At 45.2% G+C, this 68,953-nt stretch overlaps 4 protein-coding genes across 4 annotated transcripts in view; all 4 read left to right on the forward strand.

The window, feature by feature from the left end:
- Positions 1 to 9,840, forward strand: part of LOC308047942 (myosin heavy chain, skeletal muscle, adult-like) — a gene marked incomplete at both ends in the record, with an annotated part of 15,209 nt that extends 5,369 nt beyond the window's left edge. Inside the window, 25 exons of the mRNA XM_080356763.1 lie at positions 85 to 394; positions 525 to 592; positions 1,348 to 1,435; positions 1,528 to 1,645; positions 1,783 to 1,906; positions 1,993 to 2,129; positions 2,214 to 2,469; positions 3,476 to 3,718; positions 3,938 to 4,114; positions 4,200 to 4,345; positions 4,433 to 4,523; positions 4,612 to 5,001; positions 5,153 to 5,279; positions 5,459 to 5,577; positions 6,011 to 6,207; positions 6,506 to 6,689; positions 6,776 to 6,941; positions 7,113 to 7,237; positions 7,399 to 7,707; positions 7,807 to 8,010; positions 8,268 to 8,393; positions 8,482 to 8,652; positions 8,739 to 8,843; positions 8,987 to 9,082; positions 9,682 to 9,840. Coding sequence (XP_080212889.1) covers positions 85 to 394; positions 525 to 592; positions 1,348 to 1,435; positions 1,528 to 1,645; positions 1,783 to 1,906; positions 1,993 to 2,129; positions 2,214 to 2,469; positions 3,476 to 3,718; positions 3,938 to 4,114; positions 4,200 to 4,345; positions 4,433 to 4,523; positions 4,612 to 5,001; positions 5,153 to 5,279; positions 5,459 to 5,577; positions 6,011 to 6,207; positions 6,506 to 6,689; positions 6,776 to 6,941; positions 7,113 to 7,237; positions 7,399 to 7,707; positions 7,807 to 8,010; positions 8,268 to 8,393; positions 8,482 to 8,652; positions 8,739 to 8,843; positions 8,987 to 9,082; positions 9,682 to 9,840 — 4,236 coding nt within the window. The remainder of the gene's footprint in view (positions 1 to 84; positions 395 to 524; positions 593 to 1,347; positions 1,436 to 1,527; positions 1,646 to 1,782; positions 1,907 to 1,992; positions 2,130 to 2,213; positions 2,470 to 3,475; positions 3,719 to 3,937; positions 4,115 to 4,199; positions 4,346 to 4,432; positions 4,524 to 4,611; positions 5,002 to 5,152; positions 5,280 to 5,458; positions 5,578 to 6,010; positions 6,208 to 6,505; positions 6,690 to 6,775; positions 6,942 to 7,112; positions 7,238 to 7,398; positions 7,708 to 7,806; positions 8,011 to 8,267; positions 8,394 to 8,481; positions 8,653 to 8,738; positions 8,844 to 8,986; positions 9,083 to 9,681) is intronic.
- Positions 9,841 to 20,331: 10,491 nt separating this feature from the next.
- On the forward strand, positions 20,332 to 34,842 carry LOC308047717 (myosin heavy chain, skeletal muscle, adult-like; the record flags this gene model as incomplete). Its single annotated transcript, XM_080356404.1, has 38 exons — positions 20,332 to 20,538; positions 20,625 to 20,768; positions 20,861 to 21,017; positions 21,830 to 21,857; positions 21,955 to 22,063; positions 22,156 to 22,248; positions 22,378 to 22,441; positions 22,533 to 22,631; positions 22,733 to 22,836; positions 22,917 to 23,055; positions 23,511 to 23,629; positions 24,221 to 24,370; positions 25,146 to 25,316; positions 25,960 to 26,266; positions 26,366 to 26,439; positions 26,656 to 26,743; positions 26,837 to 26,954; positions 27,088 to 27,211; positions 27,298 to 27,434; positions 27,539 to 27,794; positions 28,548 to 28,790; positions 28,981 to 29,157; positions 29,243 to 29,388; positions 29,477 to 29,567; positions 29,656 to 30,045; positions 30,196 to 30,322; positions 30,445 to 30,563; positions 31,015 to 31,211; positions 31,512 to 31,695; positions 31,782 to 31,947; positions 32,119 to 32,243; positions 32,379 to 32,687; positions 32,788 to 32,991; positions 33,261 to 33,386; positions 33,475 to 33,645; positions 33,732 to 33,836; positions 33,980 to 34,075; positions 34,687 to 34,842. The coding sequence occupies 38 exons, from the start codon at positions 20,332 to 20,334 to the stop codon at positions 34,840 to 34,842; spliced, it is 5,820 nt and encodes a 1,939-aa protein (XP_080212530.1).
- A 1,725-nt stretch (positions 34,843 to 36,567) lies between these two features.
- On the forward strand, positions 36,568 to 52,844 carry LOC308047741 (myosin heavy chain, skeletal muscle, adult-like; the record flags this gene model as incomplete). Its single annotated transcript, XM_080356439.1, has 38 exons — positions 36,568 to 36,774; positions 36,861 to 37,004; positions 37,097 to 37,253; positions 39,447 to 39,474; positions 39,572 to 39,680; positions 39,773 to 39,865; positions 39,995 to 40,058; positions 40,150 to 40,248; positions 40,350 to 40,453; positions 40,534 to 40,672; positions 41,114 to 41,232; positions 42,053 to 42,202; positions 42,928 to 43,098; positions 43,669 to 43,975; positions 44,075 to 44,148; positions 44,365 to 44,452; positions 44,546 to 44,663; positions 44,797 to 44,920; positions 45,007 to 45,143; positions 45,248 to 45,503; positions 46,480 to 46,722; positions 46,936 to 47,112; positions 47,198 to 47,343; positions 47,431 to 47,521; positions 47,610 to 47,999; positions 48,143 to 48,269; positions 48,436 to 48,554; positions 49,008 to 49,204; positions 49,504 to 49,687; positions 49,774 to 49,939; positions 50,111 to 50,235; positions 50,371 to 50,679; positions 50,780 to 50,983; positions 51,253 to 51,378; positions 51,474 to 51,644; positions 51,731 to 51,835; positions 51,977 to 52,072; positions 52,689 to 52,844. The coding sequence occupies 38 exons, from the start codon at positions 36,568 to 36,570 to the stop codon at positions 52,842 to 52,844; spliced, it is 5,820 nt and encodes a 1,939-aa protein (XP_080212565.1).
- A 6,402-nt stretch (positions 52,845 to 59,246) lies between these two features.
- The window catches only part of LOC308047759 (myosin heavy chain, skeletal muscle, adult), a gene marked incomplete at both ends in the record, with an annotated part of 16,833 nt that continues 7,126 nt past the window's right edge, over positions 59,247 to 68,953 (forward strand). Inside the window, 20 exons of the mRNA XM_080356467.1 lie at positions 59,247 to 59,453; positions 59,541 to 59,684; positions 59,777 to 59,933; positions 61,920 to 61,947; positions 62,045 to 62,159; positions 62,252 to 62,344; positions 62,472 to 62,535; positions 62,627 to 62,725; positions 62,827 to 62,930; positions 63,011 to 63,149; positions 63,590 to 63,708; positions 63,802 to 63,951; positions 64,740 to 64,910; positions 65,555 to 65,861; positions 65,961 to 66,034; positions 66,799 to 66,886; positions 66,979 to 67,096; positions 67,425 to 67,548; positions 68,194 to 68,330; positions 68,433 to 68,688. Of these exons, the coding sequence (XP_080212593.1) occupies positions 59,247 to 59,453; positions 59,541 to 59,684; positions 59,777 to 59,933; positions 61,920 to 61,947; positions 62,045 to 62,159; positions 62,252 to 62,344; positions 62,472 to 62,535; positions 62,627 to 62,725; positions 62,827 to 62,930; positions 63,011 to 63,149; positions 63,590 to 63,708; positions 63,802 to 63,951; positions 64,740 to 64,910; positions 65,555 to 65,861; positions 65,961 to 66,034; positions 66,799 to 66,886; positions 66,979 to 67,096; positions 67,425 to 67,548; positions 68,194 to 68,330; positions 68,433 to 68,688 (2,694 nt within the window). The remainder of the gene's footprint in view (positions 59,454 to 59,540; positions 59,685 to 59,776; positions 59,934 to 61,919; positions 61,948 to 62,044; positions 62,160 to 62,251; positions 62,345 to 62,471; positions 62,536 to 62,626; positions 62,726 to 62,826; positions 62,931 to 63,010; positions 63,150 to 63,589; positions 63,709 to 63,801; positions 63,952 to 64,739; positions 64,911 to 65,554; positions 65,862 to 65,960; positions 66,035 to 66,798; positions 66,887 to 66,978; positions 67,097 to 67,424; positions 67,549 to 68,193; positions 68,331 to 68,432; positions 68,689 to 68,953) is intronic.

Raw genomic sequence — 68,953 nt, forward strand, 5'->3', positions numbered from 1 at the left:
GTTACAAAGCTTTTTGTCTTAACACTAGCCTCTTTCCAACCAAGCAATCTGTTTCTGCTTCTTGTCTATTGTAACGTCTTCCAGCCCATGGGCATCTTCTCCATCCTGGAAGAGGAGTGCATGTTCCCCAAGGCAACTGACACCTCTTTCAAGAACAAGCTCTATGACCAACATCTGGGCAAGTCTAGCAACTTCCAGAAGCCCAAACCTGCCAAAGGCAAGGCTGAGGCTCACTTCTCCCTGGTGCACTATGCTGGCACGGTGGACTACAACATCACTGGCTGGCTGGAGAAGAACAAGGACCCCCTGAATGAAACTGTCATTGGGTTGTACCAGAAATCGTCTGTGAAGACACTAGCTTTACTCTTTGCGAACTATGGTGGAGCAGATGCAGGTCAGCTCTGTGAAAGCTGCATGTTCAATGTGGGAAGAAGCTAACAGGAAATCAAATAGGAAAAGGTTTAAAAATTGTTTTCTGTTCTGAAATTCAATGTTCAACATTAATATTTTAATTTGATTTACAGAGAGTGGTGGCAAAAAGGGTGGCAAGAAGAAGGGTTCTTCTTTCCAGACTGTCTCAGCCCTTTTCCGAGTATGTATCGGTTTAGTCACTTTGTCTCTCCTTCCTTGAACGGAGGGAATTTAAAATGTGAAAAGTTACTTTATAACTCTTGAGGACCTTTAGCAAGAGGTTGAAGAAGATTATGTACTGTAGGTAAATATTCTTTCAGTTTAAATGATGGTAAATTTTCTTTCCTTTATTTTTTTTTAACATGGAATTATTAAAATATCAAAATGAAAACTCCTTGAAATGGTCGAGGAGGTTGACACTCAGATCTTTTTTCATAAACCTGTGGGGTTTATGCTAACTTTTATATTGATATAGGTCAGTTTCTATCATATATTGCACAGAGTTCAGGATGTTTTAACAAAGAGAGATTTTTGAATTCTGAATATTTTCAATACTGCTGGCATGAACAATTCCTAAGCAGTCCTGAAAACCAGAGAGCATGGCTTTTTGATTCTCATATATGAAAGTGCAACCAATATATTGATACAGGAGCACAAGCATAAGGAATTGTTCATGACTTTCAAAGCCATGTCTCTTGGAGTAATATTCAAGTTTTTGTAAATCATAAATTATGATGGCAAAGTAACCAAATTGTATTTCCTTTTAATAATAATGTTCAACAATGAAAGATGGATGAATACATAAACATATATTAATATGGAAATGTTGTAATTGAGTATAATTGAGTATAATCTGATTCAATAGAAGCAGGGATGCAGATGCAGGGATGCAGATCTTTCATTTGCTGATGTAAACTTCAAATCCTACTCTCACAGGAAAATTTAAACAAGCTGATGACAAATCTGCGCAGCACTCACCCCCATTTTGTACGATGCATCATCCCAAATGAAACAAAAACACCAGGTAAGCAGATTCAATAGGAGGAAAAAAAAGACCCAGAAGCTCTTCTGGTGAGTATCAAACAATGGAGAAGTCACTAATGGTGGTATTGTTAGGTGCCATGGAACATGAGCTGGTGCTGCATCAGCTGCGGTGCAATGGCGTGCTGGAAGGAATCCGAATTTGCAGGAAAGGATTCCCCAGCAGAGTCCTGTATGCTGACTTCAAGCAAAGGTAAAAGTGCTTTCACTGTCCCTACCACATGACATGACTGAGTCAGACAGTCAGCTGTTGCTGAGGAGGCTGTGAGGCTCTGCCTCAGTGCAGGTTTCAGTAATGTGGATTTCTCCATACTCTGCTTTCTCCTACAGATACAGAGTGCTTAATGCAAGTGCTATTCCAGAAGGTCAGTTCATGGACAGCAAGAAGGCTTCAGAGAAGCTTCTTGGGTCCATTGATGTGGACCACACCCAGTATAGATTTGGTCACACTAAGGTAGAAACAAGTCTTGTGTTCGATCATTGTGCACCTCTATTACACACTACCTGAGACTGATGTGTTACAATGTTCCCTTTCTCAAGGTGTTCTTCAAAGCTGGGCTGATAGGTCTGCTGGAGGAGATGAGAGACGAGAAACTAGCAGAGATTATGACCATGATACAAGCCAGGTGCAGGGGCTACCTGATGAGAGTGGAGTATCGGAAAATGGTGGAGAGGAGGTAGACATACTCATACTACTTGGCTAATTGAGTCTAAATTCACCACCAGCACAATATGCAATAGCCATGTGAATTTTACTTCAGGGAGTCCATATTTTGCATCCAGTACAATGTCCGTGCATTCATGAATGTGAAGCACTGGCCCTGGATGAAGTTGTTCTTCAAGATCAAGCCCTTGCTGAAGAGCGCAGAATCGGAGAAGGAGATGGCCAACATGAAGGAAGAATTTGAGAAAACCAAGGAAGAACTTGCGAAGTCAGAGGCAAAGAGGAAGGAGCTGGAGGAGAAAATGGTGGTCCTGCTGCAGGAGAAAAATGACCTGCAGCTCCAAGTGCAGGCGGTGAGTATCACTGTTCATTTGTCCCTGGGAAAGTAATGTCACACAGCCAGAACACTTCTCACCCTGAGCAGGGACTCACAGGAGGCTGAATAATGTGTAGTAGAAAACGTTCTAAATCACACACTCTAACACTGCGTAAACAGGCACTGGCAGGGGCATGGTGAGTCTCGTGGCAGCCCCACATGAGACCTGACGTTCCTGCTGCCTGAGGAAAGAGCCACGTAACACCAGGCAACAAGTAACCCACAGCAGAGAGCTCTGAACTGAAGGGAAATATCTCCACCTACTTAACATTCATCACCATGTATCTGTCTAACAGAGTCAAGGCAAAGCTCAGAAGGATACAGTATTTACAGCTACACTAGGGAAGCCATGATTACTTTCAGAAACATGGATACTTCCCATTCAAACTCAATTAGGAAAAGGCAGTTTCTTCACACCAAATGAAGTGATCAACTAGTTAGCACTGTAAATGCTCAGCATGGGCTGGAAAGAAGGCACAGAGGTGACCGATAGCAAAGGCAAAGACACTGCTGGTCTTTCAGCAATTTCAATGCATGTAGAAAGGTGATAAATTTCTTTCTCAACTAAATTATTCTCATAAGATGGAAAAGCCTTCATTTCCCAAATCTTATAAGGTTCTCAATGAGGCAATTAAAAAGCTACTAAGTGCTTCTCCTTTCAGGAAAAAGGACTCCAAGCTTTTGTTCCTGCTGAAACTAGTAATTGAAGTGACCACTCTTGTGTTGTGCTGTGTTTGTGAGTGCAGGAGATATCTTATAGCTACACTCTCTGTGAGACAATTTGAAGAGACACAAAAAATTTGGAATCAATGTTGATAGTAGATAAACAGGATTCCCAATAGACACGTGGCAAGATCCTTCGGTTTCTGGAGTGGAAGGCCATGGTCGGTCCTGTATTAACGTGTGCCTACTCAGGGATAAAAAAGACAGAGCAGAGAAACTTCAAAACATTACAACCCATAAAATCTGTGTCTCTCCACCAGGAAGCAGATAGTTTGGCTGATGCTGAGGAAAGATGTGACCAGCTCATCAAAACCAAAATCCAGCTGGAAGCCAAAATTAAGGAGGTGACTGAAAGGGCTGAGGATGAGGAGGAAATTAATGCTGAGCTGACAGCCAAGAAGAGAAAACTGGAGGATGAATGCTCGGAGTTGAAGAAAGATATTGATGACCTCGAGTTAACGTTGGCCAAAGTGGAGAAGGAAAAACATGCCACTGAAAACAAGGTACACACACGGGGAGACAAATAAAGAATGAAGGGACAGATGCTTCCCATGTCAGCCTGGTACCCTCAAACCAAAGTAAGGTTTGGAGCATCAGAATGGTGAAGCTAGGCAGTCCAAATAAAAAACAAGCTCCTGGTTAAGGACTGCAAAGTGAAAAGATCACTGTATCAGCATTGAAGTCATCTACACGGACTTTCAGCACTTTCTTAAAATCAACAGGTGAAAAACCTGACAGAGGAAATGGCAGCCCTGGACGAGACCATTGCCAAGCTGACAAAAGAGAAGAAAGCCCTCCAAGAGGCCCATCAGCAGACACTGGATGACCTGCAGGCAGAAGAGGACAAAGTCAACACACTGACCAAAGCCAAGACCAAGCTGGAGCAGCAAGTGGATGATGTGAGCACACGGCCATCCATCAAGAACAGGACAGGTATGGAGTTAGACCTGACTGGTCATGAGTTGAGGGTCTTGTTCTTTTTAGCTGGAAGGGTCCTTGGAGCAAGAGAAGAAACTGCGCATGGACCTTGAGAGAGCTAAGAGGAAACTGGAAGGAGACCTGAAGCTGGCCCAAGACAGCATAATGGACTTGGAAAATGATAAGCAGCAGCTGGATGAAAAACTGAAGAAGTAAGTGTGGTTTTGGGACACCTGAGTGCTGGGCTGGTCACACTTGTCTTTTTCCCTGATCTCTAACATGGTTTGATTTGCCCACAGGAAAGACTTTGAGATCAGCCAGATCCAGAGCAAGATCGAGGATGAGCAAGCAATGGGCATGCAATTACAGAAGAAGATCAAGGAACTGCAGGCAAGTCTCTGTTCATTCTCTTCTGAACTTTGGAAAGACATCAGGTAGGAGGAGGGACTGGGTGTGAAGGGTCCCTAATGTTCTACAGGCCCGTATTGAGGAACTGGAGGAGGAAATTGAGGCCGAGCGAACCTCTCGGGCAAAAGCCGAGAAGCATCGCGCTGACCTCTCCAGGGAGCTGGAGGAGATCAGCGAGCGCCTGGAGGAAGCAGGAGGGGCTACAGCAGCTCAGATTGAGATGAACAAGAAGCGTGAGGCCGAGTTTCAGAAGATGCGTCGCGACCTGGAAGAGGCCACGCTGCAGCACGAAGCCACGGCTGCCGCCCTGCGCAAGAAGCACGCGGACAGCACAGCTGAGCTTGGGGAGCAGATCGACAACCTGCAGCGAGTGAAGCAGAAGCTGGAGAAGGAGAAGAGCGAGCTGAAGATGGAGATTGACGACTTGGCCAGTAACATGGAGTCTGTCTCCAAGGCCAAGGTATGAAATTGGAGCAGAAAATGTCCACAGGGCCAAGGTCTGGCCCATAACCTACATCTACCAGCCACATTCTCATTAAAAATATCCCTGCTGTAAGAATAATGAGAGTGCAGCTGTTGATCTCCTTTTTTTCCTTGTGGTTTCTACCTAGGCAAATCTGGAGAAGATGTGCCGCACTCTGGAAGACCAGCTGAGTGAGATTAAAACAAAGGAGGAGCAGAATCAGCGCATGATCAACGACCTCAATACTCAAAGAGCTCGTCTGCAGACAGAATCAGGTGAGATATCCTCATTCCTAAGGTAGAATGGGACAACGTGCACTCAGTGAGGATAGCGCATGGTACAGTGTGACAACTGCTTAAACCTTTCCAGGCCGCTCCTGATCAAATGGGTTTACAGGCAGAAACTGTCACAGTGTTACTAGTCTAGTTGCCTTTCTTCAATTTCCTCTTCCCAGGTGAATATTCACGCCAGGTGGAGGAAAAGGATGCTCTGATTTCTCAGCTGTCCAGGGGCAAGCAAGGCTTTACCCAACAGATTGAGGAACTCAGGAGACATCTAGAAGAAGAAATAAAGGTCTGCAAGCACCCTGCTGTACACAGTCTATATCTCCCCTAAAAGTATCTGGAGAATCCTGTCTGATCCAGACTGGTTCAATATTCTTTACCCAAACTAACATAGTACTCGAGGGAATTCCAGTAATGCATATACAACAACTCATAGGCTACAGAGGAAAGGAAGTGTCATGATTTTGATGATGGAAGTAATGAGAATCTGTCCATACTCTCTAAGACCGGATGCAGACACATATGTAGAAACAGTAGACGACTGTTCCCAGAGCCTGTGTCACTAAGACATCTCATCCGCCAGAACACATGGATGATGGCTCCAGGAGCTCCCAGCTTTGCATTTGCTTAATTTGAGTGTCATTTGTAATTTCTTGAGAGTATCACTATCAAGCGTCATCTCAATTCAAGTATCCAGGTTACCAATCTCCATGTTCCCCCAGGCCAAGAACGCCCTGGCCCACGCCCTGCAGTCTGCTCGCCATGACTGTGACTTGCTCCGGGAACAATATGAGGAGGAGCAGGAAGCCAAGGGGGAGCTGCAGCGTGCGCTGTCCAAGGCCAACAGCGAAGTGGCCCAGTGGAGAACCAAATACGAGACTGACGCTATTCAGCGCACGGAGGAGCTGGAGGAGGCCAAGTACGTGGGAAGTGGGATGTTGAATGGCTGGAGAAGACTGAGGCTGTCAAGGGAAATTGGAGTCCCTAAGTTTGGGTTAGGACAGTGGTGGGACCAAGGCAGGAATAGATCATCATTGCCATAAAGGGGAGGAAGCGGGGAGGGAGAGGATAGACATGCTGTGGAAAGAGAGATTGGAAGCACAAATGGAACCCTTGAGCTAGACCAGCTAGGACAGGCCATATACTCAGAAGGTGTCATGACACAGATGTAGTAGACCCTTAAGCTCTAACCTGGAGCTGTGCTGATCTCCTCCCAGGAAGAAGCTGGCACAGCGCCTGCAAGAGGCAGAGGAACATGTTGAAGCTGTGAATGCCAAATGTGCCTCCCTGGAAAAGACAAAGCAGAGGCTGCAGAATGAAGTGGAGGACCTGATGATTGATGTGGAGCGATCAAATGCTGCCTGTGCAGCTCTGGATAAGAAGCAGAAGAACTTTGACAAGGTCTTTTGGGCTCCAGACATGGCGTTCCTGGGCAGAGCATCCCCTCCTGATGGCCACGTCCAAACTCACACCTGGTTTCTCTTCAGATCCTGGCAGAATGGAAACAGAAGTACGAGGAGACACAGGCTGAGCTGGAAGCCTCCCAGAAGGAGTCTCGCTCTCTCAGCACGGAGCTCTTTAAGATGAAGAATGCCTATGAGGAGTCCTTGGACCACCTGGAAACGCTGAAGCGGGAGAACAAGAACTTGCAGCGTAAGTGCCCGTCCCTCTGCTCCTGGCAGGGCTTTCTCCTGTCCAGCACTACGCACCGCTGCACATGGGTCTGTGCCTGCAGGTGGGCAGGGATGTCTGTCACCTTGGTGTGACAGGGCCCTTCCCGTTGTGCTCTGTGCCTGACCATGCCATTGGTGGTTGTTCCCACAGAGGAGATTTCCGACCTCACGGAGCAGATTGCAGAGGGAGGAAAGGCGATTCATGAGCTGGAGAAAGTCAAGAAGCAGATTGAGCAGGAGAAATCTGAAATCCAGGCTGCTCTGGAGGAAGCTGAGGTACACACACTGCTTCAAAGTGGTGTCCAGAGGGAAAGTATGGGAGTAGTTATCTGCAGAGCTGGCAGGAAAGCAAGCCTAGATTTCAAGAAGTACTGCTTAAGTGATGACTTAGGAAGCAAGCAATGGTTCAAGTCACTGTTCCTGCTGACTTTGTCCAGGCCTCCCTGGAACATGAAGAGGGGAAGATCCTGCGCCTCCAGCTTGAGCTCAACCAAGTGAAGTCGGAGATTGACAGGAAGATAGCAGAGAAAGATGAGGAGATTGACCAGATGAAGAGAAACCACCTCAGAATTGTGGAGTCCATGCAGAGCACCCTGGACGCTGAGATCAGGAGCAGGAATGAAGCCCTGCGGCTGAAGAAGAAGATGGAGGGAGACCTGAATGAAATGGAGATCCAGCTGAGCCATGCCAACCGTGTGGCTGCAGAGGCACAAAAGAACCTGAGAAACACCCAAGGAGTGCTCAAGGTCTGTTCAGCAAAGCTATGAAAGAGAGATGACACCCCTGAATATTTTGTCATGCAAGCACACACTGGTACCTTGCAATTTCTCTTGTCCATTTCTCAGGATACCCAGATACACTTGGATGATGCTCTGAGGACACAGGAGGACCTGAAGGAGCAGGTGGCCATGGTGGAGCGCAGAGCAAACCTGTTGCAGGCTGAAATTGAGGAGCTACGGGCAGCTCTGGAGCAGACGGAGCGTTCGAGGAAACTGGCTGAGCAGGAGCTTCTGGATGCCACCGAACGTGTGCAGCTCCTCCATACCCAGGTCAGGCACTCAACTGGAAACTAATCCCATCAAAAAGAGATAACAAAGAGTGAGATTGCTATGCAGCTTGTAAGTGATTACTATATAAACACTTGACAAGACATGCGATGTTATTGCCAGTCTAGGCAGCCACCCATGTCTGCTTGGCTGCTATGGCTGTTGCATCAAAGACTTTCATAACCTGTACACACACTTTTAGCTCTTCAAGTGGAGGCATTAGGTCTAACAGTACAAACCACATGTTTCCTGTTACACAGAACACCAGCTTAATCAACACCAAGAAGAAGCTGGAAACAGACATTACCCAAATTCAGAGTGAAATGGAGGATACGATCCAGGAAGCCCGCAATGCTGAAGAGAAGGCTAAGAAGGCCATCACAGATGTGAGTTGGGGGCTCCTTTCATTGCTGATGCTGGATGTATTCTCCTTCGAACTGCCCCCAAATGGACTTGACCCTTTGTTCTCATCAGGCAGCCATGATGGCAGAAGAGCTGAAGAAGGAGCAGGACACCAGCGCCCACCTGGAGAGGATGAAGAAGAACCTGGACCAGACGGTGAAGGATCTGCAGCTCCGTTTGGATGAGGCTGAGCAGTTGGCCCTGAAGGGAGGCAAGAAGCAAATCCAGAAGCTGGAGGCCAGAGTGCGTAGGGCTGCTCTTTGTACATGAGTGAACATGTCACATAAGCAGCCATCAGGGAAGCTCCAAAGATGAGCTTTTCCTTGCAGGTGCGGGAGCTGGAAGGGGAGGTTGATGCTGAGCAGAAGCGCAGCGCTGAAGCCGTGAAGGGTGTGCGCAAGTACGAGAGGAGGGTGAAGGAGCTGACCTACCAGGTAAGGCAGGAGGTCTCCTTGGACTGACAGAGTTTTCTCAATGTAAGTCAGATTTTGCACACGCCATCCCCAAGGGGAATTGTTAACTTTACTTGGTGGAAAGCAAATAATTCATTCTCTCTCTTGTTTGTCAACTCCTTTAGTCTGAGGAAGACCGTAAGAATATCCTGAGGCTTCAGGATCTGGTGGACAAACTGCAAATGAAGGTGAAATCCTACAAGAGACAAGCTGAGGAAGCTGTGAGTATTGTTTGGAGAATGTACAAGAATCACCTTCTATCAGGGCAGCTCGCTTATTGAGCTGACTATGAACACCAGAAAAGGAGCATGAGAGAAACACTCAAACACTCTTGGTTACGCCATTTCACTATGGTGTCATGAAGCCTCGCTGAGTTCTGGGCACTGTGTGTTTTGGGATAATGTGGGGAAGTTCTGCATCCTGTTTTATACAGGAGGTCAGACTAAACAGAGGGGCCACATCCACTGACTGAGGAATTCATGCATCTCTGCTGCTGATCAACAGCAGAAGGCTTCAGGGTCTTTCTCAACCTAATAAAACACACTGATATTTGGGCAGCAAATAGTGGCAGAAATGACACACCAAAGTGATGAATTAGCTCCTCAGGATTGACGCAGTAGTGGTGAAGCTTGTTCTAGTGGGGTCCTGAGTAAGGGAGGAGGAGGAGGTCTGTGTGAGGCTTGTGTGTGAGCATCAGTGGGTGGGGGATGGAGCTCTGGGCCTTCACCTGGGAAATCCCGCAGCCAGACAGGGCCGAGCTGCAGCAGGAGTGAAAGCCCTGCCCTGGGCTCCTCACCACCAACTCCCTCTCCCCACACAGGAGGAACTGTCCAACGTTAATCTCACAAAGTTCCGCAAGATCCAGCACGAGCTGGAGGAAGCCGAGGAGCGGGCTGACATTGCAGAGTCGCAGGTCAACAAGCTCCGAGTGAAGAGTCGGGAGTTTCACAGCAAAAAAATAGAAGAAGAAGAAGAGTGAGGATGTCTTGAGGCAGACAAGTGACTGGAGGGATGCACAAAATGTGAACCTCTTGGTCTCTTTCTTATGCAGTGTAATTTGTCTTTGCAATTGTGTGTAGACAATAAAGACCGTAGTTTCCTTTGCATACAGAACATGAGTAGGTTCTTCTCACTCTCCATTCTGCTCATTTTGTTTCCCTACTTAGCTATGGATTCCCATTAATCTCTGGCTATTGCTGTATATCTAGCCTGTGTCCTTTAGCTATCTGATCTGTTGCACATGCTTTTATTTCATGGGCAGTGAAAACTTTAGGTAATAATATATTTTTCTTGCTAGTGAAAAGGATGTAGAAGAGAATCAATTTACAACAGACACAGCACTGTTTAGGTGATTCACTAATACCCCTAATTATGCATCTTTTTCTCCTTTCAATCTGGTTACTATTACCTTCACCTACACATCTTGGATCCAGAATTTCATAGAGGTGCTGGGGACTTCATAAGGCCATATCATGACATTTTTTTTTTTTGGAGGCACTGGAGAGAATGAAGAGTATTGTTAAATATTTTTTCCTTCATTCAGATCCTGATCTGAACAAGAGAGGCACAGTGAACACGTACAAATGTGTATTCTCATGTGGTCTATCAGCCATCTCAGCTGCATTATTCTTATGCATTACATGGCACCTCTCAGTGCAAGACATGCAGAGAGTGTCATGGTATGTTAAAAGAAAAACATACACAGAAGTGTCTGCCTAAGCTTCTATTTTCATAGCACCTACAGCTCTGTGCTTTGAGCTAACTTCTGTCCCTTATTTACAGGAAGACCAGATAATCTTGGAGAATTTTCTCAGAAGCCAAGAAGTTTGAAGGAGCTCTGGCTGAGAGATGAATGCTAACTGAACCAGATGCAAGGCAGAAAGAAATGAGTGAAGAGCAGCTTACAATGAAGGGAAAACAAGAAGCGCATTATGAAGTGAAGGCCAGAGTATGTGTTGATGTTGAATGGTTTTGACAGTTAGCCTCTTTCCAGTTATGCCATGTGTGTGCTGGTGTTTGAAGCAGGAGGTGGTTCCTGCACTGAGCACTGGGCCTTGCAGGGCACAACAGATAGGAGTGGAGATGGTATGGCATAGCGTGCTGAAGACACAGTGACTCTGATCTGCTGAACTGAGAGTTGCCTTAAATAGCCCTTCATTTGCAGGCTGAGAAGCCTTTAAAAAGTGCAAACTTGCACAACAGCATCCTGTGTAGCAACACTGATTCTCTATTCACTGTCATCAAGAAGAAATGTGTGCTTCTACCCAGCACCTGTATCACTTTTAGGTGTACTACTCGACTTTTGCTCATTTCACAGAGAAAAGGGGCACTTGTGCAAAAGAAGACCCTAGGTCTAATGAGATCTTGCAATGACCGAGAGAAAGCCAACAGGAAATTAAAATGTGCAGGCCAGCATCAGCAGGACCTCTGGGGTTTGTGGCGTTTCATATGTGGACAGACAACACACTTCCCTGTTGGCAAGTATCAGGGAAAAAAGAGAAAATTGAGGCAACTCGGAGTAGAGAACTGCTGGATGCATGCATGAACTATACAGGGACTGTTCCTCACTCCCAGCTCCATTCTAGTCCTTACAGAGAAACAGACTCCTTCCTTGGACTGGGGACAGGCATGGAGTCCTGGACACCTACTTCTTGAGAAGTGAACCAAACAGCAGGGCACTGTACAAAGCATGTGTGCACACATATGCAGGCACGTCGCAAGAAGAGCCAGAGGCCACGAATGCATTGCAAAGAGCAAGTTTATTTTAGTTACCTCTCTACTGGAGGATCTCTGAAATAGCACCTAAGCTCCCAGGCAGAGGTGACACAGGTGGGGATGCAGACGCTTGTAAGTTCAGCCCTGCTAGAAGATCACCGGGCCCGCCAAGCTCACCTGTATTTGAAGACTTCAGGCAGGCACAGCCTCCCGCTCTTTCTCACAACAAAGCAGGAATCTCAGCCATAGTGATGAGGTGCCTGGAGTTTCTCACAGGCCTATGTTATCTAACACAGGGGTTCTACTCGTCAAGCACACAAGGTCAGTAAAACAATTAGTGTGATGTATGTGCTTTTTCTACAGACAAGTCACTTGAGCGTATTTACATTTAACTAACCTGCTCACCAAATCTTTTACTATATTCCCATACAGCATGTCTGTGCATTTCTGTATGTGGGACAAGGGCAGAAAGGACAGTCTCCACCTGAAGTGGATTTTGAGGGTAGAAAATTATGCTGCCAGTTAGAACACACCAATCAAATCAGGCACCCTAAGGGAACACCGGGACAAACAAAGCTATTGAATTCCACTGTTTCTATGCAGAAGATGTTGAGCTTGCCAGAGTAACAACACTACTGGACTCTCCCAGGTGAAGACACTTACAGGATTGTTTACCAGAGAAGCGGGAGGGAGGTTTTTTAATAGCTCTAATGAGTTCACTTACCTGTCATCTGTGCAGTTGGCTTTTTGGATACCCATATACTACTTTAGGAGTCCTTAAGGACAAGAACTTGTGGATTCGAGCTGCAGCTATGATTGCACTTTCCATGGGGCTACCTGCCCCAGTAGAGAGCAGTGCAGGGGATGTGTAGGAAGTAAAAATCTGCTCAGCTGTCAGCAGTTCCCAGGTGTAGCCTGCAGTGCTCAAGCTTGAGACAGGTGGTCCCTGAAATCTTTGAGACTTTATTCACCATGGTGTTACAAAGGAAGGCTTGCTAGTGGAGCTCCTGAGAAGTGAAGGTCCCTGAGAAGCCCTGCAGGTTGACAGTGGTCAGCATGTGCTCTCTGAACATGTGCTTGGCTTCCAAAGGGACACTCACACTGCTGGGAATTTACAACTGATAGTTCCATACGGGCATGCACACAACAGCATTATCCAAATAACTTAACCTTACCTGGTTCCCAGGTCCAGCCTCATCAAGAACCAGAGCTCATCAAGCACTCTGGCCTGCTGAATGGCTCTACCATAGCAGCAGGGTTTCTGTGCTGAGCTTTGCATATTCAAGCCTATCTCCAAGACCACTGCTGCTCTAGGATGACTCTAGAATCCCATCCACAACCACATCTATAGGGCTCTGCAAGGCTTCAGGTGGCACTGGGTAAAGCTTAGATGACACACAGCATTTCCTGGGTATCCCAGTTATATGTAATGGCAGGGCTACTCCATACAAGCATAAATTTCTTAGACTTTGAAATCCTGCTTTATAGAACCTGCACTGTCCTCTGCTACATGATGGTTCTACCATGGAAGCTTGAGTCATCAGAATGATGCCAAAGTCAGCATAGCCCAGCAAGTCATGCCAGTGTCAAATAGAAGAGGTCAGCCTTGTGTCTGCTGCTGCATGCAGTTTCCATTTGGAGTATAGTAGGCACTTCCTATGATAATCTTGTTGCAAAGGAAATAGTGTAAACCACACTGCAGCAAAGGTGATGTGGTCACAGGAGGACTAGTACATTATATACTAGGTCCTTTACTATGTCTCTTCTCCTTAGTGTAACAGGCAGTAGCTTTGTTGGAATGTGTCGTGGAAGCTGTTCAGTTCCTGTTCTGTCCTTGATAAGAAATGGAGGCACATGCTAGAGGTCAGGACTTTCTACCAGCATAAGTAAACAGATGTGCTGTGGCACTGCCTTGCTTTGTGTGCTCTACCAAGGTGTGTATTTCACCACTCTTGGTACCTGAGCACAAAATAACCAGCTCAGCAGGTAGTGATAGCCTACCTTGGAGTGAGAGGCAGCCAGGAGAGAGCCTGGTTTATTCCTTCAAACTGTATAAGTCTTTACCAAACATGCAAAACATTTTAGCCATGGGCCTGACATAAGGTCAGCATATGTGCCATGGGAAAAAATGCTGATGTTGAGACACACTGGGTTAAAACTGAGCAAAGGGTGCTTTGTTCATGGAGTGTACTTCCCTAGGAAAAACCTTGCACACCAGTCATGTCTGCTTATAGGGATAATCTTCCTCTAATAACTCATAATGGTATTCAACACGTGAACTACTGAATCTTCCTCCTGCTGCATTGCTATGTGTTGTAATTGCCATCTTATGGCATAGTGCAGTTGTTCGCATTTAAAATTAGAAGATGCTCCTCTTCTCTCAGAAAGGTTCAGTTGGGCACATTTCCTTCTCCACCTCAAACATTGAGAATCAGCAACAGACCTGGGTGTGCTCTCCCTCATCATGCATGAAGAAGAGAGTGAAGTCAGAAGACACTGTGTGAACCCAGAACCCTGGCTTCTCACCGTCCTCTCCTGGGACATAGTCTCCCCACCAGGATAAGAGAGGTTGCCTCAGAGGAAACCTTCTGCACAGTTAAGTATACAGGAGTCACTCCCATGGCCTATCTTTATGCTGGTTCAAAACACAAAAGCAGTCACAATATTTTCTCCCATGAAGTGGATGTAAAAATAGCACTGTGAACCCAAGCAAAGTCCATCTAGGCCTTCACTGTTCACACACAGAAGCAGAGCAGGGCTACAGTGGGACGACAACTTTGTGCCCCTCACCTCCCTCTGCTCTGGGAGCTTGGAAGTTCATCAGCTCCATGTTACTGGGCATACAGCTCACTGAGAAAATCCAGTGTTCCTAGTTAATATTATGAAACAAAATAAATCTGTGCTGTGCTTCATCTTTACATATCTGAAGAAACTTCTGAGAGGCAGGGAGTATACTGCTCAGAATACTGACACTCATCAACCAGCAGCCAAAGTACTGACAGCTACAAGTATGGAGAAGAGCTGCCCAGCAAAGTCTGCAAGGGATTGCTGATCTTTGGTGACTGGGGGTAAGGCAGGAAACACAAGGACATCAGGCCTTCTGCTGCTGAGCTGCTGTGTCACTCACTGTCTTTTTGCACAGCTTAATGACGATTACAGTCACAGGATACTATGATTACACTCGCTGAAAATAACACAAGGCCCAGGAGCCAGAGGAGGAAAGGGCAACCAAGTGATTTCAGAGGACATAATGACAAAAAATAAAATGAGAGGAAATAAAATTGGCAAATTGAAGGAAAACATCCACTGTTCTAACACTAAAACACCCTGAAAATATTCCTAGGCTCATCAGTACCTTTGAAACACAGTCTAGCACATAGGAAGCCTTTGTGACCAGAGCCTAAAGAAGTAAGTTCAAGCTTATGCAATGTGTGAGATGAGGAGCAGTGTGGGGTCATGGGATGGCTCTGCTCTGGGACCCTATGAGTCACCCTGCAAGATACTGGCTAACTGGAGGCACATCTCAGAGAGCTGAAGAGACTTATCTGGAAGAGCGGTAACATATATCTGTGCTGCCTGGGAAAGCTGTGACCAAGTGAAGTGGCCATTACAGCTTGAGTTGGAGAACATATGAGATACATTTTCCACAATCTACTTGTTTAGAGCTCAAACAATTTTCCCGTCTCTCTGGTGAAACTCAGACCTTGCCACCTACAAACCTCATAGGGAGAAAGGTGTGTCCCCAGCAGCCTTCAGTGGGGTGATCAGGAAATCTCCTCAGGACAGGGAATGCAAGCACTGTTAGAGCACCCTGACACTATGGCTGGTGGGTATCTGGTGACACGTCACCATCATTCCTTCGTTTCTAACCCATTTCCTTCCCTATTCTTTCCCAAGAGGCCTGTTCCCCTCCTCACACCCCCTGTAGCCGGAGCCCTCCAGTGGCTTTGATGGGTGATGGAAAGGGCATTTGGAAGGCCACCTTCTCAGCCAGCACCCACTGCCCAGCAGCAGTTGTTTCCAGAGACTTTAGCTGAGAGCATAATAGGCATCTGAGTAGCTGTACAACTCGGACACTCATTCAAGTGCAGGCCAGCCTGAATAAACAGGCTTCTTGAAGAAGAAAGAAATGGTGTCTGTACCATATGAAGGCTCCAGCACTCATCCATGTCTTAGCAGACGGGCAGGGAAGAGGAGTTTCCTCCAAAGGATTGGGGTACCAGCATTGCTGTTCAGCTTGGGCTAGCATTCCTGGGAGTTCTCCTTTTACACAGAGAGCTGCTGTCTGAAGAGACAGTGCTGAAGTGGAGGCTGGGCATTCCCTGTCAGATGTCCCGTCAGGTCTGGTGATGGCTCTTGCAGCATGCCTAGCAAATAATTGCAGCATAACTGACAGCACCATTTGAAAGCTGCACTTCTTACGGTGGATGTTTTCAAACACGCTTTGTCTCTGCACATGTGCTTCACCTCTAAGCAACTTGGATCCAGTGCCAAAGTACAATCCCTATCCATTGCTCAATGGAGGTTTACAGTATCTTTCTGTTTTTCACCTAAGAAGTGGCATACCACAGCACCCATGACAGACACCATCTCAATATGCCTGTGAGCAGCAAATCTGCTCTGTGAAACAAATTAAAAAATCAGGAAGGAAGGAAAGAAGGAAAGAAGGAAGGAATTGTGGATGCTTTGGTGACACACTGACATCCCTCCTCTGCTGTAGCTCCTGCCTCAGCAACCAATTCTGCCTTGCTACACATTAACTTGAAGCTACGTCTTCCATGTCACACGATCCACCAGTGATTCACAGAGTGCACTGATCCCTACAGGCACGCTCTGCTAATCCAGAGAGCGTGGCTGATAGTAACACCAGCATGCTGCAAATCCCACGGGGATGGCTTTTTCTATGTCAACTTTGCTTGCTTTCAGTAACCTTCCTGGCTGTTACTGGAATGACAGCAATAACCTTCAAAGGTATGTTTTGCTCCACCACATAAAAAACACCCCCAGGCATCTGTAACTGTTTATGTTAGCTTCCATTGTGTGTACCTGGGGACTAAGGTATCAATGCAGAGCTGTTAACAGACAGCGGCCAACTTCCCTGCTGAGCACAAAAGTTCCAAATAGACCCCCATTGCCACTGCAGTTTCTTCTTTAAGAAGTAGCCAGTGCATACATTCATGCTGTTAGCACTCAACCAGAGAAACGTACTGTCAAGGGACAACCTTCTCCACCACTTTCTAGCTACACACAGGGTAAGGTGGGACAGAAATTATTTTCATCCTTGGAATTATTCTTATTGTTTAAATAGAGTAGTAAGGAAGACCCTGGAAACTACCAGCCAGTCAACCCCATGTCAGTGACTGTTAAGATTCAGGATCTGCCTGGAATTATGTCAAAGTCTATGGAACACAGGGAGGTGATTAGTGACAGCCCACCTGGCTTCATTAAGAATAAACTGTACCTGACTAATGCAGTGGCCTTCTACAGTGGCGTGACTGCAGCAGTGTACAAGGGAAGAGCTACTAATGCCATCTATCTGGACTTCTGTAAGGTCTTTGATGCGGTGCCCTACAAGATTCTTGCCACTAAATTGGAGAGTTATGGTTTTGATGGATGGGCTATTAGATGGAAAAGGGATTGATTGGATGGTCATTGCCAAAGAGCTCCAGTCAAAGGATCAATGTCCAAATGGAAATCAGTGGTGTTCCTCAAGGACTTTTTTTTTTTAATCAATGAGGTTTGATATATTACATATATAACATATATGTAACATGCACAGATATATAACAACATGCACAGTAAGAATGAATGCACACTCATCAGGTTTGCAGATGACACCAAGTTGAGTGATACTGTTGATACAGCTGTGCGACGGACGCCATCCTGAGGGAACTTGATGGACTTGAAGAGTGGGTCCATGTGAACCTGATGAAGTTCTAGAAGGCCAAGTGCAAGGTCCTGTACCTAGGTCAGGCAAATCCCACCGTCAGTATATACCAAGGGAATAACTGGATTGAGAGCAGCCCTGCAGAGAGAGATGATTCGCCCCTTCTGCTCTATTCTCATGAGACTCCTGCCTGGAGTACTGTAGCCAGCTCCAGGGGTCCCAGTACAAGAAAGACATGGACCTGCCAGAGCAGGTGCAGAGGAGGTTCACAATAATCATCTGAGGACTGAAATATCTGTCCTAGGAAGAAAGGCTGAGAGAGCTGGGCCTGTCCAGCCTGGAAGTGAGAAGGCTTTGAGCAGACCACATTGCAGGCTTCCAATATATAAAGGATGCTTCTAAGAAATTTAACTTCCACTTAAATTTGAGAAAAAACTTCTTCTCAGTAAGGGTGACAGAGCAATGGAACAGGCTGCCCAGGGGGGTTGTGGAGTCTCCTTCTCTGGAGACATTCAAGACCCACCTGGACATGGTCCTGTGCAACCTCACCTAGGCGTTCCTGCTCCAGCAGGGGGATTGGACTAGATGATCTTTTGAGGTCCCTTCCAATCCCAAACATACTGTGATACTGTGATACTGTGATACTGTGAAAGGTAGAGAAAGACTTGCCCAAACCTGTGGCAACAGGACAATAGGCAAAGGTTTCAAACTGAAGAGGGTAGATTCTGCTGGGATGTAAGGGAGATATTTTTTAAGATGAGGCTGGTGAGGCACAGGAACAGACTGGCCACAGAATTTGGAAATGTCCTGTCATTGGAAGCGTTCAAGTTCAGGTTGAGTGAGACTTGAAGCAAACTGATCTAGTCAAAGATATCCCTGCCCACAGCAGGGGTATTGCACTAGGTGATCTTTTTAAGGTGTCTTCCAACCGTAGCCATTCTATGATTCTATCCTCTAACTTCTGCCTGTCCATGGGAGTCAGAGATTGCCCAGAGAGGCAGGACTGACTTCAGATGCCCGCCTGCGCTCATCTTTTCCCACTGGTTGCTTCTGGGCCCCTCTTTCCATCAGCCTCCCCATGCTCTGTGTACGGAGCCCAGGGGGGAGCTCTGGGTTTGTACTCAGAGAAGTGGGTGCTGCAGTGCCAGAGCCCTCCTTGGAACAAGCTCTTCATGCACAGGCCCGTGCTTTGGCACTGGATATTACCTTGGATCACAGGCATGATTTTCCTGACCTTGCCCCTGCATTATTCACCAAGCTTTATCCACTGAGCTCTTTTAATAACCAAGTGCCAATAACCAGGAGAAGGGCGTGTTTAGATCTGACAGTATTTAAAGCAGCTTAAGTGACAGTGCCCTTTTCCTAGATCAGTCATTCCCCAGGACTACCAGAAAATTTCCTCTTTCTCAGGGCTCCAGCACTGCACAGATGCTTTGCCATCTCTCATGCTTTGGTACAAGCAGGACTGTGTTGATAGCTCTTCTTGCTGGAACCGTGTGAATGTGTAAGCATGAAAGATAATCGTGATGTGAGTGCTGGACAAATGTAGACTTTGGGTAGATATGCGAGGAACAAGCTTTATCTCTTTAGAAGGTTACTTTGCATTTTTTATTCTATCATGTTCTTAAAAATCCGTATCAAAAAGTGGAGGTACAGTAAAATCTTTGTTAATTAACTAAATATTACACATTTATTGTTACTCAGCTCTGTACTTACTGCATATTTGAGTGTACTGTGTCTTTCAACAGGAAAGTTTAGAAAAAAAGAACGTGATTTTTTTCTTTGTCTTGGGCTGCATGTCAGTTCCCAAGATGTTCATATGTAGGAGTTTAAATTTGAATAAATTTTGTTTCTCTCATTTCAAATATTAGATGAACATAAGAGGTAGATTCATTTAACAAGAATGTTTCTGATTATTCACACAGTTCATCTCCTGCTGTAATGCATTTCTTCATTAACCCCAGAATATCAAGCACTAATGTCATCTCCATAATCATCTGGAAGAGTTGCAGAACAGACATGCAGGAGGAAATGACTGGAAATGCAGCTATGGAATCCATAATTCCCACATCCAAGTTCTCTAAGTGCCTTGACTAATTGAGATTCTCTTCTTCAGTCTCTTGTCATATTATTTATAGTCAATACATTCACATCATTGGTAAGATACAAAACATTTCTAAATATATCTGGTCAAATGACAATTATGCCCTTAGTTAAGTTTGCCAGACAATGTTTTGCCAAAGAATGTTTGCCAAAAAAATTTTTGACCGAAGAAAGAGTAGGAATCTAAAGCATCTGCCAAACAGACTCTATAAAAGTGTGTCTGCAGTGCTCTGCCCTGTCTCCTAGAAAAGCTTCAAGGTAAGTGTGCAGGGTGTAGTGATTTGTTGAAATTACTCATCCCCTTTTATTGTATATTATGCAGTGTATTCTTATCTCTGAAACTGGATTCTAAATAAGTTTTTCCATCTGCTTTCAAGGCATTTCTAGATTTTATACTCATACTTTTTTTTCCTAAGTTTACTTAAAAATAAGAAGATTCCCTTAACATCATGCATATTCTCAAATATGACACTGCAGAATTTGTAAAGCAAATGTACGATTTGTACAGTGTCACAAGACAAATAAGAGCTGTTTTTAGAAGGTTATTCTGTATTATTCAGAGATGAAAACAAGATTCTTAACTTTTGGGTCTAAATCATTAAACCAAAAAAGATCAGTTTTGCTAGTTTTAGTATTCTAGGATGTGCTTAATTTTGAATCATTAGAAAAGGTCTCCTTGCAAACAAAGTACATTAAGATTGCTGATGCTACGTATCTTTTCTCCCAGAATCTTTTCTGCTGACGTGCCTTCAATAAAGTGCAGACATGAGTTCTGCGGATGCTGAGATGGCTGTTTTTGGGGAGGCAGCTCCTTACCTCCGAAAGTCAGAAAAGGAGAGAATCGAGGCCCAGAACAAGCCTTTTGATGCCAAGTCATCTGTCTTTGTGGTGCATCCTAAGGAATCCTTTGTGAAAGGGACAATCCAGAGTAGGGAATCAGGGAAGGTCACTGTCCAGACCGAAGCTGGAGAGGTGAGGAAAATGCAAGGCTTGAGAACACAATTTAATTCCCACTCTAGGCTCTTAGCTGACACATATCAGTTTCTCTTTCTTGACAGACTCTGACCGTGAAGGAAGATCAAATCTTCTCCATGAACCCTCCCAAGTACGATAAAGTGGAGGACATGGCCATGATGACCCACCTCCACGAACCCGCTGTGCTGTACAACCTCAAAGAGCGTTATGCAGCCTGGATGATCTACGTAAGTACCAGCAGCAGTCTTCCTTTGGGGAGCTGGGAGAACTGCTCTGCCAGGCTCAGGGGAAGGCAACGTGCTGTGTCCCTTCCTCGCAGACCTACTCGGGTCTCTTCTGCGTCACCGTCAACCCCTACAAGTGGCTGCCGGTGTACAACCCGGAGGTGGTGTTGGCCTACAGAGGCAAGAAGCGCAGTGAGGCCCCTCCACACATCTTCTCCATCTCTGACAACGCCTATCAGTTCATGTTGACTGGTGAGTGGTTTGGTTTTCTTTAAAATTATTTAGCTGTGAACACTTGCAGAGTGAGAGAAAAAAAACCTTTGAATTGCAAAATAGTTCAGCTAAATAGTGTTGGGAGGGTGGATGTTCTCTGATTGCTGGAAAAATTCTCTTTACTGGACACTATAATTGAGATCATGTTTCTAACAATCAATGTCAGAATTTACTGAGCAGGATATTTGGGAGCATATGGTTTATCACTGAATACACTGTCAGATTTTCCTTCACAGAAATTGGGATAAACTTCAAATTTTCTGTTTTCTTCCTAGTTGAGAATTGTTCTTTGAATGATTTGCTTTGCAAGGCTGAAAGTAACTAGGGTGGAGTTCTGAAAATAAGATTTGATGTAAAGGGAAGGGAGATTCAATATCGAAGACAATGCTTCCTGTGGTGGTTTTACGAAAACTAAGGAAGCAGTCTTAGACATTATAGTGAAACCTGCTTGTATAATTGATACTTCCTCCTCCATCTCAGAAACCATTCTTCTTTTTCATTCATTAATATAGATGAAAGCAATAAAAAAGAAATATAGTGAAAACTTTTAACATGATTAAATGAGAGGTATATTTTACTTTGTTTAAATAAATCTTGTTTCCTCCTTTCTCCCTAATTAGTGTATTTTATAGTGTAGTATTAAGAGCAGTAAGAAGAGAATACTATGAAAATTGAACAATCACACACTGTTGTTTGGTTATTGTGTCTTATGGCAGTATTTCTGTAAGTTATCTTTTATCCAGGCTATTTATAATACATATTTATAATATCTTTGTTTCCGCCTCTCACAGATCGCGAGAACCAGTCGATCCTGATCACGTACGTACACTCCCTGCTGGGTCCCCGCGGGGCTGCCCGGTGCCAGGGGATCTCCTGCCTGACCACACGCTCTCTCCTCCTCTCTTTGCTTTGACAGCGGAGAATCCGGTGCAGGGAAGACTGTGAACACCAAGCGTGTCATCCAGTACTTTGCAACAATTGCAGCCAGTGGGGAGAAGAAGAAGGAAGAGCCCGGCAAAATGCAGGTAAATTAATAGATGCTGGCTTAGTCAAAGCTTTTCTCCATTCCTGACATGATTTTTGGAAAGGATAACCAGCAATATCTATCATCCTGCAGGGAACGCTTGAGGATCAAATCATCAGTGCCAACCCACTGCTGGAGGCCTTTGGAAACGCCAAGACCGTGAGGAACGACAACTCCTCACGCTTTGTAAGTTGTTGCTTTGGACAGAATCTCTCCCGCTCATTCCAAGACAAGTGATGGCCCTGGCAGTATCCCACATAAAGGAGATGTCAGAAAAGCCCAAAAGGCTGAAATGCTGCTGCTTCTCCTTAACAGGGCAAATTCATCAGAATCCACTTTGGAGCCACAGGCAAACTGGCTTCTGCAGACATTGAAACTTGTAAGAGACTCTCCTGGCCTGATCCCATTCCTCCCCAAATTCCCACCTCCATGTGCATTCCTGTGCCTGACTCTTCTGCCTTCCTTGCCAGATCTGCTGGAGAAGTCCAGAGTCACTTTCCAGCTCCCTGCAGAAAGAAGCTACCACATCTTCTATCAGATCATGTCCAACAAGAAGCCGGAGCTAATTGGTAGGAAGGATCGTTATGACTTGTTGAGGATGATTGATGAGCAACAGTTCACCCTATTACCTGCTTGACAAAACCTGTGTCTTGCCTCTTCCTGCTTTCAGACATGCTCCTCGTTACCACCAACCCTTTTGATTTCCACTATGTGAGTCAAGGTGAGGTCACTGTTCCCAGCATTGATGACCAGGAGGAACTGATGGCTACAGATGTAAGTACTTGAAAGAAATATTTTTGCTGTGATTGTTAAGGATTTTAGGCAATATTCTTACTTCATTGTTTTGACTGCAGAGTGCCATTGATATCCTGGGCTTCACTGCTGATGAAAAGACTGCCATCTACAAGCTGACAGGGGCCGTCATGCACTATGGGAATCTGAAGTTCAAGCAGAAACAACGAGAGGAGCAGGCAGAGCCTGATGGCACAGAAGGTACCAGCAGAATGAGCAATGGACTTGTTCAAAGAACTTCTTTGCTTGCAGAGAAGATATGTTAACCTCCAAAGAGAGGCCTTTGTTGGCCTGAGTTGCAACATAGAATGCTGAGGAAAAGCACCTTTGTGCACTGTCTGTCTAACTGCAGAGGTGATTCCCTGTTTGCGGGTAATACCATAATTTTATCCAATGAACTCTCCCCAAATATACACATCCTTAAAGGGGGAACTTCAACACAAGATCTCTCTCACTCTCTGGAAAACCTCCAAACACCTGCTTTCCAAGAAGGCCATCATTAGCTTCCTGATTTACATAGCTTCTCAGACCTTCTGTTTGAGGCCAGACCAAAGCTTTTCCATTTCTAGAACATGAGTGGAAGAGCTGTCCATACTGACCAAATTCTAGACATTATCCAAAAATAAATGTTTCTCTTTCTTTCCCCCCCTCTCTAGTGGCTGACAAGGCTGCCTACCTGATGGGCCTGAACTCAGCTGAATTGCTCAAAGCCCTGTGTTACCCTCGAGTCAAAGTTGGGAATGAATATGTGACCAAAGGTCAAACTGTGGAACAGGTAAAATCTGGAGGATGAAATTCCTTGGCTTGAAAGGACTTTTCACAGTCACAGAATGATTGAGGTTGGAAGGGACCTCTGTAGATCTCCCAGTCGAACCTGTCCTGCTAATGCAGATTAACCAGAGCCAATCACACAGTGTTGGTCCAGATGGGTTTGAATGTCTCCAGAGAAGGAGACACCCACCCTGGAGATATTTGTAAGCATTGATGAGATGTCCTCTCAGTCATATTTTCTTCAGGCTGAACAGACACAGCTCTTTCAGCTTTTCCTCCTAAGAAAGATGTTCCAGTTCCCTCACCATCTTTGTAGCCCTGCACTGGACTCTCTCATTGTACCTCAGTTGTGGCCTCATGAGGGCAGAGTACAGGGAGAGGATAGTCTCCCTAAATCTGCTCTCCACACTGTTCCTAATGAACCCCACTATACCATTTGCCTACATGGCCACAGAGCACATTGCTGGCTCACGGTCAAAATTCTGCCACGAGGACTTCAAGGAACTTCTCTGCAAAACCACTTTTCCAACAGGTCTGCTGGAGCATTCTTCTTTGACTCCAGGATGTAACTGCAGTGCTTTCTTTTCTGCTTTAGGTGAACAATGCAGTAGGTGCCCTGGCAAAAGCTGTCTATGAGAAGATGTTCTTGTGGATGGTTATTCGTATCAACCAACAGCTGGATACCAAGCAGCCCAGACAGTACTTCATTGGTGTCCTGGACATTGCTGGCTTTGAAATCTTTGATGTAAGGAACAAGGACTTGGCAGCATGGTCAAGGGAGGGCAAGGGAGGGGTCATGAGGATTACAAAATACACTTCTTTTTAAGAAGATTCAGAGTTTTATCCCCCTTATCTGCAGATTTTGAGAACTTCTCCCTCTTCGCTGTTGCAGTAGTACCCTCAAATGGCTTTACTAACAAACACCTTGATTCTAACATTGTCAACAGGTAGAAAAAGCTCTGCTTTCTGACAAATGGTCTCAAAGGTCTCCGAGCTTGTAAATGTCTGAGGCTTAGCAAACAAAGAGACAGCTCTAGGACTAAGGCTCAGAGGGACCTGGGCCAAAGGTGTGGCTGCTCTTGGGAGAGCAAACGGCAGTGCTGTGGGAAAGTTCCGAGCATGTTTCCTGTATTGTGACTGGAGTCATGATGTTAGGACTTCAGTGGCACAGCAGAGAAACCCCTGGACTGTTGATCCGAGGGACATTCTCAGGTGGGTCACTGAGAAGGTTTCCACTCTCCCAGAGGTCAGACATGGGACACCTGCACAATGCTGCAGCTAAGGTTACTGATGGGTCTGCTTTTGAGTAGCACAGGAAAAAAGAAGTGTTACAATATCTTGATTTCAAAACTAATAATAATAAAATCTTTTGTGGGCAGCAAATTTTAGATGTCCTGCTAAGGAAACAGATGCTTTTAAAGTAACGCTAAGGGTGTTGTTTCAGCTGGGGAAGATCAACCAGCACCAGGCGGTGCTATGGTGTTTGCCACACTTTGACAACCTCTCCTTGCTTTGGACAGTTCAACAGCTTTGAGCAGCTGTGCATCAACTTCACCAATGAGAAACTGCAACAGTTCTTCAACCACCACATGTTCGTGCTGGAGCAGGAGGAGTACAAGAAGGAAGGAATTGAATGGACATTCATAGATTTTGGGATGGACCTGGCTGCCTGCATTGAGCTCATTGAGAAGGTACGTTTTCCTTACAAGTGTGCAATGTATTTTGGAGTTTGCTGATATCTCTGAGCCAGATTCAGCTCAGAAAGAACGCACAGTCAGACAGTCAATGCCAGTTAAACAAAACATTTTGCACTGAAATTAGTTTCAGTCTGGCAAAAAGGAATGAGGAAATGCAAATCTGTGTCATTATCGTTCATTGCCTGCTCTTCAAGCATGGGAAATATAGCCTGGACTTGCACCAACACACTTGTTTAAAACAGACTGGAGTCAGTCTCCTTTCTTTTTCTTCTGAAGCTTCAAATCAGAACTCCACATACAAATTTGGGAAATAAATATCCTCTCATCTCATTTCCCAAAACAACTGGGCCCCTTGTAACAATTTTCCCAATTATTTTTTCTGTTTGCAATTTCTCCCTCCAATTCCACTCCCAATTCTCGTCTGGATCTGACAGATGTTCTTTAAGTTCCATGACAAGAGGCTGCAGGAAAGTAACAGAAGACAGAAAGAAGCCCCCTAACTGAGAACAACTCCTGACAATCTAGGCCCTTATGCAATCTGAGATGCTTCCAGCAGCACACTGCTACCTTTGGTGTTCATAGCACATGCTTCCCATCATTAGCATCTTTCTCTACCACTTCTTTTGGTACTTTCCAGCCCATGGGCATCTTCTCCATCCTGGAAGAGGAGTGCATGTTCCCCAAGGCAACTGACACCTCTTTCAAGAACAAGCTCTATGACCAACATCTGGGCAAGTCCAGCAACTTCCAGAAGCCCAAACCTGCCAAAGGCAAGGCTGAGGCTCACTTCTCCCTGGTGCACTACGCTGGCACGGTGGACTACAACATCACTGGCTGGCTGGAGAAGAACAAGGACCCTCTGAACGAAACTGTCATTGGGTTGTACCAGAAATCATCTGTGAAGACATTGGCCTTACTCTTTGCGAACTATGGTGGGGAAGCAGGTAAGCTCTGTTAAATCAATTTCCATGCATTTGTATTGTACAAAGTGGAATCTCAAAGACAATGTTAGAGGCATCTGGTCATTTTCTTCAATTTTGCAGAGGCTGGTGGTGGTGGCAAGAAGGGTGGCAAGAAGAAGGGTTCATCTTTCCAGACTGTCTCAGCCCTTTTCCGGGTAAGGGAATATTCAAAACCTCATTATTTAAAAAATCTACAAAATAAAGTGGTATTGAGTAGAACTGCTGTGAGAGTAGACTCTCATTCATATTTATTGAAGAAAGTCTACACCAAAATATGCATGTATTTCTGACAAGTCAAGACAATGAATGATCCTATCTAAGCATGCACTGTTTACATGCTAGAATCTAAACCTCATCTCATACTCTCACAGGAAAATTTAAACAAGCTGATGACAAATCTGCGCAGCACTCACCCCCATTTTGTACGATGCATCATCCCAAATGAAACAAAAACACCAGGTAAGCAGATCCAATAGGAGGGAAAAAAAAGACCCAGAAGCTCTTCTGGTGAGTATCAAACAATGGAGAAGTCACTAATGGAGGTATTGTTAGGTGCCATGGAACATGAGCTGGTGCTGCATCAGCTGCGGTGCAATGGCGTGCTGGAAGGAATCCGAATTTGCAGGAAAGGATTCCCCAGCAGAGTCCTGTATGCTGACTTCAAGCAAAGGTAAAAGTGCTTTCACTGTCCCTACCACATGACATGACTGAGTCAGACAGCTGTTGCTGAGGAGGCTGTGAGGCTCTGCCTCAGTGCAGGTTTCAGTAATGTGGATTTCTCCATGCTCTGCTTTCTCCTACAGATACAGAGTGCTTAATGCAAGTGCTATTCCAGAAGGTCAGTTCATGGACAGCAAGAAGGCTTCAGAGAAGCTTCTTGGGTCCATTGATGTGGACCACACCCAGTATAGATTTGGTCACACTAAGGTAGAAACAAGTCTTGTGTTCCATCACTGTGCACCTCTATTATGCACTACCTGAGACTGATGTGTTACAATGTTCCCTTTCTCAAGGTGTTCTTCAAAGCTGGGCTGATAGGTCTGCTGGAGGAGATGAGAGACGAGAAACTAGCAGAGATTATGACCATGACACAAGCCAGGTGCAGGGGCTACCTGATGAGAGTGGAGTATCGGAAAATGGTGGAGAGGAGGTAATCAATTCTCACTCACATATCATGTTCTCATACTACTTGGCTAATTGAGTCTAAATTCACCACCAGCACAGTATGCAATAGCCATGTGAATTTTACTTCAGGGACTCAATCTTCTGTATCCAGTATAATGTTCGTGCATTCATGAATGTCAAGCACTGGCCCTGGATGAAGTTGTTCTTCAAGATCAAGCCCTTGCTGAAGAGCGCAGAATCTGAGAAGGAGATGGCCAATATGAAACAAGAGTTTGAGAAAACCAAGGAAGAACTTGCGAAGTCAGAGGCAAAGAGGAAGGAGCTGGAGGAGAAAATGGTGGCCCTACTACAGGAGAAAAATGACCTGCAGCTCCAAGTGCAGGCGGTGAGTATCACCATTCATTTGCCCATGGGAAGGTAATGTTTAATAGCCAGAATGCTTGTTACCCTGAGCAGGGACTCACAGGAGGCCAACTAAAGTGCAGTAGAAAAAGCTCTAAATCATACATTTTCAGACTGCATAAACAGGCACTGGCAGGGGCATGGTGAGTCTCGTGGCAGCCCCACATGAGACCTGACATTCCTGCTGCCTGAGGAAAGAGCCACGTAACACCAGGCAACAAGTAACCCACAGCAGAGAGCTCTGAACTGGAAGGGAACTATTTCCACCTTCTCAAGTTTCATTGCCACGTATCTGTCTAACAGAGTCAAGGCAAAGCTCAGAAGGATACACTATTTTCAGCTACAATAGTGAAGCCAGGATTACTTTCAGAAACATGGATACATCGCATTCAAATTCAATTAGGAAAGGGAGTTTCCTTCAGCAAGCATAACACCACTTGCTTCACTGTATTAGTCTCAAAAGACCTTTACTCCTCAAATATTATGAGATTCATAATAGAGTCAATTAAAAAGAAGCTACTGAATACTTCTTCTCTCAGTGTGTCATTTTTAAAAGACACAAAAAATTTGGAATCAATGACAAAATAGTTTCCCAATAGACATGTGGCAAGATCCTCCGGTTTCTGGGGTGGAAGGCCACGGTCGGTCCTGTATTAATGCGTGCCTACTCAGGGATAAAAAAGAGCAGAGAAACTTCAAAACATTACAACCCATAAAATCTGTGTCTCTCCACCAGGAAGCAGATAGTTTGGCTGATGCTGAGGAAAGATGTGACCAGCTCATCAAAACCAAAATCCAGCTGGAAGCCAAAATTAAGGAGGTGACTGAAAGGGCTGAGGATGAGGAGGAAATTAATGCTGAGCTGACAGCCAAGAAGAGGAAACTGGAGGATGAATGTTCAGAACTGAAGAAAGATATTGATGACCTTGAGTTAACGTTGGCCAAAGTGGAGAAGGAAAAACATGCCACTGAAAACAAGGTACACACACAGGGAGTCAAATAAAGTATGAAGGGACAGATGCTTCCCATGTCAGCCTGTTACCCTCAAAACAAAGTGAGTTTTGGAGCATCAGAGTGGTGAAGCTAGGCAGTCCAAATAAAAAAAAGGCTCCTGGTTAAGGACTACATGTCTTATACACAAACTTTCAGCAATATCTTAACATGAACAGGTGAAAAACCTGACAGAGGAGATGGCAGCCCTCGATGAGACCATTGCCAAGCTGACAAAAGAGAAGAAAGCCCTCCAAGAGGCCCATCAGCAGACACTGGATGACCTGCAAGTAGAAGAGGACAAAGTCAATACGCTGACCAAAACCAAGACCAAACTGGAGCAGCAAGTGGATGATGTGAGCACATGGCCATCCAGCAAGAACAGGACAGGTATGGAGTTAGACCTGATCGGTCGTGAGCTGAGAGTCGTGTTCTTTTTAGCTGGAAGGGTCCCTGGAGCAAGAGAAGAAACTGCGCATGGACCTTGAGAGAGCTAAGAGAAAACTGGAAGGAGACCTGAAGCTGGCCCAAGACAGCATAATGGACTTGGAAAATGATAAGCAGCAGCTGGATGAGAAACTGAAGAAGTAAGTGTGTTTGTGGGACACCTGAGTGCTGGGCTGGTTGTGCTCATCTTTTTTCCCTGATCTCTAACATGGTTTGATTTGCCCAAAGGAAAGACTTTGAAATCAGTCAGATCCAGAGCAAGATCGAGGATGAGCAAGCAATGGGCATGCAACTACAGAAGAAGATCAAGGAGCTTCAGGCAAGTCTCTGTTCCTTCCCCTCTCTCTCCCAGTTTCAGGTCAGGTAGGAGGAGGGACTGGGTGTGAAGGGTCCCTAATGTTCCACAGGCCCGTATTGAGGAACTGGAGGAGGAAATTGAGGCCGAGCGAACCTCTCGGGCAAAAGCCGAGAAGCATCGCGCTGACCTCTCCAGGGAGCTAGAGGAGATCAGCGAGCGCCTGGAGGAAGCAGGAGGGGCTACGGCAGCTCAGATTGAGATGAACAAGAAGCGTGAGGCCGAGTTTCAGAAGATGCGTCGCGACCTGGAAGAGGCCACGCTGCAGCACGAAGCCACGGCTGCCGCCCTGCGCAAGAAGCACGCGGACAGCACAGCTGAGCTTGGGGAGCAGATCGACAACCTGCAGCGAGTGAAGCAGAAGCTGGAGAAGGAGAAGAGCGAGCTGAAGATGGAGATTGACGACTTGGCCAGTAACATGGAGTCTGTCTCTAAAGCCAAGGTATGGAACTGGAGCAGAGAATGTCCATGGGGCCAAGGTCTGGCCCATAACCTACATCTACCAGCCACATTCTCATTAAAAATATCTCTGCTGTTAGAATAATGAGTGCAGCTGTTGATCTCCTTTTTTTTCCTTGTGGTTTCTACCTAGGCAAATCTGGAGAAGATGTGCCGCACTCTGGAAGACCAGCTGAGTGAGATTAAAACAAAGGAGGAGCAGAATCAGCGCATGATCAACGACCTCAATACTCAAAGAGCTCGTCTGCAGACAGAATCAGGTGAGATATTCTCATTCCTGAGGCAGAATGGGACAACCTGCACTCAGTGAGGATAGCGCAACGTACAGAAATTGTCACAGTACTACTAGTCTAGTTACCTTTCTTCAATTTCCTCTTCCCAGGTGAATATTCACGCCAGGTGGAAGAAAAGGATGCCCTGATTTCTCAGCTGTCCAGGGGCAAGCAAGGCTTTACCCAACAGATTGAGGAACTCAAGAGACATCTAGAAGAAGAAATAAAGGTCTGGAAGTATCCTGCTGTACACAGTCTATATCTCCCCTAAAAGTATCTGGAGAATCATGTCTGATCGAGACTAGTCCAATATTATTTACCCAAACACATGTAGTACTGGAGGGAATTCCAGTAACACACATACCCCATCTGAAGGGTGAGAGAGGGAAGGCAGTATCATGATTTTGATGTTGGAAGAAGTCATTAGGAAGGCTTTTTTGAGAATCTGGAGGTACACCCTAAGACCAGATATAGACACACATGTAGAAACATTTAAACAAATAGTAGATAAATGTACCCAGAGCCCCTGTACAAACTTCAGAACACATGGATGACGGCTTCAGCAGCTCCCAGCTTTGTATTTGCTTAATTTGAATGTCATTCATAATTTCTTGACAGTGTCACTGTCAAGCATCATATCAAGACAAGTATCCAGGTTACCAATCCCCATGTTCCCACAGGCCAAGAACGCCCTGGCCCACGCCCTGCAGTCTGCTCGCCACGACTGTGACTTGCTCCGGGAACAATATGAGGAGGAGCAGGAAGCCAAGGGGGAGCTGCAGCGTGCACTGTCCAAGGCCAACAGCGAAGTGGCCCAGTGGAGAACCAAATACGAGACTGACGCTATTCAGCGCACGGAGGAGCTGGAGGAGGCCAAGTACGTGGGAAGTGGGATGTTGAATGGCTGGAGAAGACTGAGGCTGTCAAGGGAAACTGGAGTCTCTAAGTTTGGGTTAGGACAGTGGTGGGACCAAGGCAGGAATAGATCATCTTATTTTCTGTAAGGAGACAGAGGGAGGGAGAGGAAAAGCATGCTGCAGAAAAAGGGAAGATTGGAAATAGAAATGGAGCCCTTGAAGTAGAACAGTTAGGACAGGCCAGATACTCAGAAGGTGTTGTGACACAGATGTGGTAGACCCCTAAGCTCTAACCTGGAGCTGTGCTGAACTCCTCCCAGGAAGAAGCTGGCACAGCGCCTGCAAGAGGCAGAGGAACATGTTGAAGCTGTGAATGCCAAATGTGCCTCCCTGGAAAAGACAAAGCAGAGGCTGCAGAATGAAGTGGAGGACCTGATGATTGATGTGGAGCGAACAAATGCTGCCTGTGCAGCTCTGGATAAGAAGCAGAAGAACTTTGACAAGGTCTTTTGGGCTTCAGACATGGGGTTCCTGGGCGGAGCATCCCCTCCTGATGGCCACATCCAAACTCACACCTGGTTTCTCTTCAGATCCTGGCAGAATGGAAGCAGAAGTACGAAGAGACACAGGCTGAGCTGGAAGCCTCCCAGAAGGAGGCTCGATCTCTCAGCACGGAGCTCTTTAAGATGAAGAATGCCTATGAGGAGTCCTTGGACCACCTGGAAACGCTGAAGCGGGAGAACAAGAACTTGCAGCGTAAGTGCCCGTCCCTCTGCTCCTGGCAGGGCTTTCTCCTGTCCAGCACTACGCACCGCTGCACATGGGTCTGTGCCTGCAGGTGGGCAGGGATGTCTGTCACCTTGGTGTGACAGGGCCCTTCCCGTTGTGCTCTGTGCCTGACCATGCCATTGGTGTTTGTTCCCACAGAGGAGATTTCCGACCTCACGGAGCAGATTGCAGAGGGAGGAAAGGCGATTCATGAGCTGGAGAAAGTCAAGAAGCAGGTTGAGCAGGAGAAATCTGAACTCCAAGCCTCCCTGGAGGAAGCTGAGGTACATAGGGTGCTGAGAAATGGTGTCCAGATGCAAAGTATGGCAGTAGTTATTTGCAGAGCTCAAGTACTGCTCAAGTGATGACTTGGGAAGCAAGCAATGGTTTAAGTCACTGTTCCTGCTGACTTTGTCCAGGCCTCCCTGGAACATGAAGAGGGGAAGATCCTGCGCCTCCAGCTTGAGCTCAACCAAGTGAAGTCGGAGATTGACAGGAAGATAGCAGAGAAAGATGAGGAGATTGACCAGATGAAGAGAAACCACCTCAGAATTGTGGAGTCCATGCAGGGCACCCTGGATGCTGAGATCAGGAGCAGGAATGAAGCCCTGCGGCTGAAGAAGAAGATGGAGGGAGACCTGAATGAAATGGAGATCCAGCTGAGCCATGCTAACCGCGTGGCTGCAGAGGCACAGAAGAACCTGAGAAACACCCAGGGAGTGCTCAAGGTCCGTTCAGCCAAGCTAGTGAATGACAGAGGACATCCCTAATAGTTTTCGCACCCCAGAACACAGTGGCACCCTGCAATTTCTCTTGTCTCTTTCTCAGGACACCCAGATACACTTGGACGATGCTCTGAGGACACAGGAGGACCTGAAGGAGCAGGTGGCCATGGTGGAGCGCAGAGCAAACCTGTTGCAGGCTGAAGTTGAGGAGCTACGGGCAGCTCTGGAGCAGACGGAGCGTTCGCGGAAACTGGCTGAGCAGGAGCTTCTGGATGCCACCGAACGTGTGCAGCTCCTCCATACCCAGGTCAGGCACTCAACTGGAAACTAATCCCCTCAAAAAGGGATAACAAAGAGTGAGATTGCTATGCAGCTTGTAAGTGATTACTATATAAACACTTGATAAGACATACAATATTATTGCCAGTCTAGGTAGCTACCCATGTCTGCTTTGGTGCTGTGGCCTTAAAGAGGACTCTTGCATTAAAGACTTTCATAACGCATACTCACACTTTTATTTCTTCATGTGGAGGCATTAGGTCTAACAGCACAAATTATGTCTTTCTCTTTACACAGAACACCAGCTTAATCAACACCAAGAAGAAGCTGGAAACAGACATTACCCAAATTCAGAGTGAAATGGAGGATACCATCCAGGAAGCCCGCAATGCTGAAGAGAAGGCCAAGAAGGCCATCACAGATGTGAGTTGGGGGCTCCTTTCATTGCTGATGATGGGTGTATTGTCCTTCAAACTGCCCCCAAATGGACTTGACCCTTTGGTCTCATCAGGCAGCCATGATGGCAGAAGAGCTGAAGAAGGAGCAGGACACCAGCGCCCACCTGGAGAGGATGAAGAAGAACCTGGACCAGACGGTGAAGGACCTGCAGCACCGTCTGGACGAGGCTGAGCAGTTGGCCCTGAAGGGAGGCAAGAAGCAAATCCAGAAGCTGGAGTCCAGAGTGCGTAGGGCTGCTCTTTGTACGTGAGTGAACATGTCACATAACCAGCCATCAGGGAAGCTCTAAGGATGGGCTTTTCCTTGCAGGTGCGGGAGCTGGAAGGGGAGGTTGATGCTGAGCAGAAGCGCAGCGCTGAAGCCGTGAAGGGTGTGCGCAAGTACGAGAGGAGGGTGAAGGAGCTGACCTACCAGGTAAGGCAGGAGGTCTCCTTGGACTGACAGAGTTTTCTCAATGTAAGTCAGATTTTGCACACGCCATCCCCAAGGGGAATTGTTAACTTTATTTGGTGGAAAGCAAATAATTCATTCTCTCTCTTGTTTGTCAACTCCTTTAGTCTGAGGAAGACCGTAAGAATATCCTGAGGCTTCAGGATCTGGTGGACAAACTGCAAATGAAGGTGAAATCCTACAAGAGACAAGCTGAGGAAGCTGTGAGTATTGTTTGGAGAATGTACAAGAATCACCTTCTATCAGGGCAGCTCGCTTATTGAGCTGACTATGAACACCAGAAAAGGAGCATGAGAGAAACACTCAAACACTCTTATTTACGCCATTTCACTATGGTGTCATGAAGCCTCGCTGAGTTCTGGGCACCATGTGGTTTGGGATAATGTGGGGAAGTTCTACATCCTGTTTTATACAGGAGGTCAGACTAAACAAACCCAGGGGCCACATCCACTGACTGAGGAATTCATGCATCTCTGCTGCTGATCAACAGCAGAAGGCTTCAGGGTCTTTCTCAACCTAATAAAGCACACTGATAGTTGGGCAGCAAATAGTGGCAGAATAAAGACCCAAATGACACACCAAAGTGATGAATTAGCTCCTCAGGAGTGACACAGTACTGATGAAGCTTATTCTAATGGGTTCCTGAGTAAGGGAGGAGGAGGAGGTCTGTGTGAGGCTTATGTGTAAGCATCAGATAGGGGATGGAGCTCTGGGCCTTCACCTGGGAAATCCCGCAGCCAGACAAGGCCGAGCTGCAGCAGGAGTGAAAGCCCTGCCCTGGGCTCCTCACCACCAACTCCCTCTCCCTGCACAGGAGGAACTGTCCAATGTCAACCTATCCAAGTTTCGCAAGATCCAGCACGAGCTGGAGGAAGCCGAGGAGCGGGCTGACATTGCAGAGTCGCAGGTCAACAAGCTCCGAGTGAAGAGCCGGGAGTTTCATGGCAAGAAAATAGAAGAGGAAGAGTAAGGACGTGATAAGTCAACCAAGTGACCTGAGGGATTCACAAAATGTGAACCTCTTGGTCACTTTCTTCTGTAATTAGTCATTGTAGTCCTGTCAATGTCTAGAAAATAAAGATCATAGATTCCTTCGCATAGGCAACATGAGCTCCAGTTTTGGTTTGTTTTTATTTTACTGGTTAGTTCTCTATTATCGTAAGCTTTTGGGAATGGCTTTGGTTTACTACTTTTGTCTACCTCTGTCACAGTACCGCCATGCTTTCCAACTTTAGCCATTCTATGATTCTATCCTCCAACTTCTGCCTGTCCATGGGAGTCAGAGATTGCCCAGAGAGGCAGGACTGACTTCAGATGCCCCCCTGTGCTCATCTTTTCCCACTGGTTGCTTCTGGGCCCCTCTTTCCATCAGCTTCCCCATGCCCTGTGTACGGAGCCCAAGGGGGAGCTCCGGGTTTGTACTCAGAGAAGTGGGTGCTGCAGTGCCAGAGCCCTCCTTGGAACAAGCTCTTCATGCACAGGCCCGTGCTTTGGCACTGGATATTACCTTGGATCACAGGCATGATTTTCTTGACCTTGCCCCTGCATTATTCACCAAGCTTTATCCACTGAGCTCTTTTAATAACCAAGTGCCAATGACCAGGAGAAGGGCGTGTTTAGATCTGACAGTGTTTAAAGCAGCTCAAGTGACAGTGCCCTTTTCCTAGAACTAGATCAGTCACTCCCCAGGACTCTCAGAAAATTTCCTCTTTCTCAGGGCTCCAGCACTGCACAGGACTGCTTTGCTACCTCTAAAAAAGAGAATGTGATTTTTTTCTTTGTCTTGGGCTGCATGTCAGTTCCCAAGATGTTCATATGCAGGAGTTTAATAAATTTTGTTTCTCTCATTTCAAATATTAGATGAACATAAGAGTTAAATTCATTTAACAAGAATGTTTCCAATTATTCACACAGTTTATCTCCTGCTGTAATGCATTTCTTCATTAACCCCAGAATATCAAGCACTAATGTCATCTCCATAATCATCTGGAAGAGTTGCAGAACAGACATGCAGGAGGAAATGACTAGAAATGCAGCTATGGAATCCATAATTCCCACATCCAAGTTCTCTAAGTGCCTTGACTAATTGAGATTCTCTCCTTCAGTCTCTTGTCATATTATTTATAGTCAATACATTCATATCATTGGTAAGATACAAAACATTTCTAAATATATCTGGTCAAATCAAATGACAATTATGCCCTTAGTTAAGTTTGCCAGACAATGTTTTGCCAAAGAATGTTTGCCAAAAAATTTTTTGACTGAAGAAAGAGCAGGAATCTAAAGCATCTGCCAAGCAGACTCTATAAAAGTGTGTCTGCAGTGCTCTGCCCTGTCTCCTAGAAAAGCTTCAAGGTGAGTGTGCAGGGTGTAGTGATTTGTTGAAATTACTCATCCCCCTTTATTGAATATTGTGCAGTGTATTCTTATCTATGAAATTGTATTCTAAATAAGTTTTTCCATCTGCTTTCAAGGCATTTCTATATTTTATACACATACAAATTTTTTTGTTGTTATTGTGTTTATGATTTGTACAGTGTCACAAAATAAATAACAGCAGTTTATAGAAAGTTACTTTTAATTTTGAATCATTAGAAAAGGTCTCCTTGCAAACAAAGTACATTAAGATTGCTGATGCTACGTATCTTTTCTCCCAGAATCTTTTCTGCTGACGTGCCTTCAATAAAGTGCAGACATGAGTTCTGCGGATGCTGAGATGGCTGCCTTTGGGGAGGCAGCTCCTTACCTCCGAAAGTCAGAAAAGGAGAGAATCGAGGCCCAGAACAAGCCTTTTGATGCCAAGTCATCTGTCTTTGTGGTGCATCCTAAGGAATCCTTTGTGAAAGGGACAATCCAGAGTAGGGAATCAGGGAAGGTCACTGTCCAGACCGAAGCTGGAGAGGTGAGGAAAATGCAAGGCTTGAGAACACAATTTAATTCCCACTCTGGGCTCTTAGCTGACATATATCAGTTTCTCTTTCTTGACAGACTCTGACCGTGAAGGAAGATCAAATCTTCTCCATGAACCCTCCCAAGTACGATAAAGTGGAGGACATGGCCATGATGACCCACCTCCACGAACCCGCTGTGCTGTACAACCTCAAAGAGCGTTATGCAGCCTGGATGATCTACGTAAGTACCCGCAGCAGTCTTCCTTTGGGGAGCTGGGAGAACTGCTCTGCCAGGCTCAGGGGAAGGCAACGTGCTGTGTCCCTTCCTCGCAGACCTACTCGGGTCTCTTCTGCGTCACCGTCAACCCCTACAAGTGGCTGCCGGTGTACAACCCGGAGGTGGTGTTGGCCTACAGAGGCAAGAAGCGCAGTGAGGCCCCTCCACACATCTTCTCCATCTCTGACAACGCCTATCAGTTCATGTTGACTGGTGAGTGGTTTGGTTTTCTTTAAAATTATTTAGCTGTGAACACTTGCAGAGTGAGAGAAAAAAAACCTTTGAATTGCAAAATAGTTCAGCTAAATAGTGTTGGGAGGGTGGATGTTCTCTGATTGCTGGAAAAATTCTCTTTACTGGACACTATAATTGAGATCATGTTTCTAACAATCAATGTCAGAATTTACTGAGCAGGATATTTGGGAGCATATGGTTTATCACTGAATACACTGTCAGATTTCCCTTCACAGAAATTGGGATAAACTTCAAATTTTCTGTTTTCTTCCTAGTTGAGAGAATTGTTCTTTGAATGATTTGCTTTGCAAGACTGAAAGTAGCTAGGGTGGAGTTCTGAAAATAAGATTTGATGTAAAGGGAACAGAGATTCAATATTGAAGCCAATGCTTCCTGTGGTAGTTTTATGAAAACTAAGGAAGCAGTCTTAGACATTAGAGTGAATAATTGATACTTCCTCCTCCACCTCAGAAACCATTCTTTTTCATTCATAAATATAAATGAAAGCTATAAGAAGGAAATGTAGTGAAAACTTTTAACATGATTAAACAAGAGGTGTATTTTTGTTTGTTAATATAAACCTTATTTCCTCCTTCTTTTCCATATAGTGTATTTAATAGTGTAGTATTCAGAGCGGTAAGAAGATTAATTGGAAGAGAATACTATGAAAATTTAACGATAATACACTGATGTTTGGTTATTGTGTCTTATGGCAGTATTTCTGTAAGTCATCTTACGTTTACTCATGCTGACACCTCCATGAGATGTGCAGGAACTTGGTGAATGCAAACCCAGACTTTTCCACTGGGAGATAGTTACCTAATGGCTTAGTCTCTTCAGACTGCATGCAGATTATTGGGAAACACCTTCCTAGAAGCACAAAACAGATGCAAGCCATGTGGTAAAAAGCACTTTCTCTGGAAGCAATTCCAGCTAGGTAGCCTATTAAGGTATGTTATTAAACACATGCAGACTTTCTTCAAAATATAACTCTGGCTATTAACTCAGAATACTCGAGAAGGCCTTCAAAATTAGGGGTTTGAGAACAGCTTGTAGCATACATAAATGGTTATTTCTTTTTCAAATACATATGGAGTAGAATGGTTTTAAATGAGTCTGTACAGTCTGTACTGACACAGCAAAACTTTAAAATGACAACTTGAAAAATATAAGGTCATATCAGAACAAATAAATGGTTAATTTCTGGAATTCCTCCTCATAGTGGGATTCATCAGAGGAACTTCGAACTGAAGTGTCCTTAAAAAAAACCCCAACATTAAAATAAACACTACCAGGACAGAATTAAGCCAGGCATTTCATTGGAACGCTACCTATCATAAATACTCACTGAAAATTGCCTGGAAAATGGCAATTGCTTTTAAAAAAGTTGTGATGGAGTTTTCAAGAATGGCATACCAGTATTCTGGCTTTTTGTATCAGGCAAATTGCCAGCAATTTCTAAACAAAGCAATTACTAGTCATGTGAATATATGTGACTTATGAAAATTTAAAAAATATGCTTTTATTTAAGGGGAAATCTTGCCTTCCAAAACTGCTGATTTTTTTTTTTTTAATAAAGGTCAACAAAGATCTTCATTACAGTTGATAAAACAGCGATTCTTAGCATAACTTTTAAGCTTGTATTCATGACCAGCTATAAAATTGAGAAGGTTCAAAAACAAGTGGTTAAGAAAAATGAAGACATGGTAATTTTTTTTTTTTTTTTTTTGAAGTTTTCATAGTGCAATGATTTTATGAACAAAGTCTCACTGGAATCTATTCTGGGACGTCTGCTGTTCAAAATATTTTATCTGATCTGGAAATCATGACAGGTTTTCTGATTTGACCTGCTGTAGTTCAGTTTATCTTACAGATAGTTCAGCTACTTGGTAGTTCTACAAAAATACTCCTCAGTTGGAGTAATATTCATGAAGACAATGAACAGCTTGATATGAAGAGAATATCCAGAAAAGAAGTGCATAAACTACACCTGAAATCCACATCAGTGTTGACATGTCAGCTTCCCAGCTACAGCTCTAAACTTTAAAATCTTCAAAAGGAAGTAGGGCTTATGGCATATCTGCTAGTATATATTCAAAAAGTCCCACAGATACTTTTACCCAGGCTGTTCATAATACATATTAATAATATATTTGTTTCCTCCTCTCACAGATCGCGAGAACCAGTCGATCCTGATCACGTACGTACACTCCCTGCTGGGTCCCTGCACGGCTGCCCGGTGCCAGGGGATCTCCTGCCTGACCACACGCTCTCTGCTTCTCTCTTTGCTTTGACAGCGGAGAATCCGGTGCAGGGAAGACTGTGAACACCAAGCGTGTCATCCAGTACTTTGCAACAATTGCAGCCAGTGGGGAGAAGAAGAAGGAAGAGCCCGGCAAAATGCAGGTAAATTAATAGATGCTGGCTTAGTCAAAGCTTTTCTCCATTCCTGACATGATTTTTGGAAAGGATAACCAGCAATATCTATCATCCTGCAGGGAACGCTTGAGGATCAAATCATCAGCGCCAACCCACTGCTGGAGGCCTTTGGAAACGCCAAGACCGTGAGGAACGACAACTCCTCACGCTTTGTAAGTTGTTGCTTTGGACAGAATCTCTCCCGCTCATTCCAAGACAAGTGATGGCCCTGGCAGTATCCCACATAACGTAGATGTCAGAAGAGCCAAAAAGGCTGAAATGCTGCTGCTTCTCCTTAACAGGGCAAATTCATCAGAATCCACTTTGGAGCCACGGGCAAACTGGCTTCTGCAGACATTGAAACTTGTAAGAGACTCTCCTGGCCTGATCCCATTCCTCCCCAAATTCCCACCTCCATGTGCATTCCTGTGCCTGACTCTTCTGCCTTCCTTGCCAGATCTGCTGGAGAAGTCCAGAGTCACTTTCCAGCTCCCTGCAGAAAGAAGCTACCACATCTTCTATCAGATCATGTCCAACAAGAAGCCGGAGCTAATTGGTAGGAAAGATCGTTATGACTTTTTGAGGATGATTGCTGAGCAACAGTTCACCCTATTACCTGCTTGACAAAACGTGTGTCTTGCCTCTTCCTGCTTTCAGACATGCTCCTCATCACCACCAACCCTTTTGATTTCCACTATGTGAGTCAAGGTGAGGTCACTGTTCCCAGCATTGATGACCAGGAGGAACTGATGGCTACAGATGTAAGTACTTGAAAGAAATATTTTTGCTGTGATTGTTAAGGATTTTAGGCAATATTCTTACTTCATTGTTTTGACTGCAGAGTGCCATTGACATCCTGGGCTTCACTGCTGATGAAAAGACTGCCATCTACAAGCTGACAGGGGCCGTCATGCACTATGGGAATCTGAAGTTCAAGCAGAAACAACGAGAGGAGCAGGCAGAGCCTGATGGCACAGAAGGTACCAGCAGAATGAGCAATGGACTTGTTCAAAGAACTTCTTTGCTTGCAGAGAAGATATGTTAACCTCCAAAGAGAGGCCTTTGTTGGCCTGAGTTGCAACATAGAATGCTGAGGAAAAGCACCTTTGTTCACTGTCTGTCTAACTGCAGAGGTGCTTCCCTGCTTGTAGGAAATACCATAATCTTTCCGATGAATACTCCTCAAATACACACAGCCTGATAGGGCGAGCTTCAACACAGGATCTCTCTCTCTCCAAACACCTGCTTTCCAAGAAGGCCATCATTAGCTTCCTGATTTACATTGCTTTCCAGACGTTCTGTTTGAGAGCAGACCAATGCTTTTCCGTTTCTAGAACATGAATGGAAGACCTGTCCACACCGACCAAATTCTAGACATTATCCAAAATTAAATGTTTCTCTTTCTTTCCCCCCCTCTCTAGTGGCTGACAAGGCTGCCTACCTGATGGGCCTGAACTCAGCTGAATTGCTCAAAGCCCTGTGTTATCCCCGAGTCAAAGTTGGGAATGAATATGTGACCAAAGGTCAAACTGTGGAACAGGTAAAATCTGAAGGCTGAAAATCCTTGGCTTGAACGAGCTCTTCACAGAGTGATTGGGTTTGGAAGGGACGTCTGTAGATCCCCCAGTCCAACCCCCCTGCTAACGCAGAGTCACCAGAGCAGATCACACAGGTCGGTCCAGGTAGGTTTGAATGTCTCCAGAGAAGGAGACTCCACACTCGCTCTGGGCAGCCTGTACCTGTGCTCTGACACAACTAAAGGAAAAAAGTTTCTCCTCATATTCAGATGTAACCTCCTGTGTTTCAGTCTGTTCCTGTAACCCCTTATGCTATCATTGGGCACCACAAAAAAGAGTCTGGTCCCATCATCTTGACACCCACCCTGGAGATATTTGTAAGCATTGATGAGATGTCCTCTCAGTCATATTTTCTTCAGGCTGAACAGACACAGCTCTTTCAGCTTTTCCTCTTAAGAAAGATGTTCCAGTTCCCTCACCATCTTTGTAGCCCTGCACTGGACTCTCTCATTGTACCTCAGCTGTGGCCTCATGAGGGCAGAGTACAGGGAGAGGATAGTCTCCCTCAATCTCATCTTGACACCCACACTGGAGATATTTGTAAGCATTGACAAGATCCCCTCTCAATCATTTTTTCTCCAGGCTGAACAGACAGAACTCCCTCAACCTGCTCTCCATACTGTTCTTAATGAGCCCCAGGATACCATTTGCTTACATGGCCATGAAATATTGTTCACTAGGACTTTGAGGTCCTTCTCTGCAAAGCCACTTTTCCAACAGGTCTGCTGGAGCATTCTTCTTTGACTCCAGGATGTAACTGCAGTCCTTTCTTTTCTGCTTTAGGTGAACAACGCAGTAGGTGCCCTGGCAAAAGCTGTCTTTGAGAAGATGTTCTTGTGGATGGTTATTCGTATCAACCAACAGCTGGATACCAAGCAGCCCAGACAGTACTTCATTGGTGTCCTGGACATTGCTGGCTTTGAGATCTTTGATGTAAGGAACAAGGACTTGGCAGCATGGTCAAGGGAGGGCAAGGGAAGGGTCATGAGGATTACAAAACACACTTCTTTTTAAGAAGATTCAGAGTTTTATCCCCCTTATCTGCAGATTTCTAGAACCTATCCTTCTTCTCTGTCGCAGTAGTACCCTCAAATGGCTTTACTAACAAACACCTTGATTCTAACATTGTCAACAGGTAGAAAAAGCTCTGCTTTCTGACAAATGGTCTCAAAGGTCTCCGAGCTTGTAAATGTCTTAGGCTTAGCAAACAAAGAGACAGCTCTAGGACTAAGGCTCAGAGAGACCTGGGCCAAAGGTGTGGATGCTCTTAGAAGAGCAAAGGGCAGTGCTGTGGGAAAGTTCCCAGCATGTTTCCTGTGTTGTGACTGGAGTCATGATGTTAGGACTTCAGTGGCACAGCAGAGAAACCCTGCACAATGGGACACCTGCACAATGCTGCAGCTAAGGTTACTGATGGGTCTGCTTTTGAGTAGCACAGTAAAAAAAGAAGTGTTACAGTAACTTGATTTCACAAGTGATAATAATAAAATCCTTTATGTACAGCAAATTTTAGAATAGAAGTCCTGCTAAGGAAACAGATGCTGTTACAGTATGATTAGGAGTGTTGTTTCAGCTGGGGAACATCAACCAGCACCAGAACACTAGCAAACACCTGTGGTGTTTGCCACACCTTGACAACCTCTCCTTGCTTTGGGCAGTTCAACAGCTTTGAGCAGCTGTGCATCAACTTCACCAATGAGAAACTGCAACAGTTCTTCAACCACCACATGTTCGTGCTGGAGCAGGAGGAGTACAAGAAGGAGGGAATTGAATGGGAGTTCATTGACTTTGGGATGGACCTGGCTGCCTGCATTGAGCTCATTGAGAAGGTACCTTTTCCTTACAAGTGTGCAATGTATTTTGGAGTTTGGTGATGTTTCTGTTTCTGAGATTCAGCTCAGAAAGAACTCACAGTCAGACAGTCAATGCCAGTTAAACAAAACATTTTGCACTGAAACTTGTTCTAGTCTGGCAAAGAGGAATGAGGAAATTCAAACCTGTGTCATCAATCCTTCATTGCCTGCTCTTCAAGCATGGGAAATATAACCTGGACTTGCACCAACACACTTGTTTAAAACAGACTGGAGTCAGTCTCCTTTCTTTTTCCTCTGAAGTTTCAAATCAGAACTCCACACAGAAATTTGGAAAATAAATATCCTCCAGTTCTCCTCCCAATTCTAACCTAGATCAGACAGACATTCTTTAAGTTCCATGACAAGATGCTGTAGGAAGGTAAGAGAAGGCAGAAATAAGCTCCCTAACTGAGAACAAGTCCTGATAAACATAGGGTCTTATGCAGGCTGAGATGCTTCCAGCAGCACACTGCTAACTTTGATGTTCATAGCATGTGGTTCCCATCATTAGCATCTTTCTCTACCACTTCTTTTGGTACTTTCCAGCCCATGGGCATCTTCTCCATCCTGGAAGAGGAGTGCATGTTCCCCAAGGCAACTGACACCTCTTTCAAGAACAAGCTCTATGACCAACATCTGGGCAAGTCCAACAACTTCCAGAAGCCCAAGCCTGCCAAAGGCAAGGCTGAGGCTCACTTCTCCCTGGTGCACTACGCTGGCACGGTGGACTACAACATCTCTGGTTGGCTGGAGAAGAACAAGGACCCTCTGAACGAAACTGTCATTGGGTTGTACCAGAAATCATCCTTGAAGACATTGGCCTTACTCTTTGCGAACTATGGTGGGGAAGCAGGTAAGCTCTGTTAAATCCATTTCCATGTGTTTGTATTGTACAAAGTGGAATCTCAAAGACAATGTTAGAGGCATCTGGTCATTTTCTTCAATTTTGCAGAGGCTGGTGGTGGTGGCAAGAAGGGTGGCAAGAAGAAGGGTTCATCTTTCCAGACTGTCTCAGCCCTTTTCCGGGTAAGGGAATATTCAAAACCTCATTATTTAAAAAATCTACAAAATAAAGTGGTATTGAGTAGAACTGCTGTGAGAGTAGACTCTCATTCATATTTATTGAAGAAAGTCTACACCAAAATATGCATGCATTTCTGACAAGTCAAGACAATGAATGATCCTATCTAAGCATGCACTGTTTACATGCTAGAATCTAAACCTCATCTCATACTCTCACAGGAAAATTTAAACAAGCTGATGACAAATCTGCGCAGCACTCACCCCCATTTTGTACGATGCATCATCCCAAATGAAACAAAAACACCAGGTAAGCAGATCCAATAGGAGGGAAAAAAAAGACCCAGAAGCTCTTCTGGTGAGTATCAAACAACGGAGAAGTCACTAATGGTGGTATTGTTAGGTGCCATGGAACATGAGCTGGTGCTGCATCAGCTGCGGTGCAATGGCGTGCTGGAAGGAATCCGAATTTGCAGGAAAGGATTCCCCAGCAGAGTCCTGTATGCTGACTTCAAGCAAAGGTAAAAGTGCTTTCACTGTCCCTACTACATGACATGACTGAGTCAGACAGCTGTTGCTGAGGAGGCTGTGAGGCTCTGCCTCAGTGCAGGTTTCAGTAATGTGGATTTCTCCATGCTCTGCTTTCTCCTACAGATACAGAGTGCTTAATGCAAGTGCTATTCCAGAAGGTCAGTTCATGGACAGCAAGAAGGCTTCAGAGAAGCTTCTTGGGTCCATTGATGTGGACCACACCCAGTATAGATTTGGTCACACTAAGGTAGAAACAAGTCTTGTGTTCCATCACTGTGCACCTCTATTATGCACTACCTGAGACTGATGTGTTACAACGTTCCCTTTCTCAAGGTGTTCTTCAAAGCTGGGCTGATAGGTCTGCTGGAGGAGATGAGAGACGAGAAACTAGCAGAGATTATGACCATGATACAAGCCAGGTGCAGGGGCTACCTGATGAGAGTGGAGTATCGGAAAATGGTGGAGAGGAGGTAATCAATTCTCACTCACATATCATTTTCTCATACTACTTGGCTAATTGAGTCTAAATTCACCGCCAGCATGGTATGCAATAGCCATGTGAATTTTACTTCAGGGACTCAATCTTCTGTATCCAGTATAATGTTCGTGCATTCATGAATGTCAAGCACTGGCCCTGGATGAAGTTGTTCTTCAAGATCAAGCCCTTGCTGAAGAGCGCAGAATCGGAGAAGGAGATGGCCAACATGAAGGAAGAATTTGAGAAAACCAAGGAAGAACTTGCGAAGTCAGAGGCAAAGAGGAAGGAGCTGGAGGAGAAAATGGTGGCCCTACTACAGGAGAAAAATGACCTGCAGCTCCAAGTGCAGGCGGTGAGTATCACTGTTCATTTGTCCCTGGGAAAGTAATGTCACACAGCCAGAACACTTCTCACCCTGAGCAGGGACTCACAGGAGGCTGAATAATGTGTAGTAGAAAACGTTCTAAATCGCACACTCTAACACTGCGTAAACAGGCACTGGCAGGGGCATGGTGAGTCTCGTGGCAGCCCCACATGAGACCTGACGTTCCTGCTGCCTGAGGAAAGAGCCACGTAACACTGGGCAACAAGTAACCCACAGCAGAGAGCTCTGAACTGAAGGGAAATGTCTCCACCTACTTAACATTCATCACCATGTATCTGCCTAACAGAGTCAAGGCAAAGCTCAGAAGGATACAGTATTTACAGCTACACTAGGGAAGCCATGATTACTTTCAGAAACATGGATACATCCCATTCAAGCTCAATTAGTAATAGGCAGTTTCTTCACACCAAATGAAGTGATCAACTAGTTAGCACTGTAAATGCTCGGCAGGGGCTGGAAAGAAGGCACAGAGGTGACCGATAGCAAAGGCAAAGACACTGCTGGTCTTTCAGCAATTTCAATGCATGTAGAAAGGTGATAAATTTCTTTCTCAACTAAATTATTCTCATAAGATGGAAAAACTTTCATTTCCCAAACCGTATAAGGTTCTCAATGAGACAATTAAAAAGCTACTAAGTGCTTCTCCTGTCAGGAAAAAGGACTCCAAGCCTTTTCTCCTGCTGAAACTAGTAACTGAAGCGACCACTCTTGTGTTGTGCTGTGTTTGTGAGTGCAGGAGATATCTCATAGCTACACTCTCTGTGAGACAATTTGAAGAGACACAAAAAATTTGGAATCAATGTTGATAGCAGATAAAATGGTTTCCCAATAGACACGTGGCACAGTCGGTCCTGTATTAATGCGTGCCTACTCAGGGATAAAAAAGAGAGAGCAGAGAAACTTCAAAACATTACAACCCATAAAATCTGTGTCTCTCCACCAGGAAGCAGATAGTTTGGCTGATGCTGAGGAAAGATGTGACCAGCTCATCAAAACCAAAATCCAGCTGGAAGCCAAAATTAAGGAGGTGACTGAGAGGGCTGAGGATGAGGAAGAAATTAATGCTGAGCTGACAGCCAAGAAGAGGAAACTGGAGGATGAATGTTCAGAACTGAAGAAAGATATTGATGACCTCGAGTTAACGTTGGCCAAAGTGGAGAAGGAAAAACATGCCACTGAAAACAAGGTACACACACGGGGAGTCAAATAAAGGATGAAGGGAGAGATGCCTCCCATTTGGTACCCTCAAAACAAAGTGAGTTTTGGAGCATCAGAGTGGTGAAGCTAGGCAGTCCAAATAAAAAACAAGCTCCTGGTTAAGGACTGCAAAGTGAAAAGATCACTGTATCAGTATTCAAGTCATCTACACAGACTTTCAGCACTTTCTTAAAATCAACAGGTGAAAAACCTGACAGAGGAGATGGCAGCCCTGGACGAGACCATTGCCAAGCTGACAAAAGAGAAGAAAGCCCTCCAAGAGGCCCATCAGCAGACACTGGATGACCTGCAAGTAGAAGAGGACAAAGTCAACACGCTGACCAAAGCCAAGACCAAGCTGGAGCAGCAAGTGGATGATGTGAGCACACGGCCATCCATCAAGAACAGGACAGGTATTGAGTTATACCTGACTGGTCATGAGCTGAGAGTCTTGTTCTTTTTAGCTGGAAGGGTCCCTGGAGCAAGAGAAGAAACTGCGCATGGACCTTGAGAGAGCTAAGAGGAAACTGGAAGGAGACCTGAAGCTGGCCCAAGACAGCATAATGGATTTGGAAAATGATAAGCAGCAGCTGGATGAGAAACTGAAGAAGTAAGTGCAGCTGTGGGACACCTGAGTGCTGGGCTGGTCACACTTGTCTTTTTCCCTGATCTCTAACATGGTTTGATTTGCCCACAGGAAAGACTTTGAGATCAGCCAGATCCAGAGCAAGATCGAGGATGAGCAAGCAATGGGCATGCAATTACAGAAGAAGATCAAGGAGCTTCAGGCAAGTCTCTGTTCCTTCCCCTCTCTCTCCCAGTCTCAGGTCAGGTAGGAGGAGGGACTGGGTGTGAAGGGTCCCTAATGTTCCACAGGCCCGTATTGAGGAACTGGAGGAGGAAATTGAGGCCGAGCGAACCTCTCGGGCAAAAGCCGAGAAGCATCGCGCTGACCTCTCCAGGGAGCTAGAGGAGATCAGCGAGCGCCTGGAGGAAGCAGGAGGGGCTACGGCAGCTCAGATTGAGATGAACAAGAAGCGTGAGGCCGAGTTTCAGAAGATGCGTCGCGACCTGGAAGAGGCCACGCTGCAGCACGAAGCCACGGCTGCCGCCCTGCGCAAGAAGCACGCGGACAGCACAGCTGAGCTTGGGGAGCAGATCGACAACCTGCAGCGAGTGAAGCAGAAGCTGGAGAAGGAGAAGAGTGAGCTGAAGATGGAGATTGATGACTTGGCCAGTAACATGGAGTCTGTCGCCAAGGCCAAGGTATGGAACTGGAGCACAGAATGTCCATGGGGCTGGCCCATAACCTACATCTACCAGCCACATTCTCATTAAAAATATCCCTGCTGTTAGAATAATGAGTGCAGCTGTTGATCTCCTTTTTTTTCCTTGTGGTTTCTACCTAGGCAAATCTGGAGAAGATGTGCCGCACTCTGGAAGACCAGCTGAGTGAGATTAAAACAAAGGAGGAGCAGAATCAGCGCATGATCAACGACCTCAATACTCAAAGAGCTCGTCTGCAGACAGAATCAGGTGAGATATTCTCATTCCTGAGGTAGAATTGAGCAACCTGCACTGCAGGGTTCAGTGTGACAAGTGGTAAAACCTCTCCAGGCCACTCCTGATCAAATGGGTTTACAGACAGAAATTGTCATAGTATTGCTAGTCTAGTTACCGTTCCTCAATTTCCTCTTCCCAGGTGAATATTCACGGCAGGTGGAAGAAAAGGATGCCCTGATTTCTCAGCTGTCCAGGGGCAAGCAAGGCTTTACCCAACAGATTGAGGAACTCAAGAGACATCTAGAAGAAGAAATAAAGGTCTGCAAGCACCCTTCTGTACACAGTCTACATCTCCCCCAAAAGTATCTGGAGAATCCTGTCTGATCCAGACTGGTTCAATATTCTTTACCCAGAAACGTGTAGTACTGTAGTAATGAAAATACGCCAACTCATAGGCTACTGAGGAGAGGAAGTGTCATGAGTTTGATGATGGAAGTAGTCATTAAAAAGGCTTTCGGGAGAATCTGTCGATGCTCTCTAAACCTGGATACAGAAACATATGTAGTAACACTTAAAGAAATAGTAGATAACTGTTCCCAGAGCCCCTATCACTAAGACATCTGATCCTCCAGAACACATGGGTGATGGCTCCAGGAGCTTACACCTTTGCATTTGCTTAATTTGAGTTTCATTCATAGTTTCTTGACAGTGTCACTGTCAAGCATCATCTCAAGACAAGTATCCAGGTTACCAATCCCAATGTTCCCACAGGCCAAGAACGCCCTGGCCCACGCCCTGCAGTCTGCTCGCCACGACTGTGACTTGCTCCGGGAACAATATGAGGAGGAGCAGGAAGCCAAGGGGGAGCTGCAGCGTGCGCTGTCCAAGGCCAACAGCGAAGTGGCCCAGTGGAGAACCAAATACGAGACTGACGCCATTCAGCGCACGGAGGAGCTGGAGGAGGCCAAGTACGTGGGAAGTGGGATGTTGAATGGCTGGAGAAGACTGAGGCTGTCAAGGGAAACTGGAGTCTCTAACTTTGGGTTAGAACAGTGGTGGGACCAAGGCAGGAATAGACCATCTTTGCTGTAAAGGGGAGAGAAGGAGGAAGAGGAAAAGCATGCTGTGGAAAAAAGGGAAGATTGGAAACACAAATGCAGCCCTTGAAGTAGAACAGCTAGGACAGGCCAGATACTCAGAAGGTGTCATGACACAGATGTAGTAGACCCTTAAGCTCTAACCTGGAGCTGTGCTGATCTCCTCCCAGGAAGAAGCTGGCACAGCGCCTGCAGGAGGCAGAGGAACATGTTGAAGCTGTGAATGCCAAATGTGCCTCCCTGGAAAAGACAAAGCAGAGGCTGCAGAATGAAGTGGAGGACCTGATGATTGATGTGGAGCGATCAAATGCTGCCTGTGCAGCTCTGGATAAGAAGCAGAAGAACTTTGACAAGGTCTTTTGGGCTCCAGACCTGGGGTTTCTGGGCAGAGCATCCCCTCCTGATGGCCACATCCAAACTCACACCTGGTTTCTCTTCAGATCCTGGCAGAATGGAAGCAGAAGTACGAGGAGACACAGGCTGAGCTGGAAGCCTCCCAGAAGGAGGCTCGCTCTCTCAGCACGGAGCTCTTTAAGATGAAGAATGCCTATGAGGAGTCCTTGGACCACCTGGAAACGCTGAAGCGGGAGAACAAGAACTTGCAGCGTAAGTGCCCGGCCCTCTGCTCCTGGCAGGGCTTTCTCCTGTCCAGCACTACGCACCGCTGCACATGGGTCTGTGCCTGCAGGTGGGCAGGGATGTCTGTCACCTTGGTGTGACAGGGCCCTTCCCGTTGTGCTCTGTGCCTGACCATGCCATTGGTGGTTGTTCCCACAGAGGAGATTTCCGACCTCACGGAGCAGATTGCAGAGGGAGGAAAGGCGATTCATGAGCTGGAGAAAGTCAAGAAGCAGGTTGAGCAGGAGAAATCTGAACTCCAAGCCTCCCTGGAGGAAGCTGAGGTACATAGGGTGCTGAGAAATGGTGTCCAGATGCAAAGTATGGCAGTAGTTATCTGCAGAGCTCAAGTACTGCTCAAGTGATGACTTGGGAAGCAAGCAATGGTTTAAATCACTTGTCCCACTGCCTTTTTCCAGGCCTCCCTGGAACATGAAGAGGGGAAGATCCTGCGCCTCCAGCTTGAGCTCAACCAAGTGAAGTCGGAGATTGACAGGAAGATAGCAGAGAAAGATGAGGAGATTGACCAGCTGAAGAGAAACCACCTCAGAATTGTGGAGTCCATGCAGGGCACCCTGGATGCTGAGATCAGGAGCAGGAATGAAGCCCTGCGGCTGAAGAAGAAGATGGAGGGAGACCTGAATGAAATGGAGATCCAGCTGAGCCATGCCAACCGCGTGGCTGCAGAGGCACAGAAAAACCTGAGAAACACCCAGGGAGTGCTCAAGGTCCGTTCAGCAAAGCTAGTGAATGACAGAAGACATCCCTAATAGTTTTGGAACCCAAGAACACAGTGGCACCCTGCAATTTCTCTTGTCCCTTTCTCAGGATACCCAGATACACTTGGATGATGCTCTGAGGACACAGGAGGACCTGAAGGAGCAGGTGGCCATGGTGGAGCGCAGAGCAAACCTGTTGCAGGCTGAAGTTGAGGAGCTACGGGCAGCTCTGGAGCAGACGGAGCGTTCGCGGAAACTGGCTGAGCAGGAGCTTCTGGATGCCACCGAACGTGTGCAGCTCCTCCATACCCAGGTCAGGCACTCAACTGGAAACTAATCCCCTCAAAAAGGGATAACAAAGAGTGAGATTGCTATGCAGCTTGTAAGTGATTACTATATAAACACTTGATAAGACATACAATGTTATTGCCAGTCTAGGCAGCTACCCATGTCTGCTTTGGTGCTGTGGCCCTAAAGAGGACTCTTGCATTAAAGACTTTCATAACGCATACTCACACTTTTATTTCTTCATGTGGAGGCATTAGGTCTAACAGCACAAATTATGTCTTTCTCTTTACACAGAACACCAGCTTAATCAACACCAAGAAGAAGCTGGAAACAGACATTACCCAAATTCAGAGTGAAATGGAGGATACGATCCAGGAAGCCCGCAATGCTGAAGAGAAGGCTAAGAAGGCCATCACAGATGTGAGTTGGGGGCTCCTTTCATTGCTGATGCTGGATGTATTCTCCTTCAAACTGTGTCCAGCCCCTAAACGGACTTGACCCTTTGTTCTCATCAGGCAGCCATGATGGCAGAAGAGCTGAAGAAGGAGCAGGACACCAGCGCCCACCTGGAGAGGATGAAGAAGAACCTGGACCAGACGGTGAAGGACCTGCAGCACCGTCTGGACGAGGCTGAGCAGTTGGCCCTGAAGGGAGGCAAGAAGCAAATCCAGAAGCTGGAGGCCAGAGTGCGTAGGGCTGCTCTTTGTACGTGAGTGAACATGTCACATAAGCAGCCATCAGGGAAGCTCCAAAGATGGGCTTGTCCTCGCAGGTGCGGGAGCTGGAAGCGGAGGTTGATGCTGAGCAGAAGCGCAGCGCTGAAGCCGTGAAGGGCGTGCGCAAGTACGAGAGGAGGGTGAAGGAGCTGACCTACCAGGTAAGGCAGGAGGTCTCTTTGGACTGACAGTCTTCTCACTGCAAACCAAATTTTGCACATCCCCTCCCCAAGGAGAATTGTTAACTTTGAGTGGTGGGAAGCAAATAATCCATTCTCTCTCATTTTTGTCATCTGCCTTAGTCGGAGGAAGACCGTAAGAATGTTCTCAGGCTCCAGGATCTGGTGGACAAACTGCAAATGAAGGTGAAATCCTACAAGAGACAAGCTGAGGAGGCTGTAAGTATTTCTGCGAGAGTGGGTAAGAGCCACCTTCCATCAGGACAGCTCTCTCATTGAGACGAGTATGAACACAAGGAAAGAAGCATGAGAGAAACTGTCCAGGCGCAATAGTTTTGGTCACACCATTTCACTATGGCGTCAAGGGGCTTGCTGAGTTCTGGGCACCCTGTGATTATGGATGAGGTAGGGAAGTTCTGCATCCTGTTTTATACAGGAGGTCAGACTAAACAAACCCAGGGGCAACATCCACTGACTGAGAAATTCACCATCTTTGTTCTCAAACAACAACAGAACGCTTCAGGTTGTCAACCTAATTAAGTGCACTGATAGTTGGGCAGCAAATAGTGGCAGAATAAAGACCCAAATGACACACCAAAGTGATGAATTAGCTCCTCAGAAGTGACAAATTGCTGGTGAAGCTTGTCCTAGTGGGGTCTTGAAAAAGGGAGGAGGAGAAGGTCTATGTGAGTCTTATGTGCAAAGCAGCAGTGGGTAGGGAATGGAGCTCTGGGCCTTTCCCTTGAGAAGTCCCACCACCACACAGGGCTGAGCTGCAAAAGGAGTGAAAGCCCTGCCCTGGGCTCCTCACCACCAACTCCCTCTCCCCGCACAGGAGGAACTGTCCAATGTCAGCCTCTCCAAGTTCCGCAAGATCCAGCACGAGCTGGAGGAAGCCGAGGAGCGGGCTGACATTGCAGAGTCGCAGGTCAACAAGCTCCGAGTGAAGAGCCGGGAGTTTCATGGCAAGAAGATAGAAGAGGAAGAGTAAGGATGTCATGAGGCACCGAAGTGACCTGAGGGATGCACAAAATGTGAACCTCTTAGTCACTTTCTTCTGTAATTAGTCATTGTAATCCTGTCAATGTCTAGAAAATAAAGACTGTAGATTCCTTTGCAAAGGCACCATGAGCACCAGTATTCGTTAGTTTTTATTTTACTGGTTAGGTCTATGTCATCATGAGCTTTTGGGTATGGCTATGGTTTACTACCTTTGTCTGCCAACGTCATGCTACTGCTGTTTGTCACCTAATTCACCATGAAGAGTTTCACCTCCCTTTGAACTAAAACTGGAGAAGAGTAGTGACATATCTGTGACAATGCCTTTAATACATGTAGAGTAGATCAGTTGTCCAGAAAAGCTGGTATGGGGAGTTGAGGACAGGTGGTTTGTATCCTTCCAAAGGAAGTATTCCGTTGAAGTCAAGTCAGCCTTACAGGTGAATCACCACAGAAACCTTCGAAAGGGTAGATGAGCATGTGGACAGGGAGATCCATTTGGTCTGAGATTTCCAAGTCAACTGACATTTCAAAACCTTTCAGCCAGGTATCTCTACCAAGGCTATTATAGAAGTGATGAAGCCATGCAACAAGAAGGAAGCTTCTCTCTCAGATAAATAATCCTCAAAGTCACAGCATGAAAGAGAAAAGTTATTTGTGCTAGGGCCTGTGTTGTTCAAGTCATTGATAAAGCAAGCTGAAGAGACGTGGAAGAGGATAGAACACAATTTTACCCAACAAAATAATGCTATTCCAAACAGTAATGACAAGGATTGGTGCCTAAGAAATGCAGAAGGCTTTCACGACACTGAGTAAGGAGTGTCATTAAATAGCATGAAGAAGTCAGTACAGTTAAAATCACAAAATTATATGCGTGGGGAAATATAATACAGTATCACATATAAAAAGATGGCCTCTGAATTGACCATTGGAGCAAGGTGGAGCAAGGTCTTCCAGATGTGCTGCATGTGTGAAAATATCCACTCGTTTCTCAGCATTTGTAACAAAAGAGAAAATAAAGAGAGACAAACCAAATGTGCAAGGAATTATGAATCCAAAGGTAAGAAAGTTGATCTGGTGCATGGGTGGCCTACCTTAGCAGGACCAATTAAACAAACGCAGAGACTTAAGAGAGGAGACATAGCAGGAGTATAAAATCAGTCCAAGGTACAGAGGCTTGAGCACCCTGACACTATGGCTGCTGGGTATCCTGTGCCACATCACCATCATTGCTTTGTTTCCAACCCATTTCCTTCCCTGTTCTTTCACAAGAGGCTTGTTCCCTTCCTCATGCGCCCTATAGCAGGAGCCTTTCAGCGACTTTGATGGGTGATGGAAAGAGCATTTGGAAGCCCACCTTCTCAGCCAGCACCCACTGCCCAGCAGCAGTTGTTTCCAGAGAGTTTAGCTGAGAATGTAATAGGCATCTGAGTAGCTGTACAACTCGGACACTCATTCAAGTGCAGCCCATCCTGAAATGACAGGTCTGTTCTACCAGCCACTCTGCTTACCTTTCCAGTTAGACAGTCTGGTCCTTCTCCACTCAGATGCTCATTCTTTTTCAGGCCGCAGGAAGCCAGGTAAGGAGATCATCACTGGAAAGAGAAGAGACAAACAATAGAAAATGCTGTGAATCAAACTCCCTAAAGGAAAAATGCATTACATTCCCTTTCCCCTGCTAGGAGGTCAGGGAAGACCTGCAGAAATTGGTCCCTGAGTGGAGAAGCAGCATGAGGAGATGGCAAAAGGCCATGGCAGTCTCTTCATGGCTATGCGGTGATAGGATATATATTAAATAGATAACGCACAAACACATGGAGTAGACATTTTATGCTAGTTTGGAGAAAGAACTCCTCATATTTAGTTCCATATGACTCAATGCCAATCAGCAGGAGGGAAGGTGGGAGCAAAGGAGGGATGAAGAGAGGAAGGGTAGGAGGAAGGAAGGGAGGAAAGGAGGGAGGGAGGAAGGGAGGAAGGAAGGAAGGAAGGAAGGAAGGAAGGAAGGAAGGAAGGAAGGAAGGAAGGAACGAACTGTGGATGCTTTGGTGACACACTGACATCCCTCCTCTGCTGTAGCTCGCACCTCATCAACCAATTCTGCCTTGCTAGACATTAGCCTAAAGCTACGTCTTCCATGTCACACGATCCACCAGTGATTCACAGAGTGCACTGATCCCTACAGGCACGCTCTGCTAATCCAAAGAGCGTGGCTGATAATAACACCAGCATGCTGCAAATCCCACAGGGATGGCTTTTTCTATGTCAACTTTGCTTGCTTTCAGTATCCTTCCTGACTGTTACTGGAATGACAGCAATCACCTTTCAAGGTATGTTTTGCTCCACCACATAAAAAACACCCCCACACATCATTAACTGTTTATGTTAGCTTCCATTGTGTGTACCTGAGGACTAAGGTATCAATGCAGAGCTGTTAACAGACAGTGGCCAACTTTCCTGCTGAGCCTAGAAATTCCAAATAGACCCCCACTGCCACTGCAGTTTCTTCTTTAAGAAGTAGCCAGTGCATACATTCATGCTGCTAGTATTCAACCAGAGAAACGTGCTGTCAAGGGACAACCTCCTCCACCACTTCCTAGCTAATTCAGTGGCCTTCTACAGTGGCGTGACTGCATCAGTGTACAAAGGAAGAGCTACTGATGCCATCTATCTGGACTTCTGTAAGGCCTTTGATACGGTGCACTACAAGATTCTCATCACTAAATTGGAGAGTTGTGATTTTGATGGGTGGGCTAATAGATGGAAAAGGGATTGACTGGATGGTCATATCCAAAGAGCTCCAGTCAAAGGCTCAATGTCCAAATGGAAATCAGTGGTGTAACACAAGGATTTTTTTTTAATCAATAAGGTTTGATGTCTTCATTAACAACATGCATAGTAGGCTGTGCACACTCATCAAGTTTGCAGATGACACCAAGTTGAGTGATACTGTTGATATAACAGTGCGATGGATGCCATCCAGAGGGAACTTGATGGACTTGAAGAGTGGGTCCATGTGAACCTGATGAAGTTCTAGAAGGCTAAGTGCAAGGTCCTGTACCTAGGTCAGGCAAATCCCACCGTCAGTATATACCAAGGGAGTGACTGGATTGAGAGCAGCCCTGCAGAGAGAGGTGATTTGCCCCTTCTGCTCTATTCTCATGAGACTCCTGCCTGGAGTACTGTAGCCAGCTCCAGGGGTCCCAGTACAAGAAAGACATGGACCTGCCAGAGCAGGTGCAGAGAAGGTTCACAATAATCATCTGAGGACTGAAACACCTGTCCTAGGAAGAAAGGCTGAGAGACCTGGGCCTGTCCAGCCTGGAAGTGAGAAGGCTTTGAGGAGACCGCATTACGGGCTTCCAATATATAAAGGATGCTTCTAAGAAAGATGGAGAAAGACTTTCCCAAGGCCTGTGGCAACAGGACAAGAGGCAAAGGTTTCAAACTGAAGAGGGTAGATTCTGCTGGGATGTAAGGGAGATATTTTTTAAGATGAGGCTGGTGAGGCACAGGAACAGACTGGCCACAGAATTTGGAAATGTCCTGTCATTGGAAGCGTTCAAGTTCAGGTTGAGTGAGACTTGAAGCAAACTGATCTAGTCAAAGATATCCCTGCCCACAGCAGGGGTATTGCACTAGGTGATCTTTTTAAGGTGTCTTCCAACCGTAGCCATTCTATGATTCTATCCTCTAACTTCTGCCTGTCCATGGGAGTCAGAGATTGCCCAGAGAGGCAGGACTGACTTCAGATGCCCCCCTGCGCTCATCTTTTCCCACTGGTTGCTTCTGGGCCCCTCTTTCCATCAGCCTCCCCATGCTCTGTGTACGGAGCCCAGGGGGGAGCTCCGGGTTTGTACTCAGAGAAGTGGGTGCTGCAGTGCCAGAGCCCTCCTTGGAACAAGCTCTTCATGCACAGGCCCGTGCTTTGGCACTGGATATTACCTTGGATCACAGGCATGATTTTCCTGACCTTGCCCCTGCATTATTCACCAAGCTTTATCCACTGAGCTCTTTTAATAACCAAGTGCCAATAACCAGGAGAAGGGCGTGTTTAGATCTGACAGTGTTTAAAGCAGCTCAAGTGACAGTGCCCTTTTCCTAGAACTAGATCAGTCACTCCCCAGGACTCTCAGAAAATTTCCTCTTTCTCAGGGCTCCAGCACTGCACAGGACTGCTCTGCCACCTCTAATGCTCTGGTACAGGCAGCACTGTGTTAATAGCTCTTCTTGCCTGAATTGTGTGAATGTCTAAGTGTGCAAGATAATTGTGATGGGATAGGAGTGCTGGACTGAGTATGTATCAGGGTGCTGTGGCTCTCGGATGGTACGCTCTCTGTGTAGAGTTGTATTTGTGTGGAAGGATTGTTTATTTTTTTTGAGCTCTAGGTAGTGAAGGGTACAGGGACCTCCCCTGCTACCTGACATGGTCAAATACATTGCTCCAGATACATTGACAATGGATACAGGCATATTTGAGACACAGACTCTTTAAGGCACGTTAACACTTCTTGTTTGTGTGAGGGAAAACAGGAAGTATCATTGTTTTTTTATTGTGTATGTATTTATTTGAGGTTGAAAGTATTTTGTTGTCTAGGTTACTTTTTCATGTTTGTCTCTCTTAACCCTTAGAGTGTCTTTAATAAAGATTGAGCAACAGAAATAACTTTGAGTATGATTGATGTCCCTATTAATAAAAGTGCTAGTCATTAAATGTAACAGATTTCTTCTAGATCAGCTCTGTAACAAAAGCACTAAATCATTTAAAACTATAAATGTTTTGAAAAAAAGCAGTATCATTTTCTTTTTTAAGGCATGAGGTTCCATGAGAATTTTGTTTGTTTAAGACTTTTCTCTAATAACAGTTATGACTGACCACAGCAACAGTGAACATTCCTTTACTATGCACATTTTGAACTTTTTAATTTCTGCAAAATGCCACTTTCAGATCTGCTTGCATAGATATTTATTTATTTTTACAGTTAAGGAGTCACCTATCACACTCTAAGCAGGAATTGCCTGTCCAAACTTGAATTTATATTCTGATTTGCTGTATTTTGGATTCCCTCTGAATCTAGCAAAGTCCTGGCCCATAATACGTGTCTGGTTTTCCCCTTTTCAATATAACATATAATCAATTACAGAATAACATTTAGCTATGATTTGTCTTTTGTAGAGTTGTCTTTTTTGATACTGTAAAACGTAGTCTCCAAATTCACAGGACTATGTGCACAAGGTACATTGTATTATTTCCATGTTACATCTGGGATAGCTGCAGTAAAGAAATACCAAAGAGTCTCTCCTGGGCCAAAGATCAAGTTATCAGAAGGGACAGTAAAGCGACCTGTATATTCTACATTCAAGTTCTTTAAGTGCCCTGACTGGTCGAGATTCCCTTTTTAATGGCCCTGTCAGACTATTTATAGGAAATGTATCCACAGGAATGATAAGATGTAAAACATTTCTAAATATATCTAGTCAAATCAAATGACAATTATGCTGTTAGCTAAGTTTGCCAGACAAAGTTTTGCCAAAGATGGTTTGCCAAAATATGTTTTGACTGAAGGAAAAGGAAACATCCAGAGCATCTGCATACCAGACTCTATAAAAGTCTCTTTGGAGTGCTGTGCCCAGTCCTGTAGAAAATTTCAAGGTAAGTGTATGGCTCCTGTGAACTTCTGGGCAAAGTATATAACTTTTTATTCTATTGAACTTCCTAGAAGTCTTGGATATTCATTTCTGTCAGGGAACTGTCTCTATTGCTTGAGTTTTTATTCTAGATTTGAAGACAGTATTTTTTCCTTCAGTTTCCATATTAATTCTGGATATATGTGCAATAGAAAATGAGGTGCTATGTTTTCAAACAGCAGTGACTGACTTTCAAACTCTGCCAGCAGAATGAGTACCAAAATGTACCTGCTTTTAAGGAGCAAGAAGAAATCCAACAGTCCAAGATTTCTAGAAAACAGAACAGGAAATAGTGGCATTTATATATGTCATAATGGAAGATTAATTATCCATAGCAAATAACTTTTCCAATGAAAAGCCACTATTTGCTATCCGACAATTAAGTGTCTCAGAGACTGTCAGGTAGCATTTCAAAAAATTAAAGACTTTTTTAATATGAAGTCTCTGCTATGGCAACATCCAAATTAACTACAGTCCATGAAGTTGAAGTGATACTGCTAAACTGTACTACAATACTCCAACACTAGTTACATAGCTAGATGTCTAAGGACTAATTTAAGAAAATATACATCTATATTCAGTCAAGACTGGGAAGTCTAAATTCAACTTTTGACTTGTTTATACCTACCTGGATATTTGAAGAGATCAACATATCTTCTTTCCTACAGAGTCCTCTGCTAACTGTGCCTCCTCTATAAGCACAACCATGGCCTCTCCAGATGCTGAGATGGCTGCCTTTGGGGAGGCAGCTCCTTACCTCCGAAAGTCAGAAAAGGAGAGAATCGAGGCCCAGAACAAGCCTTTTGATGCCAAGTCATCTGTCTTTGTGGTGCATCCTAAGGAATCCTTTGTGAAAGGGACAATCCAGAGTAGGGAATCAGGGAAGGTCACCGTCAAGACTGAAGCTGGAGAGGTGAGCAAAATGCAAGCTTCAGATCTGCATTTGATTCTCACTCTGAGCTTTTAGCTGATACGTGTGTACCTTTCTTTCCTCTGACAGACCCTGACTGTGAAGGAAGATCAAATCTTCTCCATGAACCCTCCCAAGTATGATAAGATCGAGGACATGGCCATGATGACCCACCTCCACGAACCCGCTGTGCTGTACAACCTCAAAGAGCGTTATGCAGCCTGGATGATCTACGTAAGTACCAGCAGCAGTCTTCCTTTGGGGAGCTGGGAGAACTGCTCTGCCAGGCTCAGGGGAAGGCAACGTGCTGTGTCCCTTCCTCGCAGACCTACTCGGGTCTCTTCTGCGTCACCGTCAACCCCTACAAGTGGCTGCCGGTGTACAACCCGGAGGTGGTGTTGGCCTACAGAGGCAAGAAGCGCCAGGAGGCCCCTCCACACATCTTCTCCATCTCTGACAACGCCTATCAGTTCATGTTGACTGGTGAGACAACAGCAACATTTCATGGAGATATAACTTCTTTTTTTTTTTTTAATATTTCTGTATGTAGAGATGTAAACCTCAGCATGAGCCTTTAATTATCCTAACAGTTGCTGATAGTATGCATGAGACATGGTTCTGTTCTAATGCATTTTAAAACTAACTTATAGCATGCTGACCACAGCACTGAAAAAGTTAAAGTGAAAAGTAATTAATAGGATTCATTTAGTCAGGTGAAACAAAAATTTTCCCTACCTATTATTGAGATCTGATTTACTCAAAATGTGACAGAAAATATTACTAGATCTCCAAACAATGTAATCGATCTCTCCCCAAACTGTATTGTAGGTTATTTTCTAACTGATTTTGCTTCATGAAGACATTCTTTGAAAAAAACCAAATTATATGACATCAGGTGTTATTCTGATATTTATAACATCTTGAAAAAGGACAAGTGAAAAAGTTAAAGTGAAAAGTAATTAATAGGATTAATTTAGTCAGGTGAAACAAAAATTTTCCCTACCTATTATTGAGATCTGATTTATTCAAAATGTGACAGAAAATATTACTAGATCTCCAAACAATGTAATCGATCTCTCTCCAAACTGTATTGTAGGTTATTTTCTAACTGGTTTTGCTTCATGAAGACATTCTTTGAAAAAAACCAAATTATATGACATCAGGTGTTATTCTGATATTTATAACATCTTGAAGAAGGACAAGGGTCAGTATCCCAACAAAGATGTACCCTCTGGAAGCAATGCTAAATACCTTCATTTCAAATTAGCTGTTATTTACTATTCCTATGTTATGGTTTTTCTTCTTAGGCATGAAAATTACTTGACTAGAAAGGACTAGAATTCCGTTCACTGAAACTGCAATAAGCAGAAGGGAATCAATGATTTAATGGTCATACCTCTACATGATTCCACGTTACTGAGCCTCACAGAATAAAAATGTTGACTGTTAAAAAAAGCCCCTGAATGTTGAATTAAAAAACCACAATAATTCGATTTTTTTCTCCTTGTCTACTTTCACTGAAGAAGGTTCATGAATTTCAAGTAGTTTAGCATTTTTTTTTCATATTCTATCTTATTTCTTCCTTCTCTAAAGTAGTTTCTTTTAAAACAGACTTGTAAAGACAGAAATAAACAAAAATAAGCAGAAACACACTGAAAGAAAAAGCGCAACCAATCAACCAACCAACCAAAACAACAACAAAACCAACAAAACCTGGACATTCTTTCTCACCTCAGAAATAATTCAGACTCTGTATTCAATGGTGAAAAGCAAAAATCAGGAAAGGAGGAAAAAAATACTTGTTCGAACATTTCTCATATTGATTAAATCTCTGCACTTCTACAAATGAGTTAGGTAAGGAGGAGATCAGAATTCTTTTGACCCATATAATCAGTGGTTACAATCCCTTGCAACTTGGAGATAAGACCTAATTAATCAGATTTCTCAAAGGGTATTTTGTTAAAAGGAAATCAGTATAAACCAATCTCAGATTCTTAAATTGTTGAGGATTCACAGATGTATAAGCATTTAGTTGTACTTGCTGAGAACTTAAAAAGGCACACAATAAATTTGATATTAATCTCTCTAGATTCTACCGGGAGATCTTTCATACTAAAACCTTCTAACATCTATAACAGACTTCTCTGAGGAAGATAATCCTCCAGAGTTCTTGAAGTCACTTGAAAGTAACAGACATCCTTGCTTCACTATTCATTTCATACAGAGATTTATATGAGAAAAATGTCAAACTAAAAAGAAGTGTACAATTTCAAAGACTGAAAAGGCAGTTTAAATTAACACCTCAGAAACGAAAAAAAGAATTGAAGATATCCAAACTTTGAAAACTCCAGCTTTCTCCATGAAATACATAGGCTCGCTAAAAGCATGGCTTGTATTTATCAGACACACTGTGTTCTGTATTACTCAAGAATGCCACTGACAACGTCTTTGTATCTGCGTCCTACACAGATCGTGAGAACCAGTCGATCCTGATCACGTACGTACACTCCCTGCTGGGTCCCTGCGGGGCTGCCCGGTGCCAGGGGATCTCCTGCCTGACCACACACTCTCTGCTTCTCTCTTTGCTTTGACAGCGGAGAATCCGGTGCAGGGAAGACTGTGAACACCAAGCGTGTCATCCAGTACTTTGCAACAATTGCAGCCAGTGGGGAGAAGAAGAAGGAGGAGCAGCCATCAGGCAAAATGCAGGTAAATTAATAGATGCTGGCTTAGTCAAAGCTTTTCTCCATTCCTGACATGATTTTTGGAAAGGATAACCAGCAATATCTATCATCCTGCAGGGAACGCTTGAGGATCAAATCATCAGCGCCAACCCACTGCTGGAGGCCTTTGGAAACGCCAAGACCGTGAGGAACGACAACTCCTCACGCTTTGTAAGTTGTTGCTTTGGACAAAATCTCCCGCTCATTCCAAGACAAGTGATGGCCCTGGCAGTATCCCACATAAAGGAAATGTCAGAAAAGCCCAAAAGGCTGAAATGCTGCTGCTTCTCCTTAACAGGGCAAATTCATCAGAATCCACTTTGGAGCCACAGGCAAACTGGCTTCTGCAGACATTGAAACTTGTAAGAGACTCTCCTGGCCTGATCCCATTCCTCCCCAAATTCCCACCTCCATGTGCATTCCTGTGCCTGACTCTTCTGCCTTCCTTGCCAGATCTGCTGGAGAAGTCCAGAGTCACTTTCCAGCTCCCTGCAGAAAGAAGCTACCACATCTTCTATCAGATCATGTCCAACAAGAAGCCGGAGCTAATTGGTAGGAAGGATCATTATGACTTTTTGAGGATGATTGCCGAGCAACAGTTCACCCTATTACCTGCTTGACAAAACCTGTGTCTTGCCTCTTCCTGCTTTCAGACATGCTCCTCATCACCACCAACCCTTTTGATTTCCACTATGTGAGTCAAGGTGAGGTCACTGTTCCCAGCATTGATGACCAGGAGGAACTGATGGCTACAGATGTAAGTACTTGAAAGAAATATTTTTGCTGTGATAGTTAAGGATTTTAGGCAATGTTCTTACTTCATTGTTTTGACTGCAGAGTGCCATTGACATCTTGGGCTTCACTGCTGATGAAAAGACTGCCATCTACAAGCTGACAGGGGCCGTCATGCACTATGGGAATCTGAAGTTCAAGCAGAAACAACGAGAGGAGCAGGCAGAGCCTGATGGCACAGAAGGTACCAGCAGAATGAGCAATGGACTTGTTCAAAGAACTTCTCTGCTTGTGGAGATGACATGATAACCTCCAAAGAGAGGCCTTTGTTGGCCTGAGTTCAACATAGAATGCTGAGGAAAAGCACCTTTGTTCACTGTCTGTCTAACTGCAGAGGTGCTTCCCTGCTTGTAGGAAATACCATAATTTTTCTGATTAATACTCCTCAAATATACACAGCCTGATAGGGCGAGCTTCAACACAGGATCTCTCTCTCTCCAAACACCTGGTTTCCAAGAAGGCCATCATTAGCTTCCTGATTTACATTGCTTTCCAGACGTTCTGTTTGAGAGCAGACCAATGCTTTTCCATTTCTAGAACATGAATGGGAGAGCTGTCCACACTGACCGAATTCTAGACATTATCCAAAAATAAATGTTTCTCTCTCTTTCCCCCCCTCTCTAGTGGCTGACAAGGCTGCCTACCTGATGGGCCTGAACTCAGCTGAACTGCTCAAAGCCCTGTGTTACCCCCGAGTCAAAGTTGGGAATGAATATGTGACCAAAGGTCAAACAGTATCACAGGTAAAATTTGGATTTTGAAAATGAATAGCTTGAAGGAGTACCTGAGCATTCTTCTTTGACACCAGGATGTAACTGCAGTCCTTTCTGCTTTAGGTGAACAATGCAGTAGGTGCCCTGGCAAAAGCTGTCTTTGAGAAGATGTTCTTGTGGATGGTTATTCGTATCAACCAACAGCTGGATACCAAGCAACCCAGACAGTACTTCATTGGTGTCCTGGACATTGCTGGCTTTGAAATCTTTGATGTAAGGAACAAGGACTTGGCACCATGGTCAAGGGAGGGTGAGGGAGGGGTCACGAGGATTACAAAACACACTTCTTTTTAAGAAGATTCAGAGTTTTATCCTCCTCATCTGCAGATTTTGAGAACTTCTCCCTCTGTTGCAGTAGTACCCTCAAATGGCTTTACTAACAAACACCTTGATTCTAACATTGTCAACAGGTAGAAAAAGCTCTGCTTTCTGACAAATGGTCTCAAAGGCCTCCGAGCTTGTAAATGTCTTAGGCTTAGCAAACAAAGAGAAAGGTCTAGGACTAAGGCTCAGAGGGACCTTGGCCAAAGGTGTGGATGCTCTTGGGAGAGCAAAGGGCAGTGCTATGGGAAAGTTCCCAGCATGTTACCTGTGTTGTGACTGGAGTCATGATGTCAGGACTTCAGTGGCACAGCAGAGAAACCCCTGGACTGTTGATCCGAGGGACATTCTCAGGTGGGTCACTGAGAAGGTTTCCACTCTCCCGGAGATCAGACATGGGACACCTGCACAATGCTGCAGCTAAGGTTACTGATGGGTCTGCTTTTGAGTAGCACAGTAAAAAAAGAAGTGTTACATTAACTTGATTTCACAAGTGATAATAATAAAATCCTTTATGGACAGCAAATTTTAGAATAGAAGTCCTGCTAAGGAAACAGATGCTGTTATAGTATGATTAGGAGTGTTGCTTCAGCTCGGGAAGGTCAACCAGCACCAGGAGAACACTAGCAAACACCTGTGGTGTTTGCCACACCTTGACAACCTCTCCTTGCTTTGGGCAGTTCAACAGCTTTGAGCAACTGTGCATCAACTTCACCAATGAGAAACTGCAACAGTTCTTCAACCACCACATGTTCGTGCTGGAGCAGGAGGAGTACAAGAAGGAGGGAATTGAATGGGAGTTCATTGACTTTGGGATGGACCTGGCTGCCTGCATTGAGCTCATTGAGAAGGTACCTTTTCCTTACAAGTGTGCAATGTATTTTGGAGTTTGGTGATGTTTCTGTTTCTGAGATTCAGCTCAGAAAGAACTCACAGTCAGACAGTCAATGCCAGTTAAACAAAACATTTTGCACTGAAACTTGTTCTAGTCTGGCAAAGAGGAATGAGGAAATTCAAACCTGTGTCATCAATCCTTCATTGCCTGCTCTTCAAGCATGGGAAATATAACCTGGACTTGCACCAACACACTTCTTTAAAAGAGACTGGAGTCAGTCTCCTTTCTTTTTCCTCTGAAGTTTCAAATCAGAACTCCACGCACAAGTTTAGGAAATAAATATCCTCTCATCTAACTTCCCAAAACAACTGGGCCCCTTGTAACAATTTTCCCAATTATTTTTTCTGTTTATCATTTCTCCCTCCAATTCTACTCCCAATTCTAACCTGGATCTGACAGACATTCTTTAAGTTCCATAAGATGCTGCAGGAAGGTAAGAAAAGGCAGAAATAAGCTCCCTAACTTTGTATAACTCCTGATAAACTTAGGCCTTTATGCAGGCTGAGATGCTTCCAGCAGCACACTGCTACCTTTGATGTTCATAGCATGTGGTTCCCATCATTAGCATCTTTCTCTACCACTTCTTTTGGTACTTTCCAGCCCATGGGCATCTTCTCCATCCTGGAAGAGGAGTGCATGTTCCCCAAGGCAACTGACACCTCTTTCAAGAACAAGCTCTATGACCAGCATCTGGGCAAGTCCAACAACTTCCAGAAGCCCAAACCTGCCAAAGGCAAGGCTGAGGCTCACTTCTCCCTGGTGCACTACGCTGGCACGGTGGACTACAACATCTCTGGTTGGCTGGAGAAGAACAAGGACCCTCTGAACGAAACTGTCATTGGGTTGTACCAGAAATCATCCTTGAAGACATTGGCCTTACTCTTTGCTGCCTATGGTGGGGAAGCAGGTAAGCTCTGTTAAATCCATTTCCATGCATTTGTATTGTACAAAGTGGAATCTCAAAGACAATGTTAGAAGCATCTGGTCATTTTCTTCAATTTTGCAGAGGCTGGTGGTGGTGGCAAGAAGGGTGGCAAGAAGAAGGGTTCATCCTTCCAGACCGTCTCAGCTCTCTTCCGGGTAAGGGCAGAATTCGTCATCTCTTGAAGATGTCAGTTTTCAGTTATGTTTTCGAGGTTTATATTTGGCTGCAGTCAAGATATTTACATAAATAGAGTTACTACTAAAAAAGTAAATTTGCATGGTCTGTACAAATATTCCATCCTTTTAAAAAGAACTTAATTAGCTGCCAAATCAGATGCTAGTCATGCTTAACCAAGAATACGTGTCATCCACTTAAAACATCCAACTAAATAGCACAAGAAATACCACCTTGAAGGGGAGCAGGAAGGGCAGGGCTGAGCTCTTCTCTGTGACAGTGACAGAACCCAGGGAATGGCAGAAGATGTGCCAGGGAGGGTCAGTGGGACATGAGGAAAAGGTTCTTCACCCAGAGGTGCTGGACACTGAACAGGCTTCCCAGGGAGGTGTCACGGCCCCAACCTGACAGTGTTCAAGAAGAGACTGGACAACGTCCTCAGACAGACGGGGTGTCCTGTGGGGTTGTCATTGCAGGGACAGGAGTTGGACTTGATGATCCTTGTGGGTCCCTTCCAACTCAGGACATTACATGATTCTGTGAACCATTATTCTATGAAAGATTTAAAAACAAACAAACAAACAAATATCTGGGAGCCTTCAGTTTCCAAGTTTCCCTTTGGGAGCTCTGTAAGATGTTTTAGGGAAGGCAGGTCTGCATCCTGAAACATTGAGTTTGGTACATCCACTATTAAGCTTCCAGTGTTTATGCTTAATAACATAAACTTCATTTCATGATCACATAGGAGAATTTAAACAAGCTGATGGCTAACCTAAGAAGCACTCACCCCCATTTTGTACGATGCATCATCCCAAATGAAACAAAAACACCAGGTAAGCAGATTCAATAGGAGGAAAAAAAAGACCCAGAAGCTCTTCTGGTGAGTATCAAACAACGGAGAAGTAACTAATGGTGGTATTGTTAGGTGCCATGGAACATGAGCTGGTGCTGCATCAGCTGCGGTGCAATGGCGTGCTGGAAGGAATCCGAATTTGCAGGAAAGGATTCCCCAGCAGAGTTCTGTATGCTGACTTCAAGCAAAGGTAAATGTGCTTCACCTTTCTCCCCATTCAAACCAAGCTGAAGAGCCTGGGTATCATAATATACTTGAAACACCATACTTTAAATTGGTACTGAACAGTAATACAGAAATGTTTTGCCATCAATTCATGATGATATGACATTGCTGACATCAGGATGCTCTTGCACTTAGAGTTAATAACAAAAACACTCTCTGTATCCTGTTCTGAAAGTATGAACCGTCTCCAGGCATGAGACTGATTCAGTGAGACAATTTGAGAAGGCTGTGGTGTTCAATCATAGTGATGGTTGTGGTGATGGGGATTTCTTTATGTTCTGTTTCTTCTGCAGATACAGAGTGCTTAATGCAAGTGCTATCCCAGAGGGACAGTTCATGGACAGCAAGAAGGCTTCAGAAATGCTCCTTGGGTCCATTGATGTGGATCACACCCAATATAGATTTGGTCACACCAAGGTAGAAACAAGACCTGTGTTAAAAGCTTCTCAGGGAGCTGAAAGGGTGGGCTTTTCTATCCTTACCTGTGGAGGGAGCACAGCACAGTAACAGAGCTGGCAGGGTAGGAGCCCCAGTCAGCAGGTGCTCAGCCCCACAGTACCCAAGCAAGGAAAGTGGGGAAGACCCTGGAATGGTAGTCAGGTTCAACCAAGAGTCCAAACCATCAGGCTAGCTTGTGACAATAAGGAAGGTCTGAGGTGAAGCCAAAAAGCCTTGTATTTTTGAGATTGCACATGTCATATATAAATAGGCTAATAAGGCCCAGGCTGTATTCATTAACTCCTAGGCAGATCCACAGCAATGAGATTGACCTAACATCAAGTCAGGATGTAAGTCTGCAAGTCATGGTAGAGCTCAGTGGGGTCCATGACCAGGCATATGTGTGGCTAAGGCTGTGGCTTAACTGGAAACCATAACTCACAGCACATAGCTCTGAGACTGAATGCTTAGGGCTGAGCTTATAGGAAGCTTGTAGCACCTTGGGAAGAGGGCTTGGGAGGGGGGCCAAGGTGAGGCTGGTCACGGCCATTAAGATCTGCTTCAGGATCCTAAAAGACTTTGTGACACCTAAAAACGACATGGTGCAACATTTCCTTCCTCAAGGTGTTCTTCAAGGCTGGGCTGCTGGGACTCCTGGAGGAGATGAGAGATGACAAGCTGGCAGAAATCATCACTCGCACACAAGCCAGGTGCAGAGGTTTCCTGATGAGAGTGGAGTACCAGAGAATGGTGGAGAGGAGGTAGACTTTTCTCATATTTAATTTCTTCTCACGGTACTTGATTGGTGAAGCTTAAATACATCACACCAAAGTGATACAATATCCATATGAATTTCCTTTCAGGGAATCCATCTTCTGTATCCAGTACAATGTTCGGTCCTTCATGAATGTCAAGCACTGGCCCTGGATGAAGTTGTTCTTCAAGATCAAGCCCTTGCTGAAGAGCGCAGAATCGGAGAAGGAGATGGCCAACATGAAGGAAGAATTTGAGAAAACCAAGGAAGAGCTTGCGAAGTCAGAGGCAAAGAGGAAGGAGCTGGAGGAGAAAATGGTGGTCCTGCTGCAGGAAAAAAATGACCTGCAGCTCCAAGTGCAGGCGGTGAGTATCACTGTTCATTTGTCCCTGGGAAAGTAATGTCACACAGCCAGAACACTTCTCACCCTGAGCAGGGACTCACAGGAGGCTGAATAATGTGTAGTAGAAAACGTTCTAAATCACACACTCTAACACTGCGTAAACAGGCACTGGCAGGGGCATGGTGAGTCTCGTGGCAGCCCCACATGAGACCTGACGTTCCTGCTGCCTGAGGAAAGAGCCACGTAACACTGGGCAACAAGTAACCCACAGCAGAGAGCTCTGAACT

This window comes from Nesoenas mayeri (assembly GCF_963082525.1).
Source record: "Nesoenas mayeri genome assembly, chromosome: 19".
In the NCBI taxonomy this organism is placed as follows: Eukaryota; Metazoa; Chordata; class Aves; order Columbiformes; family Columbidae; genus Nesoenas; species Nesoenas mayeri.